The following is a 61,570-nucleotide window of genomic DNA, read 5'->3' on the forward strand; positions in this document are numbered from 1 at the left end:
GAACATATACAGCAAATGCCATTCCTGATATATTTCTAAGACCTCTATATTGTTAACCTTAGTTAAGATTGATTGGATATGCATGATTAATTGCATATTTATATGGATCATTAGATCATGACATATATTAAGGTTCTAGAAGAACTCATGAAACTGCACATATTTAAAATATAAATCTGAAAACCCTTGCAGCTTCAACGGGAAGATGAATAAAATTCTTAGATCTGAAATACCATCTCTTAAATACAATTAGTATTTTAGATTCATATTACAGTTTTGTAAGAAATATACATTATTAAAGGAGAAATAAAATGGAGCATACAGAACATCTACCAGAAGATAGAAACACAAATATGAATATTGTAAAATATTATTTTATTATCTCGAAACAAAATTATAGAAATTTGAGGCTCTTCACCTCATTCTTTAAACGCTCTTACTCTTCAAAAATCTGTATGTCCTTCCTATCTAAAGGAGAAGGCAATCGAAAAGAAGATTTAAGTAAGGATTTTAAATTTCTGTTCTCTTATTTTAGTACTTCTATCTTCATGTTGGACTCCAGAAGAAGCCACTGAAGGATAGAAATATCCTCGTAGAGTTTGTCAACCCCACCAGTCTTGGATTGTAGTCGCTGAGAAAATGCGACAATGGTTGATTAGTATCGAGTACCGAGACTAACAAGCTTGTAGATAATTTCATTATCTGACTTATTAGTCAGATCATTATTGTATTGCATTATAGCACCTATGGTAGAAGCAGAAACAACTGGTGAACGAGGTGCATAATACCTCATATATTGATCATGAGAAGATTGCTGAGTCATTACAGAGTGAGAATACAGAAAGAGATTGCTGAGTAAAAATACAGACTAATTACAGAAAAGTGAAGAAGATGAGATGTAAATGAAGATGAGCTGAATAATTCTTTTATAGAGAAAATTAAGACAAAGCATCTCTATTGCTTCACAGCATCTTTCGTGAAGCATCTCTCTACAAGAGACAAGAGATGTAGTATCATAGCTGCGGCGCTTGACAGCTACAGAAGAGCGATGTAGTATCATAGCTTTGCGACGCCTGACAACTACAGAAGACTTGTAAAAAATCCTATAGATCAAAGCTTGTCTGGTTTAAAATAGATAACCACTGTTTTTGTTGAGAAAAAGAGAGGTTAGCGGCTTCATTTTGATGAATTCTCTACTAACTATGTTATTTACAAGAACACTTAAAGTATATTGCTTATGCTTTTCTAAGGAAGAGTTTCAGAAAATTATTTACTTGAAATTTTAGGTTTAGAGAGTATGTCGATACAACTTGGCCAGCCTTGTAGAAAGAATTATAATATAATTGTTGATTAAAGTAAGAGAGTTAAAGAATGACATAATCTCAAAGGTAGATATATACGGGATAGACAGCAGATTGGTAAGCAACATCTCTTCCTTAACTTGTTATTTCTTACTTATTTCGATTTCGAAGACGAAATCTTTTTTTTAGGAGGGGAGATTGTAACAGCCTGTTAGAAATTCAATTGTGGAATTTCTATTCGTTTTAGGAACCTCGTGAAGATCTCATAAGTTTTTACGAATCTATTAATCTTATAGGTTTTAGTCTAACCACATAGTTAGTTTTATTACTCACTATGGTATCAGAAGTGTAGAATGTCCAAATTAAGTTAGAAAAGTTTTAATTGAACACCTTATCATTGATTTTGGCCAAGTAATCTCATCCCCCTATATGGCTAATCAGATGTCGTCAAGAGGATCTAGAAGGTTCTAGAAGCAAAAAAATCAAAGAGCTATCTCAATCTTCCAAGTCTATACTCTACCATTAGAAAATATCTTAGGCTGATATTTGTTGATATTTTTGGGTAAAAATATCTTGAGCTGATTTTTTTGTGGATATTATTGGGTAAAAATATGTTGAGCTGATATTTGTAGATATTTTTGGATAAAAATATCTTGAGCTGATTTTCATGGATATTATTGGGTAAAAATATCTTGAACTGATTTTTGTGGATATTATTGGGTAAAAATATATTGAGCTAATTTTTGTAGATATTATTGGGTAAGAAAGACTTACACTTAACCCTCACTTTAGCCTCATCCTCTTCCATATCTTGTGCATAAATGTCTCCAGCCCACTCTCCACGAAATCATCTTCCTTTACACCTTTCATTGAATGAACACCAAACACTCTCTTGGACAAATTTTAGGTGTTCTTTTGCACGCCCATTTCGAAGCTTTTATAAGTGTTTTATCATAAGGTCTCCTTCATATAAGTTGTTCTTTTTTTAGTCTTGTTTACGTGGATATGTTATTTATTCCATTTGAAAATCATTTGATCAGTAAAATATTGTTAAAACTTTAAAAAGGTCATTCTAGGAGATAAACTGGAGAATATGTTGTATTTTGGAGGTTTTGACCAAGCTAATGGATAGATCTTGTTCCGAAATGTTTATGAAATATTGTTAACATGTATATATGATTATTGGTTTAGGATTTGTTACATGATTAAAGGTTTTGATGAAATATTTTCTTAAATCTAGAAACTTAGAAACTGGAAGAGGAAAAATAGTTTCTGTTTTTGAGAAAGTTTAAATCTTTGGTGGTTTAAACCTATTCCAATGGTTTTGATAATTTTATTGAAGGATCCTAAGCCTCTTATATACATATTATAATATTATTTTGAAGATATTTGATATTAGTTTCAAATATATAAAATATTATGCAAAGAGATGTTCGGATAGGCCAAAGTGTGGATGTTCTTGGCTCAATTTATGTTTTGGTTAATGTTTAACCATGTGATCTTGAATTAGAAGCTTATATATGTTTTAAGACATCTTTTTAAATCATGTGACGGTTTCGTTTGAAGATCACATCTTTATAAGTCATAGATCAAAAGGTTAATCATAACAAGTTAGAAACAAAAATTAATGCAAATAGCATATGGGAATTTCAGCCCTATGAAATTTTAATAATTGTGCTTAGTTTCAAACTTTTTAAAATTGATATTTGAGTTTAGGATAAAATTTACATGAGGCATGTAAATTTTGGTGACTTTTAGAGTTAGCATACAAAATCCTTAAGTTAGGGGTAAAATGGTCATTTTTTTACATGTAGAGGGTAAAATGAAAATTTTACTCTTTAAGTTAGTATTTTTTATATTTCAAATTATTAGTGATTTAGTTCTAACTTTTAGAATCACTAATTACAGTTCTTCGTGATCGCAATTGAGCTTTTATAAAAAATGCGGAGATCGAGGTAAGTTAGATTTTAACTTACTAGCAGTTTACTGTGTATGTGTGCTAAGTATAGGAACACAGTGTATGTATGTGTGTTATCATATATGACATGCTATGACAAGTTATCACATATTTGTTTGTTACATAGAATTTATTCTGTCATGAGTTTTCATTTGTTACACAAGATATTCTATTACTTATTACTATACATTGCAAGTACATTATGTTAAATATGCCATATATTACATGTATGTTAATTCACGTAATATTCACTGTTGTAAGTATGTCATGTTAAATATGTTGTCTATTACATGTTATGCCATGTTACGAAATGTTTGTATCTCAAGTACGTCATGTCTTTTGAGTTACGTTTAAGTTTGTTATGTCTAGAATACTCATGATGAAATCATTATGATTGTCCGAGCATCTCCTTTTGTAATTCACGTGAGGTACTTTTAGCGAAATGATTTTTGATTGTCAGAATTCAGTTCAAGTTCAGTTATGCTTTAATTACTTATGTATGGGGTCACATCAATTGTGACGCATACACTACGTGAGACATAACAATTGTGACACGTATAATACATGGGACCACAACAACTGTGGAGTATGTATTTAAGCAGTTAAAGAATAAGTTTCAAGCACATGAAGTATGGGGTCACAGCAATTGTGACGCATATACTACGTGAGACACAGTAATTGTGGTACGTAGAATACATGGGATCACAACAATTATGGAGTATGTATTTAAGCAGTTAAAGTATAAGTTTCAGATCTAGTTTTATGTTATGTCATGTGATGTTCACGTACATATTATGTTCATATCAAGTCAAGTTCAGCTCACGTTTCAATTTAAGTTATGTCAGTTATGCTATGTCATATATCAAGTTATGTTTTGATTACTTATGTCTGGGGTCATAGCAATTGTGATGCATACACTATGTGAGACACAGCAATTATGACACGTAGAATACATGGGGCCACAATAACTGTGGAGTATGCATTTAGGCAGTTAAAGAATAAGTTTCAGATCACGTTCTTGTTAAGTCAAGTTTCAGAGTAAGTTCATGTTAAGTCAAATTTCAGATCAAGTTCATATCAAGTCAAGTTCAGTTCATGCTTCAATTTAAGTTATGTCAGTTATACTATGTTGTACGTCAAGTTATGTTTTAATTACTTATGAATTTAATTATGCATTCATGCTTTTACTATCATCCATGCATCATTAGCCTGCGTGGAAGTTTTATGTTAACTTACTGAGATTTGTAATCAAATCTAACTTTGGTAGTCCCAACTACTATTCCTCCCGACTAGTAGATCTTGTTACAGGACCTGAAGGAGAATCAGGAGCTGACCAACTAAACACAGTTGACTGAGCGACGGTGCGGCGTCAATGTTAATATAGTAGTTAACGTAAATTACTACTTGTACTATGGAGTTGCATCTTTATTACTTTTTGGATTATAACCATTTTGGACTAGTGTTGTGATCTTAGTTGTTCAATGGGTCTTTATGTATGAAGTATGTTTTAAGTATTTTGGATATTTTTAATTTGGGCTAAAGAAAATAATTTATCCGCTGCGAATATTGCATAATGTTAGATACATGTTAGGAACATTACATTTTATATGTCCTGAACGGGGCAAGTAACCTTGTATTGCATATCTCGACGCTTCAAATATCCGTCCAATCCCAAACGGAATTTGGGGCGTCACAAGTTGTGTTGTGCACCTGTACTAGCATTACCTGATTTTAACAAAACTTTTGAGATTGAATGTGATGCCTTAGGTATAGGGATTGGAGCTGTTTTGATGCAGGATAGGCGGCCCATAGCCTTCTTCAATGAAAAGTTAAGTGGGGCCTCACTCAAGTAGCCTACTTATGACAAAGAGCTTTATGCTCTTATTTGTGCATTGGAGACTTGGCAGCACTACCTATGGCCTAGGAAATTTGTGATCCACACCGATCATGAATCATTGAAGCATCTCAAGGGTCAAGGTAAGTTGAATAAAAGGCATGCTCGTTGGATGGAATACATTGAGACATTTCCATATGTCATCTGTTACAAGTAAGGTAAGGAGAACATTGTTGCTGATGCTTTATCTCGAAGGTATGTACTTATTACTTCTATGAGTGCTAAGATGCTTGGGTTTGAATATGTGAAAGACCTATATGTCGATGATGCTGACTTCTCTAATGTGTACATGGCATGTGATAAGGCGGCATTTGGTAAGTTTTACAAGCATGAGGGTTACTTGTTTAAAGAAAACAAACTTTGTGTGCCTAGTTGTTCTATGCGTGAATTACTAGTGCGTGAGGCACATGGTGGGAGATTAATGGGACACTTTGGTGTCAAGAAGATTTTGGATATTTTGCATGAATATTTCTTTTGCCTAAGATAGAGACAGATGTCACTCGCATTTGTGGCAGGTGCATTACATGTAGGAAGGCCAAATCTAAAGTGTTGCCACATGGGTTGTATACAACCTTACCCATTCCTAGTGAACCATGGGTCGACATATCTATGAACTTTGTTTTGGGGCTACCTAGGACAAAAAGGAGTAGAGATTCTATTTTTGTGGTTGTGGATAGATTTAGTAAGATGGCACATTTCATTCCATGCCAAAAAATAGATGATGCCACAAATATAGCTGATTTGTTTTTTAGGGAGATAGTGCGACTCCATGGTGTTCCCAGGAGTATTGTTTCTGATAGGGATGTTAAATTTCTTAGCTACTTTTGGAAGGTGTTGTGGGGGAAATTCGGTACCAAGCTCTTAATTTTCACTACTTGTCATCCACAGACTGATGGTCAGACTGAAGTAGTTAATAGGACCTTAACTCAGCTTTTACGCATTGTTGTTCATAAGAATTTAAAAACTTGGGAGGATTGTTTACCATTCATAGAGTTTGCATATAATAGGACCATGCATACTACTACTTCATATTCTCCTTTTGAAATTGTTTATGGATTCAATCCGCTTACCCCTTTAGATTTGATACCTTTACCAGTTGACGGCAGGAGTAGCTTGGATGGACAAAAGAAGACGGAGTTGGTGAAGTCACTACATGAGAGGGTACGACTTCAAATTGCCCAAAAGAATTGAAAGGGTTGCTTCTCAAGCCAATAAAGGGCGAATGCGTGTCATCTTTGAACCTGGAGATTGGGTTTGGGTTTACATGCGCAAAGAAAGATTTCCAACTCATCGGAAGACTAAGTTGCATCCTCGAGGAGATGGACCTTTCCAAATCCTTGAGAAAATTAATGACAATGCCTATAAAGTGGATCTCCCAAGTGAGTATAATGTGTTTGCTACCTTCAATGTTTTTGATCTTTCTCCTTTTGATGCAGGTTAAGATTCAAGGTCGAATCCTTTTGTGGAGAGGGGGAATGATGGGAACTAAGGTGGGCCTACTCTTAAAGATCATTTGTAAGTTTCAGATGGGCCAATTACAAGATCGAGAGCCAAGAAGATCAAGGAAACAATGCAAGGATTATTACAAACCACTTAGGAAGAAGCTAGCAAGAGCCCAACACTCAAGATGGGCTTGAAAGAAGAAGAACCAGCTTTGATCAACTTGATCCAAGCCATGGAAGACTTGACTTAGAAATATGGCCTTTAGATATTAAGGCTTTCAATTTGTTTAAAAGATTTTTATTATTAGTTTTGAATAAGTGGGCTTGAGGATGCTTAACTCACATATGTCTTATTTATTTGTTTATTTGAACTAGGGTTTAGAAGTACTGTAGCACGACACTGTTCACGCTACAGTACCGCGGCTACTGTTCACTAAGGGCATTTTTGAGAGAAAGGGTCTCAAATTTTAGTCTAGGGTTTTATCATGATTTGGGGAGGGTATTTAAAGGATGTAACCAGCCATTTTAAGGCAGACATTTTATTTCAAATTTTAATTGTGAGTGAGTTTTCTCCTCTTGTTCTTAATTGAACTCTTGAACTTATCAAAGGTAAATCACAACCTTTGTGGCATTTCTCCTCGTAATTTGGGTTCTTGAGACAGGATTTCAACAGGTCTAGATTTTGATATAATCTAGGTTCTTGAAACGAGTCCTCAACTGGTCTAAATTCTCCATCCATAGACTTGAGTTTGGCATTCTTGGACGAGTTTTCAAATTGATTGTGGGTTCAACGGATTCTCTTCTTGCGGGTTCACATCAATGTAAATACTAATGGTTTTGTAAATAGGTTAGGATTTTTCCTCTTTCTGCATGTTTCCCCCAATAGGAATTTTTTTTTGGGGGAGAGGGAGGGGGGTTTCTTTTGTGTATGTGGCATCTAGGTATGGATGTTGAACCTGTTCATATATATAGTAATGTAATGGCTATTCTGGTGTATTATGATCCTGTTCATATACCTTAGCTTCTCATTTTTGCTTACTGACTTGCATAATATAATCAGAAAGAAGCTTTTTGGAATTTGTTGAAGATGATAGGTAGGACCTTTCCTAGACCCATTATAGAACTAGAAGATTTTAACTCAATCCTTCATCAATCAGAGAAAATTGGTGGCAAACCTTTTACTTCCTCTTCCCAGTCGAATGGTCTAAGATTTTTAATGGACCAAAATGGACATGTTGATTTAGGATATTTAGGACCCAAATATGTGTTGATGTTGTGTTTCGTAAGCCTTTGGGCTGGGCTCCTTGGGGGCTTGGGCCTTCCTTGTTACCTACACAAGCAAAGTCAGTCCAAGGTCTAGTGGCTGGGTAGCAGCTAGATGGAGCCTCTGATGCCTAAGTCAGTAGGAGAAAAAGGGGAGACTCTAAAATTAGGTTGTTTTGTTAGTTACCTACACACGGCTTTCGTGGGGCAGCCTTTATACGTGCCCCTAGGGTTGGAGACCCATGCCCTGCTCCTTTGCCCTAGGGATGCCTCATGCCAGAACCCATTTAATGCGTCATAGTCTTTGGGAGGGGGCGCCAGGTTATGGAGTCCCATCAAGTTGGCATGTCGCTCCTTCCATTATAAAGGGGGACTGGGTGCTCTCTGGGCTATGGCCTACCAGGTCCGTTGGCTTGACTCGCATTCTCCCAGGATTGGGAATCTCATAGATAGGCTATCATGAGTAAAATTGGCCTTGGCCTGACTTTGGGCCAAACGCTGCATCCACTTGGGTTGGACTGATACTTTTGGAAAAAATCCACCCAATAGTTATCCTGCTAATTCCTATCGGAAAGTTTCGATGGCAATTCCAAAGGTCATTGGCTTCCTGGCTCCTGGCACAAACTGGCTAGGATTGCTTCTACTCCGTTGCTGTCGGGTACTTGAAATCAATTGCAACAAGTCTCTCACGTGGCCGAATTTGTGAGCGAGCGGGCTGGTGGTTTGTCTACCCCCATAATGGAACGTCTAGATATCTCTTTTCTTGCACACATCGAGACCCACGTCGTTCGGTGTGCACGGGCAGTTTGAAGCAAATCTTACCACGTTTCCCCTTTGTCGCTTTAAAGTAGCCAAGATTAGGTTGCTATGTGCCCCTATGCTTGGTCATACAAACCCTAAATATAGCTGTTGGGGAATGGGCCGAATGCTTATCGCTCTCAGACTCTCCACATTGCCCTATTTTTCGCTCAAGACACTAGTCTTTGTCCTCATTATTCTTCCATGGCTCCCAAAAAATCTGCTCGTCCTGCTCCAAAGAGCTTGGGGGATCATAAGGCTAGGGGATCTCCTAACTTGCCTAGTCAACCCCTGGGGCAGAGTTCATTGGAGTTCCCATAGACAGTCAAGGGCTCGCAGGGTCCTCGTACGCTCATCGGTGGTTCCCTCCGAGCTTGAAGTTTTGAGGCAGGCATTCGACATACCAGAGTGCACAGTCCTCAACATTCCACAACTGGATGAAGGGGTTGTGGACCCCAAGGGTTTCACCTACAAGGTGGCACTATTTCCTTCCATGTTCCTTGACGGCCTTCGGTTGCCTTTCTGTCTCCCGGTGCGCGATGTGCTAGACATGGTTAGTGTGGCGCCTGCCCAACTCCTTCCTAATGCATGGAGGATTCTAGTGGGTTGTTGCATATTTGGCGATGAGCCCTGGAAGAGGCTCGTGACACTTGGCTCGACCTCATTGGTCAGGAGTTCTTCCCCACTCACTGAGTGTTGAAGATCAGGAGGAGAAACATATGTGGTTTCGATCCCATCTATCCCTTAGTTTGCCTAGAGCAGTAGTATAACAAGAGAGCGTTGGGTTTCAAGAACTTTTTCTTCATTTTCAGTGTCGGGTGGGAATATCCCCCGAGGCAATCTTCAGAATAAAGCTATCTCATCCGAGTGAACTAGGGTGTAGTGCCTGAGGAAGAACCCTCGAAGTCGCTAGTGACTCCAGGGGTGATCCACCGTATTGCGATTGTGCAGGACTAGGTTGCTGCCCACCCAGAAGAAACCTGGTCCAACGCGCTGTTGAGCGAGGGCAGCCTACAACAATATCTTCCCGCACATGTGGCTTTGCACTAGGTGGGGTCCTTGATCTCTTTGGGACCCACTAGCCACCCGTGGTGAAGGAGAAGGGAAAAAAGCTGCAGCAGAACTCGCCAGACTCCGTTGACAACTCTCCCTCCTTTCTTGGCCAATCTTTTGCAGGGGTTTCTACTCGAAGGCCCCATTCCAGGGGCAGTGTAAGGGGAATTGCTGCGCTTCTAAGCTTGGGGAGATTGCTTTCTTCCCCGTAGATGTTTGGGGAGTTCGCGTCCTCTTCATCATGTGGGTGCGCCCCTCCCCCAGTAGGCGCTAGCCTTTGTTGCCCCGTGTGCCCTTCCCGTGTCTCCCTCGATCATTGGGGATTCTTCCATGCTCTCTCCTGGGGAAAGGTGTCTAGCCTCATTGTTTTCTCGTGTTTCCTAAGGCAACCTTTCTAGGGCTCAGTCGGGCCTGGGAGGGACGACCAACGTGGTTATCCCTGAATGCCATAGACCAGGGCCCTTTTCAGCTGGCTCCTCGAATGCTCTCGTTCAAGTTAGTATTTGGGATGCAGACCTTTCCACTTACATATTTTAGTACCTTTCTCACGGTTTTATTGGATACTTTCCTGATAGGTTGCTGATTGGCCACTTATCCTAGCGGCGAATGAGAGGGTGGGGTTAGGCCTTAGGGACCATGGGATCTGCTCTGTTGTCCTTATGACCCCTGCCAGCCTATGGTCAAGGCGGAGCTTCCCTAGGAGCTAACAGGTTCTATTACAAATTTTCGAGACTGCTTGTATTATACGGAGTCTGACTTGCGGAGGTCCTAGGAGGAGGTTGCCATGTGCCATCATGACCTAGCACATGAGTCGGAGGCGCAGGAAACCTTGGAGGGGATGCTCAATAGTAGGATGGAGGAGCTTGAGAAACTCCGAGCCGTGCATGTCTCTCTTTCCAAGTGGTGCGATTTCACAGAGTCTTCCTATAGGCATATGAAGATAAGTTCCTGAAAGTTGGCCAGACCCTCTCGGAAAGGATAAAGACCCTTAAGGCCGTGAGGGTTGACAGGGAGGAATTGATATTTTTTTTTGGGCAGCTGCAGTAGGAGATGTCACGGGTGTGGCAGGTTAGGGATGAGGCATAGCGTCTCTTCTCCGGTAGGGAGGCATTGAGGGTGTATTTACAGACAAACCCCGGTGTGACCTGCTCTCCCTAGATCCTAAGTTCCCGACCCCAGGTCCTACTTCTTTGGAGGCCGGAGCTCAGATTGAGGTGGACCTAATTCCCAATGCTGTCTCAACCGCACTAGAGGCACGGGCAGCGGCCTCGATGTCTCCAAAGGTGGACCCCACTGAGTTAGAGGAGGAGCCATGAGCCAATCGAGGGGCTTTCAATTTTGTTATCTTCTTCTTCTTCTTCTTTTTATTTTTTTTTAATTTTTTTATAGACGTTTGTAAAGCTTTTGTTCTTTGTACCTTGGTGACCGGACAACCCTTATTTTGGCTAGTTTATTTAATCTTTTTAATGTTCATAGTGTGGGCACTCTTTGGTTCGTAGCTCGTGTTCTTTTTTGTTCCGACTTGCACGTCTCATGCTACAATGGGTCGAGCGGCGTGCCTCACATGGGATTTGACAGGTGACGGGTCATGTCAAGTCTCTTTGCTTGACGGTGATGCCAAGGGTACAGTTAACATTTATGGATCTAAAAGGGCCTTGTATAGTTGGCTATTCAAAGTGCAGTGGTTGGCCGTAGCTCGTTTGTGGTGTCGGGTCACATTTTTCCATACTCGCCATGGGATTAGTGTGGGATTTTTTGCGAGATTCGCGTTAATTTTGACGGAGCCCTAGAGCATGTAGGTTTTCTGAACCTTGAGAAACGAGCTATCATTCCACACCTATATATAGTCCTTTCTGCCTTTGTCATTAGTTACTAACCCCCATTTTTTGTTCTTCAAGCTCTTCGAAGTTCTGTCTTTTGTTTCTGTTTGCGTTATGTTTGAGCTGAAATATTACACATTTTATATATCTAAAACCAATATATATTAATTGCTTCCTGACATTATTATTGGATTTAGATTGAAAAATGGTTAATAGGTATAAATTTGAGTTGTGATTTAAATTAGTTAATATCATAGTTCATGCTTAATTTTATAACCTGTGATTTAATTGGGCAATATTTTTTCACATGCACTACATATTTTTTATATTCTATTCTTCAATTTAATTTATTCTTTATTTCCTATTTTGTTTGTGTTATTTATTTTCCTATTTTTTTGCTTTTAAATAATGGGCTCTTGTTAGCATTTATAGAAAATTAATATTCTAATTTGAAATGGTGGGATAAATATGAAAATTAGAAGCATTGGCTGGCAGTGGAACCAGATGCAAACCATGGGATTTTCCAATGGCATGGGTGGAAGATGAGAAACAATGACATGTGGCATCTTGAGACTTGTAATGGGTGGCCCTATAGTATGTTGAAGCAGCATAGTCATCTCTTCATTTTGGGCATATACTCATGTTTTACCACATGGAGTAAAGAGCCATTGCAAAAGCCGAACATTGACTGATTCTTTCAAACATGCGGGAGCCATGCACGCAAAAAGGAAAAGAAAAGAACTCACGTGTCTTTGCTTTTATTTTATGTTTAACGTGCTATCTTTTTTAACAGAAGGTGGTTGATTTTCTAGCATTTTGGGAAGCTCACACACGCAAAGCAGTAGACGTCCTGATGAAAGGGAAAAAGCCATGCTAACATACGTTGCAAATTATTTTCTTGCTTTTCGACAGAAGCAATGCAGGCTGTAGTTGTTTTTTTTCTTGTTCATGAGATATGCAGCAGTCTTCTTTCACGCACGTGGTCGGTCTTTCCTTACTTTTGAACGTATGGGTTGGCAACTCAAGGACGCACGAGATTTATTTTTTACGGAGCAATTGTTGGACGCACATCTATAAAAAGGGGGCTCTTGATCATTCGGTCCACAGAGAGCACAATTAGAATTAGAATAGGAGTAGTGTAATTTAATTTTCTCTCAGTTTTCTTTTACTTTTGAGAGAGCTCAGGCAGGGGAGATGGGAGACAGCACAGTTTAGTGACACCACAGTCGCGGTCCACCATTCCTCCCCTACCTGTAGCCTCCTCTCCAGCTCTTGTTAATTTCTATTTGTTTATTTAACTTATGTCATTTACTTTTCTTGCATTGTACTAAGGTTAGAAATGAACTCTAATGATTTAGATATTATTTCCAGTCAACAATAGAGTTTATATTGTGAGTTTGATCAATTGAATAGTTTTGTTATTAGAAACTTTGACTATCTATATATTTATCTTGATCCATTGTGATTTTCGAATACATTGGATGCTTGAAGAATTCCTGTGATATTCAAATGGATTTGTGAATGTTTTAATCATCAATTGTTTATGCTTAATCTTTAGTGATTAATTTTATTGGTTTTAAATGCTAAATCTTCCAATTAAATGAAATCATTATTTTAGTTTAATTGAAATAAATAGATTGAAAACAATATTCTAAATTATTAAATGGATCCTTGAAACCGAAGTCGTTTTTCATATCTCTTTTTTCTTTTTTGTTATCATTTTAGCTGTATTATGCTATTTTCAAAATCTTCACCTCAGTAATTTTATCTTCCATTAATTGTACATACCATCACTTTTATTTTCTCTCTATAAATATCTTCCACCATTGTATGAGTTTGATTTTAAGCACTATTGAATCTAAGGTTTCAAGTTTCGTATAATTATATATCTACACATTGATTTTGATAATAATAAATGAATTCAAATAATAAAGGAGTTTCAACCTCAAATTGTCTACACAATAGAGTCAAGTACATCAAAAAACCAAGCATGGGCAAGAAGGGAACAATTTCACATTAAAGCTCATAAAGTAATGTTGTACATTTCTTGAAAATTTTGAAATTAGAATTAAGGCTCAAAATTAATATTTTATCATAAAGTATTAAAATACATTTTTCACATGTGCATGAATATTTTGAAAATTAAATTTGAAAATTTTGAAAGATGATTGATTAGCATATTTCACATGTGCATGCTTCATTTGAATATTTTCAAAAATGATTGATACTCTTTTTGACTTATGCAAAAGGTAGATGATTTTGTTTAAAAAATTTGAAAAGTAAATAGTACTCCTTTTGTCATATGCGAAAGGTAAAAACATTAAGTTTGAAATTTTTGAAAAGTGAATGATTTTGTCTTTGACAAATGGAAAAGAATAAGCTTTTATTTGAATTTTTTGAAAAGTGAATGATGTTTACTTTGACAATTGAAAAAAAAACTTTTATTTGAATTTTTTGAAAAGGTGAATGATGTTGTCTTTGATATGTAATTCTTTTTAAATTTGAATATGAAGTCTCATATGCCTATAAATAGATCATTTAAGAGTTTCAAATTGACTACACCAAGACCATACACATATCATTGCAAGTTTTGCAACATTCATCAAAGTTTTCAATCTCTATTTTCTAAGCATTGAGCCTTAAATCTTGTTCATTTTGAGAGAGATATAGTTTGCATTGTATTGTTCTTACTTCACTCATTGAGGAGTGTTCTCTGATAACCTACCACTATCAGCTCTTGTATCAGTAAAAGAGTGTGTATAACCCTTATGCGCGTAGAAAATATTCGACACAGGGAATAGTTGAATCACCACTTATATGATGATTGCAAGTGTAGAGGGTGTTTTACACAAATCCTTTGTAGCAGTGTTGTTCAAAGGTGTAATACGTTTCTATCTCCAACTAAAAAAGGTTGAATAGTGAATTTGAGGATTCTCAAGGGGTAACTTGAGGCAATAACGTAGGTAGTGGGGCCAACCTCGTAAACATATTGAGTTTGCTTCTCTTTTACCCTTACTCTTTATATTTATTGTTATTTCGTATTTTGCTTATATTTTATATTGTGTATTTGATTTATAATTATTAATTTTTAAATACAACCCAATTCACCCCCTCTTGTGTTAGTTATCTTGACAACAAGCACACTTTTCTTGAAGAGACGATTTAGAAATTTTATTCCCAATTATTACGCGATATTCTCTTGCACTTGAGATAGCCTTTGTGCTGTTCGTTTTGAAGCAAGTCAAAGTTTTGGCATCATTGCTGAGAAAAGTTGATTGTCTTAAATTTAAACTCGTAGTTTTATCTTTATTTTAATTTTTTTTATTCATTGTTACAAAAACAAAAAACAAAAAACAAAACAAAAATGATAAAAAAAAAAAAGACGTTGTACTTCTTCTTCATTGTTTTCTTAGTTTTATTTGCTAGATGTGTGCGTTTTTTTTTTCTTTTTCCTGGTTTTTTTTCTTCAGTTTTTAATTACTCGGGACAGCACCTTGTTTTCATTTTCATTGCTTTCCCTTGGGACTTTTTACTTTTTGTGAGTTTTATTTTTTCGGTTGCTGGGTAGACTTCTTTTCAGTTTCGTTTTTTGGGTGTGGATTCATTTTTCTTTCTGTGGCTTCAATTTTCATTTTGTTGAGTAGTGTTGTACCTAAACTTTGACTCAAACTAATGATAAAAAATTTAGTACAGTTTTATCTGTAAGTATATAGGTGTTGTAGTACCTCATAGGGTCGAATCCACAGAGATTGACTTATGTGATAAAGAAAATAAACTCAAACAATGAAAAGAAATTACTAAAAAAACGTGACCTCGAATATAAAATAAAATTACTGAGATGATAATTTTTGAAATAACTGAATAAAACTAGAATGATAAACTGAATTGATATGGAGAAAGACTAAGGTTTCGAGGATCCGTCTAATAATTTAGAATATTGTTTCCGATCGATTTATTTCAATTAAACTAGAATAATGATTCCGTTTAATTGAAAGATTTAGCATTTAAGGTCAAGAAAAATAATCACTAATGATTAAGCATGAACGATTGATGATTAAAATATTCACAAATCTATTTGAATATTACGGAGATTTTTCAAGCATTCACTGTATTCGAAAATCATAATGAATCAAGATAATTATATAGATAATCAAAATATCTAATAATAAAATCCTTCAATCGATCAAGCTCACAAAATAAATTTTACGTTAATCCAAAAACAATGTTTAAATCATTAAATTTCACTTCTAACCTTAGTATGAAAATTTAGCCAATCATATTCATTACAAGTGCTATAGAAATTAAATAACTAAAATAAAACACAAACTTTAATACTAGAAAATAACTATAGGCAAGTAAAAATATAAAGAAAATGAAACTCGAAAGACTCCCTCAAATTGGAACCAGTTCCGTCCTTTCCGTAAAAGCACGAAGCTCAAATTCCTCTGGTTCTTTGCTCTTAAAATAGAACCAAAAGTCCAGCCTCTTCAGCTTCACAGCCTGCTGTCCGTAGCTCTTGGTTTATCTCAAACCAGGACCATCCCGTATGTCAGACCCAGCCGAAAACTGAATCTCTGATCTCTATGTCCACTATCACCAAGCCAAAATAGAACATCCAACCAGAACCCACATCCTTCACGTCCAAACAACCAAATAACTCCCTAAAACCCAAAAGCTTCTTTCCTGTAAGTCAGCACCCTCCGTTGAAGTTCAACCTGCCCAAAGTTCTCTCTCTAAATCAGTAGCCCAGTTCTCTGCAATAAAAGTGCTCTGTTCGGCCTCCACTTCAGTTCTCCTCTCTCACCCGAAAGTCTCTATTTTTCCCTCTAAAAAACAGAGCAAAAAATTAACTCCCTTCAAGTCTCACACCATCTGTCCTTTCCCAGTACTCACCCCGTAAAACCGTAAGCGTCCCCAACTTTCGTAAGTCCTTGTCAACTTTACATAAACGACCCAAACGAAAGCACACTCTCACCCAAATGAAAAATAAACAACACGCTCCTCCCTCCATTTGGTCTCAGTTCCCCCCCAGAAAAATAATCCAGCCCCTCTCCTCTATTTTTGCCTTATTTAAATAAGCCTCCTTTCCTTTTTCATAAACCCCAGCTTTCCGTCAATCCCGCTTTCCGCTTCTATGTTTTTTTTATTCTCTTTCTTTCCGTACAAGCGTCCTCCCTCCAAGTCAGTCCGTTCCTTTTGGCTTTCCATAGCTGCTCCTTGACTTTCAGCCCCACTTTCACGTTTTCCAGCCTCTTTTTCAATGTGCCTCGCAAATTTTACATAAAACTTCTCTGTTTTACTCCTTCGAGATTTTTCTTCCAACGTAAGGAGATTTCTTATTTTTCAAAACCTGCTCCTTGACTTTTAGCCCAACTTCTTTTATGTTGCATGTGCTGTCCACCGAAAACTATTTTCTTCTTTATGTAAAAACACTACTTTCAACGTGCATTGTCGTTCAAACCATAACTAAAGACCCGTGCATCTATGAATAATCAAAGAAAGAAAGTCACCACCGAAAATTATTTAATGTTCAAAGTCATCTTTATTTTATGTTTTTTTTTTCAACTGCTCAAGTCTACCACTTCCTTCCTTTTCTTTATTTATCTTCTGCATATTTCTTTATATTTCCTCTCAATTAGCTTGCGCTTTTGGTCAAAAGTTCCAACCAGATCCCATGTGAATTTTATTTAAGCTGAAAATAAGGAGATAAAAATAACACTAAAAAATAAATTAAAATGAAAAATAGATTACCAAAAATATGTTATATATGTGAGGAAATATTGTCCAATTAAATCATAGTTATAAAATTAAGCATAAACATGATATTAATCAATTAAAAATCACAACTCGTATTTATGCTTATTAACTATTTTTCTATCTAAAACCAATAATAATGTCACGAAGCAATTAAAATATATTGGTTTTAAGTATATAAAATATACAATATTTCAGCTTAATCAAGCAGCATTATTTCATTTCCTAGTGTTCATTTTTTTTCCCTTAGAACTTTATTTCAGTTTTAGTTCTATGCGTTGTCTTCTTCATTTTCTTTTTCTTTTTTAAGTTTTATTTTATTTTATTTTTTTTATGTGATGCGGCATTTTGCTTCATTTTCTTCTTGGATTTATTTTGGAGTTTCTTTTTCTTCAGTTCTATTGTTTGATCTTGTATTTTATTTTTCCTTGACTTGTCTGTTTTGGCAATGTAGTTATCTTGCCTATTATCCCATTTGTTTGGCGGTATTTCATTAGGGATATTGAGCCTACGAAAACCCGCTTTTGAATGAGTCATTTCTTTTTTGGTCTTGCTTCATTAATTTTTAAACCAAAAAAAAAAAAATGATTAGCGTATATGCATGTGAGAAACAATACTTTACCTTAATGCAATATGCACTGATAGACATATGATTGACACACACTTCATTTCTAGCATTTTATGAAATTTGAGCATCTTGGTTAAGTAGTTTGCCTAGAGCAGTAGTATGACAAGAGAGAAATATCCCTCAGGGCAATTTTTGAAACAGAGCTATCTCGTTCGAGCAACTGGGTTGAAGTGCTCGAGGAAGAACACCCGAAGTCGCCATTGATACTAGGGGAGATCCGCCGTATCGGGATTGTGCAGGACTAGGTTACTGCTCACCTGGAAGAAACCTGGTCCAACATGCTGTTGAGTGAGGGTAGCCTATGGCAATATATTCCCGCACATGCTGCTTTGCGCCGAGTAGGGTCCTCGATCCCGTTAGGGCCCACCAGCTGCCGGTCATGCTTGTGATCCACTAGTCCCCTAGTGAAGGAGAAGGGGAAAAAGCCGCTGCAGAACTCGCCATACTCCAATGATGACTCTCCCTCCTTTCTTGACCAATCTTTTGTGGGGATTTTTGCTCGAAGGCCCCATTCCAGGGGTGGTGGAAGGGGAATTGCTGCGCTTCTAAGCTCGGGGAGATTACTTTCTTCCCCACGGATGTTTGCGGAGTTCGCGTCCTCTTTATCGCATGGGCGCACCGCTCCCCTAATAGGTGCTAGCCTTTCAAGTGTTGCCCCGCACGCCCTTCCTGTGTCTCCCTCGATCACAGGGGATTCTTCCATGCTCTCTCCTTGGGGAAGGTGCCTAGACTCCTTTTTTTCTTGTGTTTCTCGGGGCCACCTTTCTTGAGCTCAACCGGGCCGGGGAGGGAAGATTGACATTGTATTGAATGACGTACATTAGGGCCTCTTCCGATGGGTGCCTCGAATGTTCTCGTTCAGGTCAGTCTTTGGTATGTAGACCTTTCCACTAGCTTATTTTAGTACCTTTATCACAGTTTTATTGGATGCTTTCCTGATAGGTTGTTGACTGGCTGCTTATCCTAGCATCTAATGATTAGGTGGGATTAGGCCTTAAGGACCATGGGATCTACCTTGCTGTCCCTATGGCCCCCTGCTAGCCTGTGGTCAAGGCAGAGCTTCTCGAGGAGCTAACGAGTTCTACTACGGATTTACGGGAGTGCCTGCATTATGCATAGTCCGATTTGTAGAGGTCCCACGAGGAGGTTGCCATGTGCCATCATGACCTAGCACTGAGTCGGAGGCCTGGGAAACCTTGGAGGGGACGCTTGATAGTAGGACGAAGGAGCTTGAGAAACTCTGAGCTGAGCATGTCTCTCTTTCCAAGAGGTGCGATTTCGCAAAGTCTTCCTGTAGGCGTGCTGAAGATAGGCTCCTGAAGGTTGGCCAAATCCTCTCGGAGAGGATAAAGACCCTCAAGGTCGTGAGGGCCGACATGGAGGAATTGAGATCTATTTTCAGACAGCTGGAGCAGGAGTTGTCACGGGTGTGGCAAGTTAGGGACGAGGCATGGCGTCATGGTTCTTCTTTGGTAGGGAAGCGTTAAGGGTGTATTTACTGACAAACCCCGGGCGTGACCTGCTCTCGCTAGATCCTAAGTTCCCAACCCCGGGTCCTACTTCTTTGGAGGTCGGAGCTCAGATTGGGGTGGACTTGATTCCCAGTGCGTTCTCAACCTCACTAGAGGCATCAGTAGCTACCCCAATGTCTCCGGAGGTGGACCTCGCCGAGCTGGAGAAGGAGCCATGAGCCGATTGAGGGGTTTTCAGCTTTGTTTTCTTCTTCTTCTTCTTCTTCTTCTTTTTCTTCTTCTTCTTCTTCTTCTTCTTCTTCTTCTTCTTCTTTTTTTTCCTTTTTTTATAGACATTTGTAAAGCTTTTGTTTGTACCTTGGTGAGCGGACAACATGTATTTTGGCTGGTTTATTTAATCTTTTTAATGTTCATATTGTGCGCACTCTTTAGTTCATACCCCATGTTCTTTTCTATTCCTACTCACATGTCTCATGCTACAATGAGTCGAGTAACGTGCCTCACATGAGATTTGATAAGTGACAAGTAGTGTCAGCACCCTTTGATTGAGGGTGACACCAAGGGTACAGTTCAACATTTGTGGATCTGAAAGGCCCTTGTATAATTGGCTATTCAAAGCGCAGTGGTTGGCTTAAGCTTGTTTGTGGTGTTGGGTCACATTTTTCCATACTCACCATGGGCTCAGTGTGGGATTTTTCATGAGATTCGCGTTAATTCTGACGGAGCCCCAGAGCATGCAGGTTTTTTGAACCTTGAGAAATGAGCTATCGTTCCACGCCTATATATAGTCCTTTATGCCTTTGTCATTCGTTACTAACCCCCCATTTTCTGTTCTTCAAGTGCTCCAAAGCTCTGTCTTCCTTTTTTGTTTGCGTTGGTTATTCATGGTTTCGATGGCATTTAGGCATGGGGCCGACCTTGTGGTGTCAGATCCCATGGTGGGCCTTCACAGTGATATGTGCATTGCAGTTCCTCTGAAACTCCTATGGATGTTCTTCCTAAAATCGTTCCACTCTTCATTACCACGAGGTGCTTTGAAAAGAAGGCATGCCCTCAGCCTTACAACGGGGTCGTTCAGTGGGTTTCTCTACCTCAGAACCCCTCGTGCAATTCATGGTCTGTCATTACATCCCGGTTTGCTTTCTTACCCAGGGAGAACGGGGTTTCAGACGTCTTGGGGGCGCTTGGTCTAGGGCACCTCCCCTCCGGCCCATGGAGAGGTAGAAAGGGGAGTTTGTGCCCCTTGGGGCTCTCACAAGGATCGTTTGGGACATTTTCTCTTACCCCAATCCTTCATTGCCTAGCATTCTTCGGGAGAGTCTAGGGAGTTTGGGTTGATCAAGCCCCCCCTTCGAGTCGATTCCTATCTTGCTTCCCCTCTGTAATTCTGAGATGATGCCTCTTTAGGGTTGCTAACTAAAATCTTAAGAGTCGCTGCCTTTTTCTACTGACGATACCGTACCCCATCGAGTCCTACTTCTAATGGTGCTGTAGCCCGCCGGGTCCAACTTGGATTTTTGAGTTGTTTTCTACTTTTGTCTCTCTTTGTATAGTTTCTCGTCCTTATGTTGTAGCTCTTCCATTGTAATTGATCTAGCAGATGATTAATAAATACTCTTCTTTTTATGTTTTTCTGCGATGCTTGTTTGTATCATATATTCCTTCCACTGGCAGCGATGCGCTGGCTGCTTGCTGATACCGTGACAAGTTTGATTTTATTATTAATTAGGTATATTATTAATTTTGCTCTATTGCAGATGATTAATAAAATACTCTTCTTTTTATGTTTTTCTATTCCGTTATCTTTTTCTGCGATACTTGTTTGTATCATATATTCCTTCCACTGGCAGCGATGCGCTGGCTACTTGCTGATACCGTGACAAGTTTGATTTTATTATTAATTAGGTATATTATTAATTTTGCTCTATTGCAGTTTAATTTCTTTGTACTAATAAGGGCAAGTTTATCAATGAAGTCTAACACTTCGGAGAAAACAAAAAAGAATCATCAGTGCGACTATTTACGTGCACGGAACGAAAGATTTAGAGACTATTTACGTGCACGGAACGAAAGATTCAGAGGCTCAGATCCTATATACATATTCATTGCATACGTACTGAGCGAGACTGCTTCGATCCCCTCAACTAGTACTGATCAAGATGATCATCATGTGCAATATCAATCCTTTTGAAAGGTACGTTCAAAAAATAGATTTTTATGACTAATCAACCAAGGAATTAACTTGAAGTATCGAAAAACAATCAATCAAAGAAAAAATAAAATCCAAGAGGATTATGATCAAAGAGAGCTTAGAAAAGGAAATCCAAGAGAAATCCCAGACAAACAGATTTCGTCCTCCCATTGAGAAGTTTCTCGGAACATTTACAGAAAGCTAGGAAAGATAACTTCAACAACACTAGATTCGAGTGGGACCAAACTTACGGGACCCATTAGATGTAGACACGTATCCCATAACAAAATGGACCCAAGCTAAACGTACAGTACATTAATCCAAATATGTGCCAATTAGTACCAAGCATTAACAAAACCATAAAATATCATTTTCCTACAGTAGGACTTCATGATGACATGATGTTAGATATGCTACCATCTTCTCAAAATGGACCTTCCTAGGAGTGGATGCAATCAATTTCGCATCCGGCTTGGATATGAATGGAAAAGTACGGCTTTCAAAACAATGGATGGATATATGGTCTTTATGAATATTGGTTGGCGATGCCATTTATAATCGATCCCTAGCTAGCTAGTATATCTTCATGAGAATGATGGCAAAAGATTCTAAGATCACCAGCTTTCTCATGGAAGTTTGATGTGTGTTTTGATGATATCCTTAATTATTTTGAGTAAGACAGGAGATGAGCTGCGCATAAGGGTCGGAGTATATTAGCTAGGCAAGTTTTGAGAACTAGGGTTAACGTACTGATCAGAAACTATGTCAAATCGAAGAAATTTCATTTGCCAACCAATGGTTTGTAGAAGTGTAAGATTGTTTAAAAATGAATTTTATAAACTAATATAGGTTGATATGATGTGTTATAAAACTTTACAAATATTTAATGTATGGCATCAAAACCGCCATGTTATTTTATAAGTTTTTTTTTTTTGTTTTTGTCAAAATATCTCTTCGTAGACCAAACATTACATTCTGAAAAAGTCAAGACATGATACAGCTTACTCAAGGCCCTATATTAGTAGTATTTTACGACTTCGATCCATTCTTCGAGAAATCTCTTGAAGTGGCGTGCAATTAATGCTTAATTCCCACGTGGGAATTGATGGAATTGTGAGTCAATTAATTAGAAGGGCATCCTATTCAATCTTTCTTTGCTGAGAAGTTGAATGAGTGGAATTGTGAGTCAAGAAGGTTATCCTATTGCTTACTATGCCGAGTGAGTCTAATTATATTCATACTCATGATATTTGTTTTTATGCATTTATTCAAACTCGTCTGAAGCACTGGTGACACTATCTAGTTCATTTTGAGATAATCCGTTGGTTCTGATCAATACCTTAAAAAGTTACATACATCCATGAGATCGGTTTTTTGCTCCAATATATACATCCAATATATATATATATATATAAATATACAACCCTTAGCTAGTCATGATCTTCTGTCCTAACTTTTTTGGCAAAAGAAAGTTCTCATAGAATTAATTCAGAATTTTATGCTTCGGAAGTTTTACATAGCCATTTGTGAGGTTTGATTCGTATGGATAGTTTGGATATGCCTTATATTAGAGAAAAATGAGCTTTATTTGTTTAAAAGTCTTTTTGAGATTTTTTTCTAGAGGGCTTGGTCTGATTGCATTTATTTTAGCATCTATTTCTCTTTGTTTGTATAGCACCTTGGTTTTGGGCGTTATTGTTTTATTTTGTAAACTTAGGTGTTTGAGATTTGTTACCACGGTTTTCCTCCGCCATAAGTAAGAGTTCTTTAATAAGTTTGGGATATGGTCACTCTGGGACATGGGGCCTTGACTCTGTTTTCTTAAAGCATTGTCATTGCCCAATGCAAGTCTAAAAAAAAAAAAAAGGAAAAAAACCAAATTTGAGAAAATTCATCTGCAATGGCCTGGCTAAAATTAAGAAGTTTGACATAACCGCTACAGTATTTCTTAGCAGCTCTTCATGTCTGGTGAGAGACTGTACAAGAAGCAAAGTAATATTTTATCATTTCTGAAGTACCTGTCGCTCTCTCTTTCCCTCTGTTTTTCGTTGTCTTCATCTCCAAAACACTCCATTTCTCTTTCTTTTATTTCTTTCTCCCAAAACCCTATTCTGTCTCATTCTTTTCTTTCTTTCTCTCAAAACCCTTCTCTGTCTTCATCCCCTTCTCTCCGTCGCCTATTTCTTCTTCAACCCGCAAGCCTTTTTCTCCAGCCTGTCACTTTTCTCCATTGCCTTCTCTAGTGGTTGTTGTTGTCTTCGTGCTCTCCAAAGTAAGTCTCTCTTCCTCGCTCTTCTCTCCCTCTTCTCTATTGAAGCCACTTTCTAGGTCTCCCTACGCTCCTCTTTCTAGGTCTCATTGAGTCAAAACAACTTCGATTGTCCGGGCTAGCATCAACTATCAAGATACTTGTTTACGCGTTTTGAGGTAATCTCTTGGATCATCGATGGCGGATTTTCATATTTGGTGGTCTACTTTCCTAACCGACCTATTTATTTACTTTTAGGTTTAGTCATTTGAAAGGGATTTGTAATTAATTTCACAAATAGATATAATTTTTTAATTCAACCTGATTGATATTCTTTCTAATTTCCATGGCATCTTCGATGCGTTTATGATTAGTTGGTTATCTCTCTTTGGTTGCTTAGAAACTTGAAGAAAGGGCTGATAAAACCTAAAGAAAGTGTAAGAAAATTTGATCATGAGTACTGTTTATTTTATTTTATTTTTAGATTAAGAGGAAAAAACGAAAGCCACCTTGGCTATAGCCATGAATAAATAAAAACGAGATCAGCATTAATAACCAGAAGATTCTCTAATTGAAATTTCTTAGATTCAAAAGTATATGAGTTTTTCATTTCCCTCATGTTCACTGCATACTGAGCAGAGGTTGTTGATTGAACTGAAGTTGTTATTAATTTTTTGAAATTGAGATTTAACTTGAAACTGGGGATATTTTATGATTGAAAAGATTTTTGTTATTTTCATTTCATTATTAAAGATGTTGTTTCCTTATTAAAACTCACAGTGGCATGTATCACGTACAAGAAGGTCTTTATAAGGATTTATTTATTGATTTTGTTTGTTTGCATTCTATTAGTATCCCAGCTGATTGGGAGCTTTAAGAGTGAACAAAATTGTTCTTTAGTTCGTGGCTTGGAATGATCTTGGGGAGAAGAGGGGCTTGCACAAAATGGCCATTAATCACAGGATATGGTACATTTCATGCTTGCAATTTCGTGTGCTAAAATGAGTCTTTAATTATCTCTTCGAGTTTTTATTGCAATGATTGGTCAGGAATTGTAAATGGTGATTGATTGTTATAAAAAGTTGTTGGCATGTTTGTTGGTTTCAACCACAATTTAAAATTTAAAAATTGAGTAGAAGAAATATTAGTATGTTTGTATATGTGATCATTGAGTGAATGGTTATAAAAATATATTTATTAAATAATTAGATTGAGGGAAAAAATAGTTGAAAAATAATCATTTGTAGTTAGATAGTTAAATAATAATTTATTTAATAAAGTTATTAACTAATATATGAAGTGTATTTGTATAATATTTAAAAAAAATATTCAAATATTTTTAAAATATATAATATTATATATTTTAATGACGAAGAGAAGTGATTCCCTCTTTTAACTTAGTCATAAGAGACATTTCGGCTATATGTCCCGAGGGTTTTGTTCTTGCTGCAGGTTGGTAGAATACGTGAAAGAATTCATTGAAAATTGCATCAACAATTCAACACAAGTTAGTTTTGGAAGACCTTAATGGTCTAAGATGGGTAGTTAGTTGAAGATCTTTAGTGCTTTTAGAAGATGGGTACTATCCTCTCACATGACTAACTGGTTTCCTGCCCGCAGGATATACATCCCTCTCGGACTACATCCACCACCATTGTACCAATCTTAAGATCGGAACATCTATAGTTGATTATCTTAATTATAAAAAATTGGTCAACCTTATCTTCGTAATTCTTTTAGATTGTTATAGAGACATGCTTAAAACATTGTTATTTGTTTAATGAGTAATGGGAAAAGCGACACAAGTTTGTCAATTTATTCATTTATGTTATTTGAATGATTAAACATCACATGAACAAATATTATTTCAACAGTTAGTTATGGATTCAACATAAAGTCAACAGTTAATGCATGGTTGGTCAGACCTATAATTATTTCCTTAATTATTAAATAAATAAATAAAATAAAAATAATTTAAATACATAAATGATCAAAATGAGAGAGAAATCCAAACGATATATTAGTATTTTCCCACGTATAATGAATAAATAATATACTAGCATTCAGACGATAATACACATTATTGACTATATTTTACTATCTTTTTCTTCTCTATTATTAATTATTTTTCCCGGTCCTTCCATTTTTCTTACTCTCTCCCGTTTCTTTTATTTTCTTCTCTTTTCTCTCGCCTACTCTCACCTTCTCTCTCTCTCATCCCAACCACTCTATTATTTTCTCTCTCCCACCCCTAACCATTCTATTTAGGAAAAGTCTTCTTGCAGGCATGAGGCGAACCATTTCGCGCACCAATGCTGACATGGAAAAAAGGAAACGCTGCGTTTCATGAAATGGAGATTTCATTTTTGGGGTTCATCTCTCTATGGTGCGTTTTTGAAAGTTTTTCCTCCATCTGAACGAAGGCTCCTCCCCACCTGAACGATAACTCCTCCCCCATCAATCTCCCCATGCACTCACTCTTGCTGAAGACTGAGATGTTCGAAGACTCCTCCCCCAAAGTTTTTTGTTCGTTGTTGTTCCTCTTCCTCGACTCTGCGGCGTAGATCCGAAGAGTTTGGGAAACCCTAAATCCTTCGAGCTCCTCAAAAAGCAAATGGGTCTCGCTTTTTATGCTTCTCTTTGCTCGTTTGGCTACTGCAATCGTAATAGAAGATGGTATGTTTTCTCTTCTACTCTACCCACCACCTATATTCTTGTCTATTCGTTCCAAATTTATCTCCCAAAGTTCAGATAAGATTTGCAATTAGTTTCCACCCCTCATTTGTGGGTACCCATAATTTCTGGGTTGCTCTTCGTCATTTCTGAGATTTGGTAGTATATATTGTATTTGCTCTTTCCGACTTCACATTTTTCTGCAATGTGGTTCCATTTTGCGTCTATTGTGGGTTTTCGTTTGGCAATATTGGTTTTTTCAGTAGTTGAAACTATATAATGTCTGATTTTTTTTGCTCTCTAGAGATAAAGAAATCACCATTCAGTATTTCATCGAACAATGAGGTTTCGATTTCTAGCTGATTACTCCATCTTTTTTCCTTCGGTAACTTAAGTTGCGAGCCTTCATATGATGTAAGACCCATTCGTAGCAAGTATTTTTGCACAAAGGAGTAGTGCTCTGAATCATAAGTTCTAGTAATGGTGTAACTAAACAGTAAACATAACACTCTCTTAGTGATTTCATTGTTTGCAAGTAGTGCTGATTATAGTTTTCAAACCCAAGGTGCCCCCCACCCCACCACTTCTTGACTATTTCTCCTGTTTTACTAGATCAGTCAGCACTTGATCAAAATTTTCTCTGACGATAAAGAACCTTGTTTTTTTTTTTTACCCGGTTGTTTGCGCTCTGATTTGCTGTGCATCTTTGCTGATGAGGAAAAATATTGTAGGATTAAAAAATCAATTCCGAGCCATGTTGAATGTGTGGATGGGTGGGCACTAATAATTTTTGCTGCCAAAACACATAATGATCAGCATCATAGTTTCTAGGAACCCACTTCAAATACTTACGTACCGTGGCATATATGGCTTATGGAGTTGAATAGTTGAGAGCAAGTTAGACCCATTTACTTCCTTTTTTTTTTCTTTTTCTTTTTTCCCTTTTGTGTGAGAAAATTAATTAATTGAGTTATGGCTAGCTTTTAATCTTGAGACCCGTAATAGTTTTGGTTTTTATGTCCTGTTTGGCTTCCAACCTTAAACTTCCACCACTCATATTATAATATAAGTTGATCAGCTGGATACTCATATTAAACAGTATACTTCATCGTAGATTGGAAACATGCTTGCTTAAGATCTCAAGACGGAGTTGAGAGTCCACAACGACCAACTCGATATTCAAAAGCAACAAGCAGGCATCCGGCGTGAACGCACACATCTTCGTATCTATTGGGCAATTTTTATATTAATTTCTTTGTACTTGATACGATCACAGTTAATACCCACTGTGATCGTAAACTTAGTGTATAAATCTTAACACTTGCGAATTTGTACTTTAGACTAGTAGTTCTAGAAATGCCTACAATATTTTTAGAAATATATGTTGAGTATTTTGGATCACATGTTACACTACTTTTGAAACTAAAACTTCACCTCAATTGTCTGCATTCATTTCAAGTTGTACTGCTAGTGATAAATATACTTTTATGCTACATGGACAAAGACCATTCTTAGTTTGTGCACTGATGCTGCATGAATTTTTTTTTCCATTTTTTATAAGTAAGAATCTTTATTGATCGAATGAAACTAGGTGGAAAAATATTGCCATTAGTGATATCGTTTGAAATGTAACTGGAAAAACTGAAGTCCTGTATTATCAAGTTTGCAAAATTCAAGTTTGTTTAGTGTTGCAAATAAACTTGTAGAAATCGTGATTGGTTGGAAATCGTGACCCAAAATTCAATCTAATTGGAGATTGTGGTTTTTTCCCCAACTCCTTTTTTGTCTTTTGGTATTCTTCACGATGCAGCTATCCTCAAGGTTGTGTATTTTTTTTTTCTTTTGGCTCATGAGTAAAAAAATCTACCATCACTTTCTTGAACATTTCTAGGAGCTCCAGAGTCCAAATTATGATTAGTCATGAAGCTGTAATATTTCATCAACATTCAAGCAATCCTTCCTGGTCGATGCTTCTTATTTTTTGAGTTTCATTTTCCATGATAACACATCCTTCAATTATGTTTTTTAGTAGCTTTGTATCATGAAAGCAGCACTGCAATGACAGCAGCTTATTGATCTACAATACAATATAAACTCGCCTACAATACAATATACATATTTGGTTTTCCCAATGTCATGAATATAGAAATTTGCTCAAGACAATAGAAATCTGAGTCATCTACAGTTTCTAACACCATATATGTATTGATCATGAACTTCCAAGAAGTGAATTGATATATATATATATATATATTTATATATCATAAAACAAGGGGTTCTCTACTTCTACTCATCAACCAGATTTTCCCATTACTCAACCTGTTCAAAGTGGATCAACCATTGAAGTATATATATTGAAACTATAAAACAATAGGTTCTCTAATTCTTGAAATATATATCGCACAAAACATGGGGTTCTCTACTTCTACTCATCAACCAGTTCCCCAACTAAATCGACTTATAGCCACTGTTGTGTCCCAGGCAAGCTATCCGACTGAATTTCATCCAACCTAAGTTGCATCTGTGAACATAACATAACAGTTAGAAAACAAACATAATATAACAAAATCAATCACTTTAGAGAGAGTGACAAAGTTAAATAGGATTAATTACACTTTCTTGAGTCTCAAACACTGCAAAGCCAAACTGTCCACTAGAGTCCCCCACTTCGGTAGTGTTTTGGGATAGCTAACAATACATAAAAAAATTAGATCAATATAACCCAAGGAGAAAAAAGTCAAATCATATAATTTAACCAAATATAATAATACTATAATTTATCACTGCTACAACAATTCTTGCATGATGGACATGGAGGGAATTAATGTTCTATGAGTCATACATATTTTAACCCCTGATCAAGTAGCAGATTTTGACCACTTTTTTTCAACCTATCCCTTTTCTTTCCTAAATTCTAGCTTACTATCTCAATCAATGTTACTGCAACAACCAACATAATCAGATTTGACGATCTTCACCACACCATCAACACCAGATACTAAAATCTTCTCTCTCTTTTCATCACTCACTCTTCCAAATTTGCAAAACAGTCCAGTGTCGTAAAAGTTAGCAACACACATATAGAAGGCCTCAATTAAATTCTTTTCAAAAGTAGAATCAGGCCTAGTTGATCGCAGTTTGTAACCCCTGTTGTGTTTTACTTTACTAGTATTGCTAATTTATGCACGAAACAAACAGAAAATGAAGGAGGTGAAATTCCTAAGAAAAATCGCGTTGAGGATTGAGTTAAGATCCTAATAAATTCAACTAATTTATTTGTATATTTTCCTGCTTTTCTTCTCATAGGAAACAAACGGAAAGTACCTATTTTTGTTGTAGATGGAGGAGGACCAAAATCTATGTGGCGCCGCGCACCACGAGTTTCAAAATCTATGGGGTTTCGGTTCTGGATGTGGTTGTTTTCTTGTTATCTGGTGTTTTGGAGGAGCATCCTGGGCAGGGGAGTCTCTGCAGAATGACAAATGGAGGGTCATTTGGACGTATGGGGTCCAACCAGATCTAACAAGTACAATATGTATACAGTGGAATTGTAAAGTAAAGCAGTAAGGGTCCAACCAACCAGATCTGACGATGGCGAGGAGTGGCGGTGGATCTGAGAGAAAGACGTGAGTGCCGGCGGAGGAGACCCAAGAAAACCCAGATCTGACATGAATGCCGGTGGTGAGTACGTAAATGCGGAGACTTGGGGGAAAAATGGTGGCGGAGACGAGAGAGACACCAATAATCAGTGACAATAGATAGTGCATAAAATGCGGGGGGGAAATGGAGCCTACTGTTCGTGGGTTTGCGATGTCTTTGCGTCCAAGGTCTTTCTTCTCTTCGACAATCTGTTGCTTTGCGTTCGAGGTCCTCTTCTTCTCTTCGACCTTCTTCTCTTCCGGGAAGTGGTCGCGCCGAGGAGGTGGTCGCGCAGAGGAGGTGGTTGCGCAGAGGAGGTGGTGGTGCGGATGAGCTCGTCGCGCGGAGGAGTTGAGGGACTGGTCGTGCAGAGTAGGTTGAAGACGAGCTGGGAGGGAAAAATGGCAAAAAGAATCGTGCGAAAAGGTTTCATTTGCCTCTATTTTTTTAATAATATTTCGACTGCCACGTCATCAATGGTGCACATTTTCGTCCGCAATATGCTTACATATAGAAGAACTCTTCTATTTATTGCCTGAGTTACAAGGCTGATCCAGGCTATCGCCCAGTAATAACTGCTGGCTGCTGTCTAGCATAAATTTAATTTTTAATTTTTTTTATATCTTTTTAATATATTTAAAATTTCTTAAAAAATAAAAAAATATATAAATATATTAAAAATTATTATCTTAATTATTATGTTAAAAAAATAAAAAATAAATCGACATACTAACATTTTCTTGCAAACTTAAGTTAAGCATCAGGGATCTGACACTGTTACACTGTTGGATAGGTTGGGATGCACTTCAGCAGCCTACCTTTTGTTTTTAGTCCTTAGCCGGTAAGATTTCTGTCCCCGTAGTCTGACGCCTACAAAGCCTCCTGGCATAGAAGTTTATCTACATAAATTAATCCTCCGGGTGTGTAAACACAGGACCATGAAACTCTCCACCAGAGCAGCCAATGGATGAAAGAAAAGTGCTCGTACGTAAGCGAGCACCACGGGAGGAAATAAAATATGATTATGACTCAGTGGGTCCAATGACTAGTCTAAAGGCATTATCTTATTTTCACACCACATCAAAAACTGGATTAGCAAGAAAAATATCATCATATCAAAATTCATTTGCGCATTCAATTGCGTAATTGATAGCCACCAAAGTAGAATACCTTTAGTTAAAAAAGAGCAATATGCTTTATTATCTTTTCAAAGTGGGAAGATCCACCCTAGCTACATCTTTAATATCATTTTTGAAATATGCTCTATCAGCCCCAGTTAGATAGCCTGATGGCAGATAATCCTATTTGTATACTACCTGATGTGCCACCCTCATATAGTGTCATTAGCCATAATATGGCTGTGTTTTTGGTTGAGGTCTCTGATTCATTTCTGTTTGATATAGTAGGACATGACACCATATTTTACTCTGCATTTGCCAGGAACCTGCTTCCAAAGTCATTTCTCACACACTTGTTCAAGCAATATAGAGTTTAAATTAGGTGTGCCCATCACGGTTTCTCCATTAAACATTAACTTTTGTCTATCCCAAATCATAATAAATGAAAAAATGGCTCATCATCAAGGGATTAGAATTGTGGTAAAAATCTTTGGAATATACTCTGTATTAAAGATAATAATCATTCTCACTGTCTTTGTACAAACCTGAAGCAAAAGAAAAGACAAAACTATCTTCCAAAAACCATTGTAACCGTTAAATCATTGGAGGATGCAATTTCATGGCCTGCTGTATGGGACTCTGTATCCACAAAGCTGCCCCTCATTGAAGTGAAATTAGGTTGTCTAGGCAGAGGAAGAGTCACAGCTTCACTCTCTAGCATTAACACAACAGATGACATTGTTGGTCTCAGAGTTGCAGAATCTTGGACACACAGCATCCCCACTTGTATGCATCTCAACGCTTCATCTCGAGGGCATGAATCCCTAATAGAAGGATCAACGAGCTCCATTGCCTTCTCTTCATTCCAAAGATGCCATACCTATTGCCATTCAAAGAAATTAAGTTTCTACAACATCTAATCACTGATTCGTGGTTTAGTTTCTAATCTGAATGTGCAAAACAAAACATATAGTAGAGGTGTACTTACATATCCAATAAGGCTCGAGTATTCAGATAAACGAAAGCTAGTGTTCCTCCGGCCACTTACAATCTCTAGTAATAATACACCAAAACTATAGACATCTGACTTCACTGAGAATAAACCTTCCATTGCATATTCGGGAGACATGTAGCCGCTTTATACAACAAAGATGATGAAATCCAGATTAATCAAGTTGTATATGCACGGAATGTGTTAATGTAATGTTGTATACATCCATATAATCATGCCATACTTACTAGGTGCCCACAACTCGGTTTGTATTCGCTTCATCTTGGTTTCCCCCGAATATCCTTGCCATCCCAAAGTCTGAAATCTTTGGATTCATGTCTTCATCCAACAAAATGTTGCTTGCCTTTAGATCCCGATGAATTATTCTTAGCCTTGAATCTCGGTGGAGATACAGGAGTCCTCTAGCAATCCCTTCAATAATTGTGAAACGTTTCCTCCAATCTAGTATTGTTTGCTTGGTTGGGTCTGTCATTATGTTCAATAGAGAATGCAAACAGGAAATTTTTGGGGTAAGCTTTATAAATTCAATCATTGATCTTGTGTGATTAAATGAGGAACATACCAAATAGAAAGCAATCCAAGCTTTTGTTTGGCATGTATTCATAGATCAACATCTTTTCTTCTCCTTGAATGCAGCAGCCCAATAATCTGACAAGATTTCTATGTTGTAATTTGGCAAGCAGTATAATCTCATTCTTAAATTCATCCAAGCCTTGAGTAGATCGTCTTGAAAGCCTCTTTACAGCTATTTCTTGCCCCCCAGGAATGTTCCCCTGTCAATGGAAAAACGTTGTAATATCTTATTGAGTTCTAACTTCCCTCAAATAATATTTCAGAAATACTTGTGATGAAAATTCACCTTATAGACAGCACCAAATCCTCCTTCCCCAAGCTTGTTTTCTTCACAAAAGTTGTCAGTAGCAGTTATCACACAATTGAAGTTGAACAATGGTAATTCTGGCCTACTTGCTTGATCTCCTTCAATGGTAACATCAACTGATCCTGAAAGATCAGTAGAAAGTTCTCTACTTGTGCTCCTTTCAAAGATTGGCAAGTCATGATGGGACTTGCGACATGAAGTGGAGGAAACTGTGGGCAAAACTAAAAATAAATACAAAGAAATTAAGTGTCAAGTTAAGATCACAACCATTTACATTTTTCTCATGCCTCCTAAATTTATTTCACATCATTCACTAAATATAAAATTTTGGGTATTACCTTTCTGTTTTGTTTTGAACCTCCACAGCAAGAATACGAATACTCCAAGTACCAGTACTCCAGCCACAACAATTATTATAATCACAAGGGTGGATAGTTTGTTCTTGCCACCTAGAAATATATCAATAGATAATAATATCATTATATGTAAACTGTTGTAACATCTCATTTACATCTTGATCTAAAACATGTGAAATAAAAAAGAAACTGATATGAATTGACTATTCAATTGGATTAGGGCATCACAGATTCACAGGGGAGATCTGCGTCACATCGAGCTTCCAAATTCTCCACACCTGTTTTAGTTTTTATTCTTAATTTAAACAGTTTATATGGACATAAGAAAAATCGATTAATATTTTCATCCCCATCCGTCCCTTGACACCGACCAAAGACAGTAATATGAACAATTAGGAAAAGTACATAGAGCACAATGAGACTATGCTCTACAGATTTGTGCAAAAAAAAAATATGGAGTTCTGAATGATTTCAAGGGCTGAACAAAATAGAAAACCTGGTTGCTCTGTTTTTTTCTTTTTTTGAACGATTATAATTAGTTTCCAACTCGAGATAAGAACAATGACAAAGGGATTTCTAACATTACCTAGTTCAGAATGCGCAAGACGGATGTGCAGGGTATTCCCTCCTCTTTTAAAGTGCTGAACATCAACCAAGTCTCCCTTCCATATCATGCATCCAATCCCGTTAACATTTGTGTACGCAGTACAAGAACAGTTCTTCAGACACTTGTCCGAACAATCCTCGGTGAAACCCAACGTCTCTAAATCAGCAAAATCAGGCAACTTCATGCACGGTAAGTCAAAAAACCCATCTTCTCCATCATTTTCCCCTGTGACGTTGCTAATCTCTCTCTGACACTGCAATTCAGTCCTCCTTACACACCCACCTGACCAATTCCCCCTATTCCATTGATCTGCGTTCCTTGGAACGAACCCTTTCATACACTTGCAAATATTTGGTGAATCTGCTGCACTACAAACCCCAAAATCACCACATTTGTTATAGAAATCGCAATCGTTGGATGGTTGATATTGAATAAGAGTCCACTCTCCTCCATCCCCCTTATATTCATCCCATCTAAGCTGCTCTTCGTATCCATCCCAACGTATCCGAAACTTCAACTTATCTGTAGTGTTTATTGGGGTATAAGTGAAATACCGGCTTCCATTTTCTGAATCGGAGAGTCCAAAACCATACAAATAGCTTCCTGTCATGTTTGGAACACCTGAAAATATTTGTCTATCCCAATGCCCGCTTCTCCACCGCCTATTCTCTCCTTCCCATATCACTATCTGTGGCGAGGCTCGAGGATCAATCCCCATGGAGTAGGCTCCTGCTGAAGGATCATCGGCAGATTTCCATGAAGTGAAAAAACGATTCTCACCCTCTTCAGCATTCACTTTGACTTTCATACCAGGCAAAAATGTGTCTGTCGAAACATTGAAGCTCTCCCAATACACCTTATTGTCACTGCCGGAGAGGATGAGGTTTCCTGAATGATCAAGTTTAGCTGTTGTGTTTGTTGATGCGATTGAAACATTACTTGACCATACTGAAACGTTATTTCCATCGAAAACCGTCAAATTCCCATTTTCTCCGATGCTTAACACCCCTGATTTATCGGATATCGGTTTTTCTCTGTTTGCAACCCATATCACAGATGGTTCCGGAATGGAATACCATATTCCAACATATCGTGCAGATGAATTTCCGAAGAATCCCAGTTCGAAGTTCTCACCCTCTGATTTCACAGTTTGGCCGTCTTTTATGGAGTTGCCTTGTGTGCTTAAATTGGCCGCATGGCAAAACAAAGAAAGAAAATAGGAAATGAAAAAGAACGACAACAGAACACCAACTTGATTTGTAGTCGTTATACCCATCTCACAACGGAGACTCATCTGCTATTATGAAATCCAAGGTAAATGGTCTCTGATATCAATGAAACATCTTTAATGGCTATACTTTTTTGCCATTCTCTGTCCAAATATGATGCCCGGCGGACAACTTTGACTTGAGAAGCTTGCGAAAACATGCATTGACGATTCGAAGTGATGCAGATTGCTGATGGGTAAAGGCAGATGGGTTAGGTGAAGGCCATAGACTCTTCAATCTTCAATCTCACTGCCTTTGACACGCTTCTGTTTTTCTTGAAGTTGGTAAAATGACAATACTAAACTGGAGGCAGGACCAGGGGAAGGGAAAGTTCCATTTTCCACCCCCACACATTAATGTTGTCCAGACGTCTAGAATGCACCAAATTTCGTCTGATGTGATGGTTAATTATCGTCTATCTTTTCCTTTATTTTCGTCTTTTTCGATCTGTAATTTCTCTTTTCAGAATAAATAATATGAATCACGTGAGAATTGAAATTCAAGTATTTAAAATTAAGGACTGATTCGGATATTAAAATCAAAACTATTTTATTTTATATATTTATTATAATTTTTTTATATAATATATAATAAATAATTCAAATTTTTAAATTTTTAAATAAAATTAATATTAAAAAATTATATTATAATAATATTTTATTTAATTTTTAAAAAAATATTTAATTTCATCTCATCTAAAATATATAATCAAACTAAATTACTTTGAAGTCATTGCAATGTTTATTAGAATGAAGAGAGAAAAAAAATACAAGATAATAAGATATTAATGTAAAAGTCTGTATAAAATTTAGAATTATATTCATAGAAATGTCTTAAATAATATTAAATATGTAACAAATATTATAAACTTTATTTCATTTCGATAATAATATTCATATCAATATATAAAAGTTAATTTACAATTCACCAATGTGATAATGACATTTTATCGTTTTAAAATATTATTAATTTTATTTTTTATGCCAAAAAATAAAAAATGGCTGTAGTTGTGAAATAAAAACAAAACAATTAAAAGCAAGTGACAGTGATGGACTGACGGCACTGGATAGGGCTGAGCAGAAATCCGAAAATCCGACTTCGACTCCGACTCCGATCCGGCTCCGCTCCGACTCCGCTCCGACTCCGACAAGTCGGAGTCGGAGTCGGAGTTTTTTTCCCCTGGAAGTCGGAGTCGGAGTCGGAGTCGGAGGCAGAGGTGTCCCGACTCCGACTCCGACTCCGACCCCGACTCCGACTCCGACTTCCAATCCGACTCCGACTTCCAATCCGACTCCGACTCCGACTTCCAATCCGACTCCGACTCCGACTTCTACTCCGACTCCGACTCCGATATTGTGCATATTTTATAAAAATATTTGTTATCAATAATATATTAACATCTAATAAATAATAATCTATAAACATTATAATGAATAATATAAGTTAATATAGTTACTATAAGTTAATTTACATTACTAATTTACTATAAGTTAATAAGATACTATAAGTTAATATTGTTATTAGTTACACTATAAGTTACTAATTACTATACCTTATATAGTTAATTTACATTACTAATTTACTATAAGTTACTATAAGTTACTATAAGTTAATATAGTTACTATATAAGTTACCATACCTTATATAGTTAATTTACATTACTAATTTACTATAAGTTACTATATAAGTTACTATACCTTATATAGTTAATTTACATTACTAATTTACTATAAGTTACTATATAAGTTACTATAGCTTATTTTATATTTTACATTACTAGTTTACTATAAGTCAATATATAATATATAGTTATATATATACTATATATATTAAGGGCTTGTATAGTATATAGTTACTATACTATGTATAGTAATTAACTAACTATACTTATATAATATATATAGTTATACTTATATAATATAATATATATAGTTATATATTAACTTACTAATTAACTATATTTATATAATATATATAGTTATACTTATATAATATAATAACTTACTAATTAACTATATTTATATAATATATTGGAGAAGTACTTATATAATATAATATATATAGTTATATATTAACTTACTAATTAACTATACTTATATAATATATATATATATATAGTTATACTTATATACTATAATATATATAGTTATATATTAACTTACTAATTAACTATACTTATAGTATATATATATATAGTTATACTTATATACTATAATATATATAGTTATATATTAACTTACTAATTAACTATACTTATATAATATATATATATATAGTTATACTTATATACTATAATATATATAGTTATATATTAACTTACTAATTAACTATAATTATATAATATATATATATATATATAGTTATATATTAACTTACTAATTAACTATACTTATAGTATATATATATATATAGTTATACTTATATACTATAATATATATAGTTATATATTAACTTACTAATTAACTATACTTATATAATATATATATATATAGTTATACTTATATACTTATAGTAAATTAGTAATATACTAGTTATTAGTTATAACTTTAAGTTATTATATATATTAAATATATATCTTTAAGTTATTATCTATTAGTACTAGTGTAACTAGTGTTATGGACATATTATTAGTTACTAGTTAGTAGTTATTACATCTAGACTATCTAGTTATTAGACTATAGTAAATAAGTTAATAAATATTACTAATTTACTATATATTAATAGACTAATAGTATTAGTATTAGTATATTACTAATATATAATATATTTATTAGTATACATTTTTACTAACTTAAATATATTTTTACTAACTTATTAATTTATTTTTACTAAATTAATAATTTGTATTTTAACTTTTTTTTTTCAATTTTTTAAAAGTGAAAAGTGGAAAACCCTAATGGGTTAGGCTGAAACGGCGCCGTTTCAGCCTAACCCATTAGGGTTTTCACTTTTCATTTCCCCCCCCCCCCCCCCCCCGATTCCCTCCCCTTTCCCCCCCCCCCCCCGATTCCCTCCCCTCCCCCTTCAGACTTTCAGTGTTTAGACAGTTTAGTGCCCACTGCCTTCACAAGTCATTTTCTTCCTCACTCCTCAGTGCCTCACCTCTCATCTGAACCGGTGCCGTGCCGTCGCCCCTCCGACCTCCGTCACTCCTCTGAAAGCACATTCTTTGCAAAACCGAGGTGCCTCTCTCTCTCTCTTTCTCTCTCTATAATTTGTATATCTTAACTATTTTTGCATTATTTTTGTTCATTTTCGAAATAGTTGTGGATATTAGGTTTGTTTGTGTGCTGGAATCGTTGGATAGTTGTGGATTTTAGGATTGTTGTGTGCTATTTATGAAAGGCCATGGGTTTTCTTCATGAGAGATGGATGGGGGTCATGGGTTTAAGCAGATTCGCAGAAGCTTTTAACCCAGTAAGCACTGAGTTCGCTCGAGCGAAGTGTCGAGCGAGGGTCGAGCGGCACACTCTGCCTGAATTCGCTCGAGCTCAGTGTCGAGCGAGGGTTGAGCGGCACACTCTGCCTGAATTCGCTCGAGCTCAGTGTCGAGCGAGGGTCGAGCGGCACACTCTGCCTGAAATCGCTCGAGCGAAGTGTCGAGCGAGGGTCGAGCGGCACACTCTGCCTGAAATCGCTCGAGCTCAGTGTCGAGCGAGGGTCGAGCGGCACACTCTGCCTGAATTCGCTCGAGCTCAGTGTCGAGCGAGGGTCGAGCGGCACACTCTGCCTGAATTCGCTCGAGCTCAGTGTCGAGCGAGGGTCGAGCGGCACACTCTGCCTGAATTCGCTCGAGCTCAGTGTCGAGCGAGGGTCGAGCGGCACACTCTGCCTGAATTCGCTCGAGCTCAGTGTCGAGCGAGGGTCGAGCGGCACACTCTGCCTGAATTCGCTCGAGCGAAGTGTCGAGCGAGGGTCGAGCGATGCAACCACATTTATAGATTCCTAGGACATTTTTTCTCATTACTACTATATAAGTATATATGTATATCATATAAGTTACTTGAGTAATCTTTACATTAGTTCATGAATTTATTTTCTTTATGTTTATCTTATTTGTTGTGCTCTACAGTTCTAGTTATTAAATAATGGATATGGAAGGCACAAACACTCCTACATCCACAGGTGCATCTTGTCCTGGCATTCCAGCCCCAGAACAACCGATTGATATTCCCATTCCAATAGTTGATGAGTCTAGCGGACCAATAGGCTCTTCAGTAGGTACTCCTAGTGCCTTTCATTCTACCCCTCGCCCTCCACCTGGTAGTAGAAATATTAAGAATAGGTCTGAGGTATGGTCCCACTTCACAAGAGTGCCCGATTGTGATCCCGAAGAGCCTATAGCTACTTGTAATCATTGTCATAGGCAATGGAAATGCCATCCCAAAAGGCAAGGCACTTCGGCCATGAAAACACACATCCAACTTTGCCCCAAAAACCGTAAGAGTAAATTGGATAAGAGTCAAACATTCTTGGTCCCGGAAGCAAGAAGTGAAGGAGGGGAAGGGGAGAAAACCTTAGGGATGGCCAAATATAATGAGAAAAAAATACGAGCTGCCCTTGCTAGGATGGTGATAGTGGATGAGCTACCATTTAGATGTGTTGAGGGAGAAGGGTTTCGGGAATTTGTTAAAGCCCTTGATCCAAGGTTTCCTATTCCTTCTCGATTTACCGTAATGCGTGACTGTATGAGGGTATTCTTGAGAGAGAAGGATAGCTTGAAGAAAATGTTTTTGACCACCAAACAAAGAGTATGCCTAACCACCGACACTTGGACTTCTATCCAAAATATTAATTACATGTGTGTGACCGCTCACTTTATTGATAATAATTGGAAGTTGCATAAGCGGATCATTTCATTTGTTCGGATTAGCGACCATAAGGGGGCAACGATTGGGAGGGAGTTGGAGGAGTGTATGCTTGATTGGGGCATTGACAAAATCCTCACAATTACAGTGGATAATGCTACCTCTAACGACTCTGCTATTGATTGGTTGAGAACAAGGGAAATAGGAAGTGCGGATTGTATAGCAAATCACGAGTTTATTCACATGAGGTGTACGGCACACATCTTAAACCTTATTGTGAGTGAAGGTTTGAAAGATGTTGATGACTCAATTGTAAGGGTCCGAAATCTGATTAAGTATGTGAAGTCTTCTCCCCAAAGACTTGCCACTTTCAAGTCTTGTGTTGATAGATCAAAAGTTCAATGCTCTAGTTTTTTGACTCTTGACGTGCCTACTAGATGGAATTCGACTTTTCTTATGTTGGACGTGGCTGAGAAGTATCAAAAAGCCTTCCAACTTTTGCTTGATGAAGATCCCTACTCACGAGTTTATTTGTCTGAGGATGGACATGGGAGAAAGGGTCTAGGAGCTCCTGGGCCGGATGATTGGGAGACCATAAGAAACTTTTCGAAGTTTCTTCAAATATTTTATGGTGTTACATTGCGCATTTCTGGTACACTATATGTCACATCAAATAATTATGTCCAGGAGCTTATTGCCATTCATAAACACTTGAATAATTTTTGTGACAATAGTAATCGACGTTTGAGTTCAATGGCTTTCAGAATGAAGACAAAGTATAATAAATATTGGGGTGATCTTGAAAAAATAAATCGGTTGTTGTTTATTGCTGCTATTCTTGATCCGCGGTTTAAATTGGTTACTCAAGCTTATTGGTTCAAGAAAACATTGGGTGAGGCGAAGGGTGAGGAATTTGTTGCACTCCTCAAGAGGGATATGGAATATTTGTATGAGGCATATGTAGAGTTTGGTGGTGGGTGCGTAACTGGTGCTAACAAAACTCAAAGCGGTGAAGCTAGTGCATCAATGGGGAGTAGTAGTACAGTTACAGACTATGATCCATTGGATTTTTTGAGGGAGTTCCATAAAGAGCATACAGCATCTTTGATGGATTGTAAGTCAGAGTTAGAGCGGTATTTGTTGGAGAATATTGAGATTCCTACGGGGAGTTTCGATATTTTAATTTGGTGGAAAGTCAACTCTACCAAGTATCCAGTTCTTGCTCTAATGGCAAGAGATATCTTGGCCATTCCTATCACCACCGTTGCATCTGAGTCAGCATTTAGCACAGGAGGCCGTGTCCTGGATCCGTTTAGGAGCTCTTTGGCTCCTAGAACTGTAGAAGCTCTCGTGTGCTCGCAAAATTGGTTGAAGTCTACTCCCATATGCTTGAGTCAAAATTATTCTGAAGCCATTGATGATGCAGAGAGTTATAAGCTAGACTCAGGTAATGTATTTAGAGATTTTTTTTAAGTTGTTATATGAGTTGATTTTAACATTTTGTAATACTAATTTCCTATACTTTAACATCTTAATGCAGAATTAGCCAATTCTATGGCCAACATACTCCGTGAAGAGGATTGACAATCTTGTTTCTGGTATCTTATTTCAATTTTGCTTTCTTTATTTTTATAAATTTATATGATATCTTATTTCTTCACTAATTTTTTTTTTTTTTTCAGGCACAAGTTGAAAAATTACATTTTTTGGACCTTTGGTTATGTATTTTTAATTTTAGGTTGTAATTTTGGACTTTTGGTTATGTATTTTTAATTTTAAGTTTTAATTTTGGTTATGTATTTTTTAATTAACATTTTGTAATTTTGGTTATGTAATTTTAATGTGTGTATTTAGTTTTAATTTAGTTTTTAATTTTAGTTGCACATTTGAATTTAGTTTTATTTTTTATAGTGATAGATTTTGAATTTAGTTTTATTTTCTAATGTGATGATTTTGGTTAGATAAATTAGAAATCTCAAATTATATTTTAAAAAAAAAATTGATATAGAAGTCCAAATCCGATTAGAGTTGGAAATTGTAAAATTGAAATGTTAATTGGGTTAAAGAAAAAAGTCTAAAAAAAGGCCCAATAAAAAAGCCCAACAAAAAGCCCAACTCCGACTCCGCTCCGACTCCGCTCCGACAAGTCGGAGTCGGAGTCGGAGCGGAGTAGGGTGTAAGCGGAGTCGGAGTCGGAGGTCGGATTCGGCCTCCGACAAAGTCGGAGTCGGAGTCGGAGGATGCCAAATCCGACTCCGGTTCAATCGGTGCTCAGCCCTAGCACTGGATACCAAATGTGTCGGTTTGCACTCAACGTCCGAGTTTGAATTAAAATTGCGTTTGAATAATGAAATAAAAAGGCAATGTGGAATAAAAAAAAAAAAAAAAATTGAAAAACAGAGGTTCAAGTCGCCGGCCAAGTTTGACCATTGTAATGCCAGCTTTTTGACTCTTGCTCCTTCGAATCTACAATCAGCCTAAGGGAATCTAAAGGGACCAATTTTAGTAGAGTTTTGCTACACAACTTTTCAACACTTTAATATTTTACTTTTTTTTTAATTTTTACTATTTTATTTTTTATCAAATATTTAATATATAAATAATAAATAAAATAATTAAATTAATTTAAAAAGAATAAATTCAAAAATAATATTAAAAAAATATTAAAAAATTAAAAAAAGTTGAGATGTTGAAATGTTGAGAGGTTGTGTAGATTTTTTCATTCTCATATGATTCCAACTTGAACAGTATAGTCCGTGGGTTGTTTGCATCAATCTCCTTAATTTGTATCGATTTTAGTTAGATAAAATGAAATAGGAGTTAAATAAAATAATATTTTTTAATATTATTTTAAGACTCAATTATAGTATGATTCCAATTTGAGCAATATAATTGGTAGGTTGTTTGCATCAATCTCTTTCGTTTGTACTAATCTTCTCGTTAGATGAGATGAAATAAAATTTGAATAAAATATTATTTTTATTTTAAGATTTTGAAAAATTTAAATTGTTTATTATATTTTGTTTAAGAATTTGATAGAATTATAATAATTAGACGAGAAGAGATAAGATATTTTTATTATTGTTTTAAAAAAATAACGTAAGTTCTTTTCATTAATCTTCACGTATTACAACTTTATCACTATTCAGACATCCCACTATAAAAGTTGGGACCTCCTCAATCCATACTTGTTCTTCCTCAATAGCTGAAGCTTTTTTGATTAGAGTATGAACCCTATTTTTTTCTCTGTATACAAAGTGTAAATGCCAATCTAGCATGCGTCTAAAGTAAAAAATAATATCCTCAACAATAGGATTGAAGGAAGGTAAGGCTTCATCATCACTTTACATAGCATGGATAACTACTTTTGCATCTCCTTCGAACATGGCTTGTTGAATGTTGAGGTCAGACCACAATTCTAATGCTTTCCTCAAAGCAAAACTTTCTGCTACTGCTGCATCTACCACATTGGACTTTTGATCACACACTACAATCATAGCCTCTCATTCTTCATCTCTTACAATAATCCCTAATCCCATTCTCTTCCTCTTTAAATCCAGAGTGCATCCCAATTGAACTTTACATAACCTTTTTCTAGTTTTTCCCACTTCAACCTTCCTATCAAGTTGTTTTGTATTGTACCATTCTAAAGAGGATCTTGAGCCAACTAGATTTCTTGAAACTCATGCAGGGTTGTCTTTGTAGCAATGAAAGAATTCCTAAGGCAGGCCATTCTTCTTTTGAAAACCCAATCATTTCTCCTAAGCCAAGCCATCTCCTCCAACTGGCTCTTGGTAAGTCTGTTCATTAGCTTCTCCCACAAAGGCAAAAACTCCATCTCTGATCTAGCCCATTTCTTGACATAGCTTGCATCATTACCCTAGATGTCATTTGCTACAGGGCACTCCCACAACACATGCATAAGGGATTCTTCTACTACATCACACATAGGGCACATTTTGTCTTTTGTCACCTTTCACTTAAAGAGATTTTCCTTTTAAAGAGATTTTCCTTTGTTGGTAGCAGATTATTTGTAGCTTTCCAAAGAAATAGTTTTGTCACACCTGGTACCTCAAGGTTCCAAATGCTTCTCCATTTGTCATCTACCTTCCTCTCCAATGAGCTCTCACCTTTGCTTCTCTCCCTTATTTCCAAATGCAAAAAGTAGGCACTTAAAAACATCCTTTCTGAGATGGTCCCTAGAACAAATTATCCTTTCTACCTCTGCTCAAAGGTAAACTAAGGATTTGTTCAGCCTCTTCATCTGTAAAAATGGCTCTGATCTTTGTTTCATCCCATTCAAATTTCTGTTTATCAATTAATTCCTCAACTTTTGAGTCTTCCTGCAACTAGGACATTGGAGATTGGACAGTATAAGAATGGGCCTAGGGAGCCATTTACAGCCCCAAATTTGAACCTGTAACAGCCCGCTAAAAATTCAATGGTGAAATTTCTATAGACTTTAGGAACCTCATGAAAACTCCGTAAGTTTTAACGAATCGACTAATCACATAGGTTTTAGTCTTTCAACATAGTTAGTATTATCACTCACTGTGATATCAGAAATATAATTTTAATTGTTTGAGGTAGTTAGAAGTGTCAGAATACATTATGGTTTGCGTCACTAGACTCAGTTGATTATTTAGAATTTTATGGTACAATAACCCATTTTCTTAATTTTCGGACGAAACGCTTATTCGAAACTGTGAATTTATTTTTAGGGACACTTCAGGGTTGGATTTTTGTAAACTATTTTCACTGTAGGTTAATATGAATATTTAGGATTTTTCAGTACTAAATTTATTATGCATTTATTTGGAGTGAATAGTAACCTTAATAAGCGTACTAAGTGTAATGTTTTCAAAATCATAGTGCGGAATGTCCAAATTAAGTAAGAGAAGTTTTATTTTGACACTTGGCAAGATTTTAGCCACACATAGTGAAAGTATTAGACACTTGGCACAAAGAGGAACCATTAGATGGATTTGTGAAGGAAATCAAGGTATGAGATCATGCCATCTAAGCAAAATTTTTTTTCATCTGATCAACCAGATTGAGCTAGATCAAAGAGGGTTTCAACTCTAGTGAAACCCTAAATGGTTGGAATCCAACTGAAACCCCAAAAGCTTGGTTGAAACCGAAACCCTAAACGGTTTCCCCAAACTTTAAAGTTGGCCTTCAAATGCTCTTTGATCCAATTTCTAGCATTGTGTTTAATCACTTGATTAAATCACTTCCACATGCTATTAATTTCTCAAATTCTTCTTATGACATCATTATCCAATCTTTTAAACGTTGGAAATTTGTTTGGCCAAGAAAAATTAGATTTGGACTTGATAGCATCTCAAACCCTAACCAAACCCTCTTTAAACCCCAAATTAAAGCCCACTTGGTTGACGCCCACCAAAGCCCACGAATTTGGCCACCTTGGTAAGGCTTCTTGAAGAAGTTTTCTCCCCTACATGGCAGACCATTCAATACCCTTGGCTGCACCTAATAGTGCCTTGATGAGATGGAGAAACCCACCCCATCAACCCCTATACCTCATAGCTTCTGCAGGCTGTCCTTTGCCCCTCACTATTCTCCACTTTATGTCATATAGCCACCTTTAATCAAGGTCATTCAGGTCCATATCTTCCCCCTACATAAGCCTTGAGTCGTGCAAGATATAATTCCTTCCCTTTCATCACTTCTTCACCCCTTTCTTAGAGAGAAACCCAAAAGAGCTCTCTCGGGTAGATTTCTAGGTCTTTTTGCGTGGAACTTCTTGACCCTTTGTAAGTATTTTCACAAGATAAATCTTTCATAAAAGTTGTTCATATTTAAGTCTAGTTTCCATAAATATATTATTCATATCATTACATGGTCATTTTGTTAGTTGAAAGTATTTTTAACCATGGAAAGGTCATTCTGGGCGTAAAACTGGAGAGTATGTTATGTTTTGAAATTTTTGACCAAGCTAATGGATATATCTTGGTCTGAAACTTTTATGGAGTGTTGTTAGCATGTGTTTAAGAGTGTTAATTGAAGTTTTGTTGACTAAAGCTTTTAATGAGATATTTTCTTAGATCTAGAAACTTGAAAACTGGAAGTAGAAAAACAGTTTTTATTGGGAGAAAGTTTGAATATTTCGTGGTTTGATCTTACTCTAATAGCTTTGATATTTTTATATGATGATCCTAAGTCTCTTATTTTCATGTTATGATATTATTTTGAAGATATTTAGCATTAGTTTCAAAGATATGATTTTTCTATGCAAGAGAATTTCAGTTAGGCCTAAGATTTGATGTTTTTAGGTAAGATCCATGTTTTATTGAGTTTTAGCCATGTGATTTTAAGTTTGATGGTTGGATATTCTTTAGGACACATTTTAAAACCATTTGATGCTTTATTTCAAAGACCTCACCTTCTTAAGCCATTGATCAAGAGATTTATCAAAACTAGTTGAGGAAAAAGTTTCTGTTTTTGGACTAAGTGTAAAACCAAAAGCTCCAAGTGTTATTTTGTGACTTTGGTGACTTTATTTTGATAATTTAAAGCATGGTTGATCTTAGGATGATGTTATGAATATGTTAGAACTAAGATTTGATTTTTTTGGAATTCTTGGAGATGCTTTGATTTAGGGTCAAAGCTTGTGACTCATGTGTTTGGATCTTTTTATAAAAAGTTTGGTGCTGATTATTAGCTTTTTCTAAATGGATGTTTTAAGTATGGTTTTAAAATTAGGATAGGAAGATCTTTGTTGCAAAATTTTAGGCTAAGCATGAGTTTTGAAGTTGGAAGAAATTGCAACAAAAATCAAAAGAAATGACCTATGGATGTTTTGGCCATAGTGTTTTTTCCATAGTTTTGATTTGTTTTAAATTTTTCTGACTTGATATTTGAGTTTAGGATAAAATTTGCATGAAGAATGTAAATTTTGGAAATTTTTGGAGTTAGGATGTGAAATCCTTAAGTTAGGGGTAAAATGATCATTTTTCTACATGTAGAGGGTAAAATGGTAATTTTATTCTAAGTTGTCTCTTTTACATATTTTTAATTGTTAGTAATTAAATTTCTAACTTATAGAATATCCTCTTATAGTTCCTCATGTTTTGCGCTTTATTTTCTTTGAACGCGACAAACAAGGTAAGTTAACTCTTAACTTACTATCAGTTTTTTTGTGTATGTATAATGGGTAAGGGAAACTATGGTTTATGTTTGTATGTTGTTATATATGCCATGCCATGCCATGTCATCACATGTTTATCTGTTACATGAATTATTCTGTCATGAAATACTTATTTGTTACACAATATATTCTGTCACATGTTATGTCACGTTATGAACTATTGTCTGTCACATGCTATACCATGTTATGAAATTTTGTTTGTTATGTTCATGTCTCAAAGTACATCATGTCCATCTTCTTATGTTCATGTCACGTTACGCCATGTCAGACTTCTGTCTTTTCGTATTCATGTCCCGTCTGGTCTCGAATATAGTTTGTGTATCTTGAGAATAATCATGTTAAGTTATTCATGTGAATCACGACCCTAAGTGTCAAGATGGGATAATATCCTAGTGGAACTCCTTTGTTTATGCTGGAGTATCTAAATAGGTGTAAAATTCTTTGGGTTGACGAAGTACAGTTAACAGGTTGCAAATGGGGCCTAACTAGCTGGTCACTGGAGTGTGCCAGACACTAACGCTGATGGATTCATATTTTATTTTTACGTGTGCTCATAGCAAGTGTGGCACAAATAATTCATGGGGCCACAACAACTGTGGAGTATGAAGTATGTGGCCACAACACCTGTGGAGCATACACTACGTGAGATATAACAATTGTGACACGTAGAATATGTGGGACCACAAAAACTATGAAGTACGTATTAACACACTCACAGCTGGTGTAGATACCTGTGTTGTGATGTGGTAATTGGCAGGGACACACGGCTCAAGGGACTCGTGTAGCACCCATATAGTCATTTTATTAATTAAGTCTATTGAATAAGATTCTAAGTTCATGTATTTCACGTTCTAGTCATGTTTCACGTTATGTTATGTTCGAGTTTACATTCATGTCAAGTTTCAAGTTCATGTCCATGTTATGTTTCAAGTTCACGTCATGTTATGATTTAAGTTCATGTCACGTCGAGCTAAGTTTCTGTTTCAGTTCAATTATGTAAGCTCCTGCCATGTTATGTCAAGTCACATTATGGTTATTATTTTATGCCATGTTATGTCAAGTTATGTTATATTTACTTTTGACTTTGATGGTGCATTCATACCTTTATTTTTATGCATGCATCATTAACCTGTGTGAAAGTTTCCTATTAACTTGCTGAGATTTGTAATCAAATCTCACTGTGGTAGTCTCAACTACCATTCATCCCGAATGGTAGGCGATGTGTTAGGTTCAAAACAGGGAGCAGACATCGATAGACTGAAGGAGGTTGACTAGACGCCACAGATGCGATGCGAAGCTTTTAGCTTCTATAGTTAGTTTTTTTTTTTTTTGGACAGTATTCTAGCCTTGTTAGTTGAGATACATGAGTTACTCGATGAACTGGTTCAGTAGTGTATTTTGATATTGTAAATATGGAGTCTAGTCTCCCATGTTTTGAGATTATAATCTTCTGAGACAAGTACTGTAATCGTGGATATTTATTTTGTTAAATATGCATGGATTATGTTTTAATTATTGGGATGTTATAAGTTCAGTGCACAGTATTCAAAAAAAAAAAATTATTTGCTGTGAATATTGCATAATGCTAGATACATGTTAGGAACATTATATCCTATACGCATGAACGAGGGCAGGTAACTTTGTATTGCATGTCTCGATGCTTTAGATGTCCGTCCGATCCCGAACGAAAATCTGGGGACATCACAAAATCTCCTTCCCATCCTCCACTCTCCACCTTATGAATTATTTTAATAAGTCCCTAGTAGACCATATGCTTCTCCACACTAGAGACGGTTAAATGCCTAGCTTTGCATCCATAAAGCCCCCATTTCTAAAATACTTCTCTCTAAACATCACTGCTGCCAAAGAAAGGGGATATCTAAGAAATCTCCACCCTTGTTTTGCAAGAAGGGTAGTATTAAAACTTTCCAAATCTATAAAATTTTCTCCTTTCCTTTATGAACACTCATCTTCTCCCACTTCCTCTACACCATCCCCCTCCCTTCCTGCTGCCTTCCCTACCAGAATTTAGAGAGCAAAACATTGATCTTCTTACACAATCTGTTGGGAAGTTTAAACACCCCATGGTATAAGTTGGAATAAACTGCAGGACAGCCTTGATTAAGACTTTTTTCCTAGCTTGTGACAAGAATTTATCTTTCCAACTAACCATTTTCTTCCAAATCCTCTTTTTAAGGTTTATAAAAGTATTAAACTTTGATCTCCCTACCATAGTAGGGAGACCAAGGTATTTTTCATATGTACCACAAACAACTGAATGTCCAGTTTCCCTTATGGCCTGCTTGTCACTAGGCTGAGTGTTATTGCTAAAAAACACAGTTGTTTTATCTTTATTTAGGAACTACCCTGAGGCTTTTTTATACACTTGCAAAACTTCTTGAATCCTTCTCCATTCCTCAATTTTAACTATGCTAAATAAGTTATAATCATCTGCAAAAAATAAATGATTGATACTAGTACCCCCTCGAGCCACTTGCACCTCTTTTGTGAACTTTCTCTTCTCATAATAGTCTAGCAAGCTACTTAAACCCTCAGCACATACAATGAATAGATAGGATGACAAAGGGTCCCATTGTCTCCACCCTCTTGAAGGCCAAAACTTAAAACTAGGTGCCCCATTAATAAGCACAAAATAGGAAGCAAATTTGACACATTTCATTACTAAATCCCTCCACTTTGTACAGAAACCAAGCTTAACTAAGGCAGCCTCCAAAAACTCCCACTCCACATAGTCATAGGCTTTAGACATGTCTAACTTCATAGCCATACTTCCCACTTTTCCCTTCTTTCTTTTCTTCATTCTCATAAGCCACCATGATATTATCACATATCAATCTTCTAGGTAGGAATGAACTTTGAGTGGGGGAAATTATCTCAGATGAAAAATGTTTAAATCTGTTTGTGATTACTTTAGAGACTATTTTGTACATGACATTACACAAACTTATGGGTCTATACTCAGACGCTTTTCTGAGAGACTTTTTTTTTGGGATCAAAGTTAAGTAAGTATAGTTGAGATTAGGGTAAAGAGACCTATCATTCAAAAGAGCCAAGGCAGCTCTACTTACTTCTTTAGATACTACACCCTAGTGATTATGATAGAAGCATGGTCCAAATCCATTTGGTCCAGATGCTTTTAGTGAAGCCATTTGCTTCAATGGCTCTTCCACTTCGATTTTTGTAAATCTTCTTGACAACCTTCCATTCACTTCATCTGTAACCCTTTTATTCATACCCACTAGACAGCTTTCAATCTCGGTTTGGCTTGGCTTTGAAGTTTGGAACTGATTCCCAAAAAACCTTCTAAATGTTTCTTCCGCCAATCTACTAGTTTCATCCTCCACTTCTTTGATGTAGTTTCTTTTTCTTCTTTGATTGGCACAAGCATGAAAATACTTAGTATTTCTATCACCATACTTGTACTAATTTCTTTTAGCACATTGTTTCCACCAGAGATCTTCCTTCACTAACAATAGGTGTAGCTCTGTGGATACCTTTCTAATTTCCTCCACATTACTACTACATTCCATCAGCTTGTAAGCTTTGTGAGAGCTGTGTTTTTTCTTTTGACTCCTTCCCATTCTCCTGTCTCTTGCTCTTGCTCCATCTTTGAAAGGCCTTTCTGTTATTATTCAGCAGACCAATGACACCATGCTCCTGAGCCCCATGCCTCTTCCAAGCTTCTCTCAACACCTCTTCACAATCTTCCTCTAAGGCCCAGATGGCCTCATATTTAAAGCCTTTTTTCTTTTGTTTGAACTATGAATCTACCTCTTGACACTGCATATTTAGGTGAACTAACAATGGCTTATGATCAGAAGTTCCAGCCACCATTACTTCCACACAAGCCTCGGTGTAGGTGTCCATCCATTAGGGGTTATCCATTGCTCTATCCAACCTTTCTTTAGTAAAGGTTGAATTAGTATGAGAGTTATTCCCTGTATACTTATCTCCCCTCCATCCTAAGTCATATAGATTCCTATCACTCATCAACTCTTTAAACAATTCCATTTGGCTCTTAGGTCTAGCCTTCCCCACTTCTCATCATTTGTTAGGATTTAATTAAAATCACCCACTATAAACCATCCCTCATTACCTCTAGGTTTCATAGTTTTAAGCATCCTCCGTGTCTCTTTTATTTTCTCTATTTTAGGTGATCCATAGAAGCATGTAAGCAATCATTTACTTTCCCCTTCCCCTACCACCCAAGCATTTATGTGTCTTTGTGAGAAATTGAAAATTTCAAGCTGCACCCTTGAGTCCAAAAATAGAGCCAGACCACCCACTTTCCCCACTACATCTACTACAAAACATCCTTCACACGCCAATCTTCTTTTTATTCTATCGCATTTTTTATTTCTTAACTTAGTTTTCATGATGAAAACTATGTTGGGTCTGTTCTTCTCTACCGTAGAGTAGAGATCCTGAACTGTCTGAGGGTTCCCCAACCCCTGGTAGTTCCAACTTAAAAGTTTCATAATGATTGGTGGGGCTGAAATTCAGCCTCCACCGCTACAATAGGAATATCAATAGTACCATTCTATTTCCCTTTCTTGCATGCCTTGCCAACCTCCCTAATTTCCATCTTAGTCCCGTCCCTCTTATTTTGTGTTCTCTTTTATAGCTAGCCCTTTTGTTTTGTATTTCGCACGAGGCCTTCTATTCCTTACCCCTTTCTTAGCTAGCTTTTTCACCTCCACCAGGCTGCCTTCTTCCTCAACTAAATTCACAAGACACTCTACCCTCCCCTCATTTTCGAACTAAACTTCAACTTCTTGGAAAATAGTGTCCCCCCTTTCAATTAAACCAAATGATTTAGGCAACAAAGCAACAAAACCCATTTCCCATTCTCCCTCAACCATACTTTTTTTTTTTCACTGACCCTTACCTCCCCACCCTCCTTTGATTTTTTGCTAACCCTCTTATCACATTCTAGTGTTTTTTCCCTCTCCATTTTTCCTTCCTCGTTCACCTCCATTTCCTTACTACCCACCTCTTCAGATTCAGTGATTCACCCCCACTTCCTCTAGATTGAAGCATATTTTCCTTTTCCTTCCTTCACCAACTCCCCTCCTCATTTCTTTTGGAATCACTAATAAAAAAATTATTCCTATAGGACTACATAGCCCTCAGCCATTGACCATATTGAGTCTCTTATACTTCATGACTCCCCCCTCCTTTACAACCAAGAGTCCTATGGTCAATACATCCACGAGAGAAACAAATTCTAGGCATTTTTTCATAACTAAAGGGAATCCAGATATTGTTTCCTTTGATTGTCAGAGTTCTACCCCTTGCCAATGGTTGAGTTGTACTCTCAGGTATTTCCCCCATTCACTCCCATCTTCCTGCATATCCACTTTCTCCACTCTTCCCACCATACTCCCAACCTGTTTCCCATGCAATTCTGTCATACATGATAACGGCAAATTATGCAACCTCACCCAAAAACTCTTTAAAACAAATTCAACTTGTTTCAGAGGAGTATACCCATTGAATTCCTTCAGAACCAGTAGTTGATTGCCAAACAACCAGAGTCTCCTAGACCAGACCTTTTGTTTATCAGCAACATTATCAAAGACAATAGTGAAAATATTTGGACTCACCTCAGTAAACTGTGCCTTTTTGCTAATCCTTCATATTCTTGCCAACGTAGTTTCCATCGCCTCCTTGCTAATAAGCTTTTTCGAGCAGAACTTCCCTAGTTGAGACCTCTGTTCTTTCATCATCAGATCCCTCAGCACGTCATCATCAATCTCGATTGCCCTTCTTTCCTCTTCTAGCAACCTCAATGCCTTCCACTTCTTCTCTAAATCCTCCATCATTCTGTAAGTTTCACTAACATTGCATTGAGCAATGACCTCACCAGCAAATTTTCCACCCTCTTCGCCGTAATCTACGATGCCTCTCTACCACCTGAAAACATAAAGCTGCTAGAAAAACTTTCCGAAACGACCAGGACCACCTCCAGATTCCCTCTTGTCCATTATAACAGCCTCACGTGCCTCAAGCGCTACTCACACTCCACTCCTTTTTCCGAGAGAAAAAGAAGAGACTCGTCAATATTTCCTAAGAGATGAGATAGTTTGTTTAACCACATGAGGCCTTAAAGCGATAAGTTCAACATAATTCTTTTATAAAAAGGTGAATTCCTTTTTTAAAAATGTCTTAACAAGTTTAATATTTTTTAGATACTACGCAAGACTTGTCTATTTGAAAAAATTTGTACCTAACATTACTCTTAATCTTTTCAAAAAAATAAAAATAAAAATTGAATCAATCTTCAAAATTAGTGTTGATGTTATCTTAGCCAATTTTTTAGCCAAATATTAATCTTTAGGAGCAATAAAAGGAAACATGCAATCAACCATATTACAATTATCAAGCTTAAGGGGAGGTTGGTGCCATTATCAAGCACTGCTGAAAAATAGTAAAATGCATTTCTAATTTTCTAGGCTGACTCCTTGATTTTTCTAATCTTCATTAGATAACAGAAGAGTAACGAAATATAAATAGGAGTTAAACACTGTTCAATTCAAAATTCCTAGAGATGATAATATTTGTTTAATTAGAAGAAAAAATATATAGATATTTTAAATCGAGTAGATAATGGAACATGGAGTTGTGCAGCAAAGCCAAGTTTGACCATTAGAGCATCGGCACAAGGGTTTTAAAATAAAAATCAGTAAATTGGTCTAAATTGAACTGGTGTATTTGGTTAGGTACCGATTTTATTTTATTTTTTAAATTGGTTTCAAATGGTTCCAGTGCTGATTTTGATTTATTTATTTATTTTTTTGTTTTACATCAGACCAAATTGGACAGTTCCGTTTCATATATATATATATATTTATTTTTATTATATACAAATAATTTTTTATAATATTTATTTATATTATATATTATATACTAAAATTTGAAATTTTGAAATCTTACAAGTCATGCGTAATAATCTAATAACATAAAATTAATATAATATTTGATATAACATAAAATAAAAATCAATCCTATAAGTCTTATTATACCATTGGATACAATATATAAATTTTAATTTTATAGCATAAAATTAATATAACATAAAGGTGCAGTTTGGATAATGAGTTGAGATAAAAGTTAAAAATTGAACAAAATATTATTCGAATATTATTTTTTAATATTATTATTATTTCTAAAATTTGAAAACATTAAATTATTTATTATATTTTATGTGGTAATTTGAAAAAATTGTAATGATGAGATGAGATGAGAGAAAACACTTCCTACATCCAAATGGGGCCAAAATTGTTTAATTTAAGTAACCGTCATATTATCACTAACATATATGGTAATATGATATTTATAAATAATGTACATATACCATTGTTTTTGGTACCGTACTGTACCGGCCATTCCGTACCAGTCCCTAGGCCGGTACAGGTATGACACTTGTTTCATACCGACTAAAATACCGGCCGTACCGGCTTATATTTCAACCTGTACTGGCCTGTACCAGCCGGTATTTCGGCCTTTATCTTTTTTTTTTTTTTCATTTTTTTAAGCTATAATCTCATTTTTTGATCCCCAATTCATACTAAACTATTTATAATTTATATATACATATATATTCATGTATAATTTATTCATATATAGACTATTATTTTGAAATATAATTTATATATATATTTCTATATATAATTTATTTATATATCGACTATCCCGAAACGTACACGAAACGGTACTGGTATCGAAATGGTTCCAGTGCCTTGATCAGTACAACATCCGGTACGGTATTCAAAACATTGACATATACTATAATAGTTTTACTATAATTCTTATTTTTTGTTACATATCATTTTTATATTTAGACAATGTTTTTAAAATTTTACCAAAATATAAGCGCGACATATACTATAGTTTTACTAAGCTTGACTTTTTAAGCATCCGAGCTTGCTAGTTCATTGGAAAAATCGGTAAAATCATATTGAATAGAAATTGAAAATCGAAAGTACCGGTTTCGAAAGTGAATCAGTCTGGTATCGATTTTTCAATTCTTAAAACTAGTGTATATAGGTTAGGTTATAAAATAGACCTAAAAGTAGACTGAACCAAAACAGTTACACCCGTGATCTGCAATGAGGTACCTAAAATTTTAGCATAATTTACTTAAGAACGTCACTTTTTGTAAAATTAATCAAAATTTGTCGAGTATTAGATTAGTCATCATTCTCTTTGTAGTAATAAAATATTATTTCTTCATCATCAGTACTCATTTTGATGCACGTCTATAAATCACCATAGATTAGCTAAAATATGACTAATTAGATAAAATCCTGGCACCTACTTTCACTACTCTAACCATGCATCTTGACATGCCTTTGGGATCTACAGTATGGAAACTAAAGTGATCCATTGGTCTTCCGACTCCAACTTAAGCAGTAGAGTAACCAGAACTCAGATAATTGGATTTTGATTGTTGTTTTCGTCTTAGGTAGACCCAGGCCAGAAACTGGATGACCTTACCTGGGCCAGTATGGTTATGGAATCTAGGTACTGGGTTTAAATTCCAATACTCAGGTTCTATTTAAAAAACTGCGTTTAGGAACAAAACAATGTCCTTTCAGGCTGATGGTTAAAATACTTACCCTACCCTCTGATAACCCGCTACTTCTTTCTTCTTTAATTATGAGCTTCAATCCACATGCTAAGCCTCGTTGGCGTATTTTAAAAGATATAAAGCGAATTTCGAAGCAAGATAAATATTTTAAAGCTTATGGATATTTTAAATATTTTGAAAATATTTATATGTGATATTTCCAATGCTATTGGGCTAAACTTGTTTTTAAATAACATAATTATAATATTTTGATGAGCTCTAAAAGTATTATAATCATGAAAAATTATTTAAATAAATTATTTTAATCATTTAAGAATATTACGAGATTTAACTTTACATTGAAAATTTTAAATTAATTTAAATGATTTTATTCTATTTAAGTAATTAACGAGATTTCATCATTTTAAATAATGATGAAGGAATATTATTTTATAAATTTTAGTTTATAAAATAATATTTTATCTTAATTTCTCTTAGTGTTATATTTTAAATAAAACACTTATGCATTTTCAAATCAGTATTTAAACTCATCGATAGATAGTTTTGAAGATCCCAAACTATTAAATACCCAGGCCCCTATATTTTTCCCTCTCTCTCTCCTCTCCCTTCTCCCAGCCCGATACACGGCTCTATCCCCCTCCACCCGTGCGGTTCATCTCTCGCAACCAGTGCCACCACTAACCGCCAGCTCCACCTTCACCACCGGCAGCTCCTCCTCTCGCTGGCTAGTCCATCCCCACCAGTGGTGAGTCCCACTGGCAACCCCCTTTCTCTCCTCCTCCCTTTAACTAAATGGGTATGAAAACCCATTTATTAGCCCCTACCGCGACTGTACGCGGCGAACGTGGCCACCAACCGTCACCAATAGCTTCACTACCTCATGAGCTTCCCTTCCATAGCCTCCTCTTCCTCCAGCTCTCTCTCTCTCTCTCTCTCTCTCTCTCTCTCTCTCTCTCTCTCTCTCTCTCCACTGGGCTACCTCAAGCACGGGCTCCTTTTGCACGGCTTCACTGTGCGTAGCTTCTAGCACCGCCGTACGAGGCCAGCTGGGCCACCAAGCACCACCACCGTGCTCCCTAGCCACCAAGGAACCACTAGCACCCCTCCACCTCCCCCATGAGCCTCTCTCTCTCTCTACCTGAAATGGGTCTCTCTTGGCTTAGATCTATCACCGACGGGCCGTAGCGCCACCGTGCTCCACCTCCCCTGCCACCAAGCACTTCCACTAGCCTCTCTCTTCCTCCCCCTAGCTTTCCACGAAATTCTATAACCTTCCTCCACCTTAAGCACCCTCACTCTCTCTCGGATGCACTGTTCACGGTGTGATGCCGCAGTGCTCCGCCACCTCAGACCACCATGCTGCCACCTTGAGCATTTCCAAGACCACGCCTAGCTATTCCCAAGCTCTAACTGCCATCGTATGTGGTGTTAATCGCCACGTATAGCTCCTCCGACGCTCTGATCTTGACGGGCAACGAGCGGCGTATGAGTTATCCCGTCGATGGTATAACCCTCTATCTCTTATTATTTATGATATATGTTAGTTAATAGGTTGTAAACCGTGTTGTTAGTAATTGTGGAGTGCGCTGCATAGTTGTAAAGTGAAGTGTGGTTGTGTGACAAAGTGTTAGGCATAATCATGTAGTGTTTTGCATTGTGCTGTGAAGTATGTGTGTGAGGTGTATACCGTAGTTGTGATATGGTGTGGTGTGTGAAGGGAGTACATGTGGAGTGTACTCCATGTAGTGCAGCGACGCACCGTGTGACATGTGCCGTGGTGATGTGTGGCATAGAGTGAAGAGAGTGCACGTGGCGTGTGCTCTTTGTTATATAGCAATGCATCATAAGGCATGTCACATATAAAAGGATGGTTGCATAGTTGAGAAGCGTATGATGTATTGTATAGCGTTGGGAATTGTGTAACAGTGTCCCAAAATAGCTGTTATATTGCTTGTAGTCCAAGGTGACGGATGTCACATTGTGGTTGACTTATGGCTGAGAGTATGTGTGAAGTGATGGAAAAGTATTAGAGTAGTGCAGCGGAAGCATGACAGGCATTGTACTGTAACTTGAGATTTGTCTCAAGCTATGTGATGTGTCAGAGGTGCATTTGTGGATGCAGTCCTCTTGTTAAGTGTTGAGATGAACTTGTACAGGGCCAGGAAGTAGGAAGAGTCCTATCGATAGGGTTTGAACAAGTTGGTATCGGAGTATGGAGCTTGTTTATACAAGCGGACAATCATTGAACTATAAGTTGATCTTAGGTGATAAAAGTGATAAGATACATGTGCCTCTGTCCATACACGAGTGCCGGACAGGTTTACCATATGTAATGGATAATCTATCTTGAGTACAGTTACACGATGTTTTAGCCTCAGAGTTGGCTTTAAGTCGTGTGGTGTATATGGATGGGAATGAGGATTGAGTATGGGCTAGGATGCATGAAGGTAGTAATGGGTAAGTTGTCTAGAATTGGGATGCGTGACTTAGTCAGTCTGAGTCATGCGTCGACATGTGGTTGATAGAAGAATACGACGAAGGTCTTAATGTCTTAACCTTAAGGTAAATTACGAAGGGTCACTTTAAGGAATAAGACTCCGAAAGTTTTAGCATGGTAAATGGCATGTAAGAGCCCATGGATGGATGGAGAGTGTTCCAAGTGAAGCATAGTTCTATTTTTAACATAGTTACTTATGCATTAGATAGAGAATGACGTAAGGTTATGTCTATGCATGTAGGTTACCATCTGACACGCACACGAATGAACTGCATGGAATGAGTATGGCATGAAGTCTAGATAAGTATTGAGTTCATACTCTTCTAGAGTTTTCTTAAATAAATGAAGACGAAAATGGAACGCTTTTACTTTAAAATGAAAACGAAAGGTTTTCTCTATGAGACACTCTTTACAAAAAAGAAAGCTAAGCATAATTTTTCAAGTATAAGTATGTGATGGCCCTCCTTGGCAACCCCTTTTCATGCACCCAAAGTATGTATGTGTATGCATGTAGGTGGATGCTATAAGTGGTATGTATTGTATGTATGTTCATGAAAAGAAACGAACCGAAACTTTAAAAGATGCATGAACTGACATTTTTAAATGATGCAAATGAAAGAAAACTGCTTTTAAAATGACTTTATGAATGAAATTAACCAAAGAACTGTAAAGAATCGTAAGAGCTGAATGAAAGGATTGTAAAGAACTGTAAAGTACTGAACATACTAAAAAGGAACGAAAGGACTATAAAGGAATGAATGGACTTGATGGATGATGTATGAAGATACATAACGACCATATGAAAAGAAAAGGAAAAGGTACCGAAGGACTAGACTGGACAGATTGCAATGCTGGATAAGTAGTACTGGTAGTGCACCAAGTGCTGCACCTTAATGGAATGGATTCCCAACCCGTGGCCACAAGTGAAATCAAGTCCAAAAGACCATTAACCCCAACACATGGGGCACAACAGTGTGCAACGACCAATAAAAGCGATAATAAAATAATGTATGCATGTTAAGAAATAATGCATATATGTATGAAAAGACGTATGCATAAATGTATGTAAGAAAATATATATGCATGAAAAGACTCTTTAAGAAATGAAGGTAGCAAGGTGTGGGGAACTGTTTTACGAGAAGAAAGCATGTTTAAAAGAAAAATCCCACCTCGCAATGTTTTAAAACTAACATAATGTCTATGCATGCTATGTATACGATATGTATGGAGTGATGAATGCATAACTAAAAACCTATGTTATTATATTTTAACTGTATGAAGTAATGCTTACGAGTCATTGACTCATTTTAATTTTGATGTGTGCCCTCCCAGGGACAAGATGGACATGATGTGTCAGGACAGGCATAGCCTAAGGGGAAGAGCACGAAAGCCTAGGCTTGATATTTTGTACAAGAAACTTTAATTATGAAAATTAATGTTTTTTTTTGTAACCTTTTTAATTAAGAAAATAATTTTTATTTATAAACATGGAGTCTTTTGTATCCTGGCATGAAAGGAAAATAAATTTTCAAAAGGATTCGTAATTCCCGTCTATTTTTATTAAAATCATTTTCTAAAGGACCCACCACAAGGACAGGCGTTACATGCCCCATATCAATCTCACTCTCTCTCTGTGTCGATTGAAGCTTCGTTGCCTTGTGGTCGTCATCTTCATCACTCTCTATCACTCCTTCTCTCCCGCATAGCTTTTTCCTGCTTTAGAGCTTCTCTCCTTGGCGTCAGCTCCTGGTTCAGAGCTTCTCTCTAGATTTGATGCCAACAACAAGGTAACATCCCAAACCCTAGCACTCGATCCCTATTCCTTTTTGCACTATAGTAAAATTTGGTGTCAATCGCTTCTACTATGGGATTAATAAAATTTCAATTTCTACCATGGTTGGTGCTATTTTATAAAATTTTGTTGATTTTATTAGGTTGATATATAAAATTTCTACTATGCCTATTATTAACGTCGTATTTTATACACTTTTAGGCCAGGCTCTAGGGACTTGGGTCTTCGGGCTTTCACCTGCATACTTAGAGAAAAACACAGAGAGTTGGGGGCCTTGGTGGCGGCTGGGGTGTCTTCGATGCTTAAGTTAGTATCACCTTAGTAGTTTGTGTGAGAAAGTAGAGAAATCAGAGAGCATTATTCGTACCTGGGAATAGGCTTTTATACTAGGTTTCTGGGGGGAATCGTCCATACCCCATGGTAGGAGTATATGTTCCCTCAGCTGTTCTTTTAGTCAGATTCCTTTAATGCGGTGTGGCTTATAGGGTGGTGCAATTAATGTGGTGTACCTTCCTGTCCCTTCTATCATGCGGGTGCACATCCTCAGGCTCCTCATCCTCCCTTACTATCAAAAGATCAAAGGCACCTTGTAGTTCTCCCTAACTTGCCTGTACAGTGTTTCCTAAGGTTAGTCATCATAAGGGAATGTCAGTGGGATGTGTCCCCTCATTCCTTGCATTTTGGGATCTCCTACATGATTATGGCCACGGACCGGTTGTAGGCTTGAGGTCGAGGGGCAGTCCAGTTGGGCTAGGCTCCCCCTCGTACTTGGCCTTGTCTTTTGGGTCTTTGGCTCGAGGGGAAAAATCCCCTTACACCTATCATCAATAGTTTCAGCTTTATTATGTTGATAATATTATAGGATTTATAAAGCTGTGGAATCAGATTTTTTTGTTTGGTGCCACTTTCAATCATCTTCACTGCATTGTTTCTAATTATGGAATGTAGAACACAGTGAAAGAAGTCCTCTCCCTTTATGAGTTCGTCACACCCTATGTATTGGACTCCTGAATATTTCATTACTCATTATCTACATATAATAAAGAAGTAGTTACTATGAGTAAAAATTTTTTCAGTTTGCATATTCCATTACTGAGCTAGGCTATTTTGTGGTTTTTTTTTTCTATTTATTTTGTGCTTTTAATATGGGTATTGCTATTGTGGGCAGCAACCATATGCTGTTGTTGTGGGCTTTAAGTGGGCAAAATGCTATTGTTATATGTAGGTAGAATGTGTTTTGTGATAATTTGAGATGGTGTTTTGTGATAATTTGTGATGATAATATATGTGGGCAAAAATTGTGAAAATGAAACT

At 36.6% G+C, this 61,570-nt stretch overlaps 1 protein-coding gene across 2 annotated transcripts; it reads right to left on the bottom strand.

Annotated features, from left to right (window-relative positions):
• Positions 1-31,726: 31,726 nt before the first annotated feature.
• Positions 31,727-35,678, bottom strand: LOC122278097 (G-type lectin S-receptor-like serine/threonine-protein kinase B120). 2 transcript variants are annotated; one of them, XM_043088178.1, is made up of 7 exons: positions 34,086-35,678; positions 33,482-33,592; positions 33,123-33,352; positions 32,826-33,036; positions 32,491-32,728; positions 32,240-32,387; positions 31,727-32,131 (listed from the first exon to the last, which is right to left on the bottom strand). In XM_043088178.1, the coding sequence occupies exons 1-7, from the start codon at positions 35,398-35,400 to the stop codon at positions 31,820-31,822; spliced, it is 2,565 nt and encodes an 854-aa protein (XP_042944112.1). In that variant the 5' UTR covers positions 35,401-35,678; the 3' UTR covers positions 31,727-31,819. The 2 variants fall into 2 exon arrangements, with proteins under 2 accessions (XP_042944112.1, XP_042944111.1); XM_043088177.1 differs by having other exon boundaries at positions 33,123-33,364; positions 34,086-35,676.
• Between the last annotated feature and the right edge of the window lie 25,892 nt (positions 35,679-61,570).

The sequence above is a fragment of the Carya illinoinensis genome, chromosome 10 (assembly GCF_018687715.1).
Source record: "Carya illinoinensis cultivar Pawnee chromosome 10, C.illinoinensisPawnee_v1, whole genome shotgun sequence".
NCBI lineage: Eukaryota > Viridiplantae > Streptophyta > Magnoliopsida > Fagales > Juglandaceae > Carya > Carya illinoinensis.

Excerpts from the sequence above, each read along its gene's own strand:
- LOC122278097 (XM_043088177.1), bottom strand. The coding sequence starts at position 35,400 with ATGAGTCTCCGTTGTGAGATGGGTATAACGACTACAAATCAAGTTGGT. Across the intron at positions 33,037-33,122 it reads GATTTGGTGCTGTCTATAAG|GGGAACATTCCTGGGGGGCA; the intron begins GTGAATTTTCAT and ends TTCCATTGACAG. Across the intron at positions 32,388-32,490 it reads AACCGAGTTGTGGGCACCTA|CGGCTACATGTCTCCCGAAT; the intron begins GTAAGTATGGCA and ends TGTTGTATAAAG.